The 72,089-nt window shown below is 45.5% G+C and overlaps 1 protein-coding gene across 1 annotated transcript in view; it reads right to left on the bottom strand.

Annotated features, from left to right (window-relative positions):
• Nucleotides 1–1,185, bottom strand: part of G3PP1 (putative glycerol-3-phosphate transporter 1) — a 4,861-nt gene extending 3,676 nt beyond the window's left edge. Inside the window, exons 1-2 of the mRNA XM_087544727.1 lie at nt 1,073–1,185; nt 862–982 (exon numbers count right to left, since the gene is read on the bottom strand). The gene's annotated coding sequence lies outside the window, so the exon portion shown is untranslated. The remainder of the gene's footprint in view (nt 1–861; nt 983–1,072) is intronic.
• Between the last annotated feature and the right edge of the window lie 70,904 nt (nt 1,186–72,089).

Here is a 72,089-nt window from a genome sequence, read left to right as displayed (position 1 = left end):
TATCCATCATAAATGGTGTAAACGTGTTGCCACGTTGGGATTAAAAAGACATTGGCAATGCCGCTGCGCCAGGTCAGAAATCCCCACGTAAACTAGGAAAACGGGCATGCACACTTGGTTAGTACAAAGAGTATTTCCAAGCGCCGTGGTTGCGGTGGTGCATTTTCCTCCTCTTGTTTTTCTTCTAAAGAAGACGTCAAAACAGTGCTGTTCTCCAATAGTAGAACACCAAAGAAGCGCCAGGACTTTGAGGAGGCATGGCCAAATACGCACCCTTGGTACTTGGTAGTACTGGTAGGTCTTGCGTGCGGGAGAGCGATATCTTTCTTGCGCTAATCAAACGCGCTGCGAAATTGCTCGTCCGCCTAGCTTGTTCATACCGGGGGTGACGAGACGCACGCACGCGCCCGCCAAGGTTTCCGGGCTCGATCTCCTTCCCAGCAAAAGAAAAGAGAACGCAGATTTGCTTGCGGCCGGCTGCGACTCCAAGAATAGATTAGTCTTTCGACGAAGGGAATATTGGGAGCGGATATCCTTTTCGGGGGCGCATATTCGCGGAGCTAAAATTATATGCCTCGTACCCGATCCCAACAGCTGTGGGGCCCGCGCCGAACGCGATCCTGTGCCTCACGTCATGTGCCGCCGTTTGCTACTATTCTCTTCTCCAGTAACCCGCATGCCAACACCGCCGCGGTTTGCTAACTTTGCTTCGACGCAACGTATGATTCATCACAAATTATAGTAATAAACATTGTCAATTCCCAGCTTTTCTGAAGTCCGAATGTGCCAGAAATTATCAACATTTAACAAGGCGGAATAGTGGAAGATGAATGGTGGGAATCTGGGGGCGACCGGACGAACCTTTTGCTTTTTTGTTGTTTCGATCGCCGTGCGGTGCCCCTGCCTGCGGGCGGCCGACGTGAACCGGGGCTCGACGACTGTTGCGCGCGTGAGGGCGCAGTCGTCGTCCGACGCGGCGTGTCTGCGCATGAGATGAGACGGAGGGAATCGGGTCAGGGGAGGAAATGCAAGGGCGCGATTGATTGGCTCGGCGGTGACAGACGATAGATACCTCGATTCGTCGACGGGATCGAGCCCAGCAGGATCGAGCTCCGTCGAGCGAACGGACAAACCAGGGGGAAGAGGCCGCCCGCCTATTTATGCCAGGGGGAAATTGTGGCCTCCCTCCGGGTTTCAGGAAAAAAAAAGTGGGGAAATTAAAAGGGAAAATAGCTGGAGAAGAAAAGGTGAAAAAAATATAGATAGACATAAAAGGTGAACCGATGTGCTATTTACGTACCACGTACAGTATGACCGTGGAACAAACCGTTGTCTTTTTATGGGATGGGACTGGCTACACGTCATACGTCATCGGATGACTGGATTTTTTTTGGGGGGGCAGTCAAATTACTTTTTTGTATCATCCGGGTATGCAATGAACGGTCAGATGGCCTTCTTCTACCTCTTGCCTGGCGCTGTTTGTGATATTTCTCAAACCTCCCGCGAGTGCCAACCGAACCGCTGCATCGGCCACACGCGATGGTCTCACCCTCCTTAACCCATTCCTTTAAAGTGGAACCGTCGAACCATCCCAATTCCTTGTCGAACCCGCACCTCCCCTCCCTTCCTCCCTCCATCCTACGCAAACCGTCAACCTTCAGGCACACCTCGCCGACTTTCGTCGGCTGTTGGCTCGTTCCTGTCCGAGGCCTTGTTGGTACTCCCTCCGTCCGGATTTATTAAGCCCTTAAGCAAAAACATCATGTCCGTTTTTATTAGGCCCGCTTTGGAAACCATGTAGCTTTTCCCCTCAAATTAACTCCTGAGTGATGATATCGAGAGGTTAAACTTCAGAATCTGCGCCACGCATGCATCCCTCCACGCGCGTGAGCTTGCATGCATGCGGGTCATTGGTAGAGGCTGATGGGATGGTGACTGCATGCATGTGTCAGTAATAACTACTTCCTCCATTTCATAATGTAGTGCTTCCTCTATTCCCGTGCTTCAACTTTGACCGTAAATTTAACTACCAAGACCGATTGCGGCGGGAGCAAAAATTATATCAGTGAATTCGTATTCGAAAGAAGTTTCAATTATATAATTTTTTTCTCCCGCCGCAGTTGGTCTCGTTGGCTAAATTTATGGTCAAAGTTGGACCTCGGGAAACGTGGGCGCACTATATTTTGAAATGAAGGGAGTACTGTGCAAAACGAAGCATCAACTATCTACTGGAGAGGTTAATGCCTAAAATAACACATCCATTTGCTAGTTGCCTTGGTCCTATCAATCTTGTCTTTGGGCCCAATAAACCCGGACGGAGGAAGTACCCTGGTGCCACCATCGACATACACGGTGCAGCGGAGCGGCTGTCGATGTCTTTTCAAAGGAATCGATTGAGAGTATGGTGTTTTGGCTCGGCCTCCATGGAGGCCGAATTTTTTTAAAATTTTGAATTCAAAATTGTTGGTTTCAAAAAATCTGAAAAAATTGTACAAGTAAACAAGGATATGAAGGGTATGTGTGTATAATTTCAGGATGAAATACGTTGAAATGCGACCTGTATAAAAAAAATAAATTCATAGTCTGGGAGAATGAATAGTATCATCTGTTAGAAGCCTCAGATTTTTTGTTTTCATAGCCCTCATTTCGAAATATTTCATTTTGAAAATTTACACTTGTGCATTATGCCTTCATCTATCTCTATATCTCTTTTTAGAATTTGAATTTGCATTTACGGGCCTTCCTGAAACTCGGCCTCCAAAAGCAATTTTGGATAAACTGACCAAACATCAAATCCAGGCGATTGTCTCGGTCAGGTGTAGCGTCTATTGTACAGTGTGGAAACTGGGACGATGTTTTCGAAATGAAAAGAACTTCTTGAAAGCATGTACAGTGATTAATAAGATAATTTTATCTTAAGCTTTACATGTATTTAAAGATGATAATAAAAATATGTCTACAATAGATTATTTTTTAGTCTTATCTTTAATAACTAGCTATTCCTAAAAGCATTATGAGACATATTACACTAAGGCTAGTCATAGTGGGAGTAACTTAGCTAGTAACATAGCGCACTTTAAGAAAATTTTACTTATATGACAAGTAATTAATGAGAAGTAGTAACATAGCACTTCCCAATACAAAATGAGTCCACAAGCCAATAAATGAAGTCATCTATGACACTACTATTATGTTACTTTGCACTATGAAGATAGTAACTTAGACTAGTGTCATGTGCATGACACTAGTATAAGTTACTCCCCACTATGCTCAGCCTAAGAGATAATCTCTTGAATAAAAGAAGATAAATCTTTTTTTATGATTTCTCTTCCTTTCACGTCAATATTTATCCTAGGTGGCACATTCATTGGTAGTACATGTTCTAATCGGAAAACCAAATAGATAATGCCGGTCTGCCACGGCACGGCTCTATCTCTCTCTCTCTCTCCCTAGCAGGGACACGCGTCGCGGATATTCTACGAGTGGTCACACGCGCACCGCCAGCTTCGCACTGTCAATGATGGATCGATCGGTCGGTCATCGATGTGGTCGATCGTGTCGAAGTCGACCCGATGATCATGGGTAACGCATTTTAATTGGCTGCGCGGCACAGCTGCGCATTGTTGACCCGCCCGCGCGACACGGACGGACGCGCGCACGTACGTACGTACGGTACGCAGCGACAGCGACCAATCATGCATCGGGCCAGTAGCGCCCGCGCCGACGTCCCCGGTGGCCGGTTCACTGTGGCGCGCGCGGAGGCGGATCCGGCCCGGCTTCACCCGCCGACAAGGCGAGACGAGCCGCCCGTCGAAGCTCGAAGGGGCGCACCACGGCCGGGTCGGCGCGCGATCGAACACCTATCGCGCGAGTTCTGGGCGCGGGTGGACGCACGACCCGCGCATGGAGAGCGACCGGCCTGACGAGGAGAGGAGGCCTCGGACGGCGACGTCGCCGGGCGTTGGGAACGGACGGGTCGGCCGTGTGGAATGGTTGGAAGGTGGTGGGACGGATCTGGAAGCGGATTTGTTGGCGGCATGACTTATGGAAGCCTTTCTCTCAAGGACGGACGCCCTCGCGCGCTGCCGTGCGAGGCAACGCCGACATGTCCACGGCTGGAGTAATAGCACGGCGCACTCGCACACATGGAGCCATGGCCGGCTAATCAAGGGGCGCCATGTGACGTGATGTGATGTGACGTGACCCACGGTCTATAAGCTCGACGGCAAAATTATCATGGTAGTAGGCCTGATGCGTTTTATGGTCTTGCATGATCTGGTTTGCGCCTTGTGTCTCCGTGGGTTTCCCCGATGTTTTAGCTGCAGTAGTTGTAGTTTGTAAATAGACCCCAGGTGATATCTTTACATGAAATCGAGTGAACAGCATAAAATTACCACAATTCACGTTAAGGTTTCAAAAAACTATCAAAAAAATAATTCTTTTTGACTTAAACTATCAGAATTGGCGTCAACTATTTCAAAAAACCCAAATAGTCGACTGGTTAACATATAATCAGGTTTATGAGAGCTGGGGCCCGCACGTAAGATAACCATCGGCTTAACCGTTAACTTGCATGTGGGCCCTGCATGTCAGTGTCTCGTCCTCATATGTCCTCATTTTTTACATAATAACCCCTACACATATTTTTTAAAGCAATCAGGTCCCTGAAAGTATTTTTTTAAAAGCAATCCAGTCTCTGTAGTTGGACGTGACGGTGGCAGCCGTGAGCGGCGGCCGGTTGCGACCTGCGGCTAGTCGTGAGCCTTGACGCACGCCGACCGAGCTCCCACGCGGCCTCAGGCGGACCCCATGGCGTCGAGCGGTGCGGGGAAGAAAAAGGTGGCGGCGGCGAGTGGCCACACCAGGGATGGCGAGCAGCCGGAGGCAACAGCAGGTGGTGGCGGCAAGGGCATGCACTGGCATGTGTTCTTCCCCTGTCCCTTTACTATTTTAGATCATGGTATTTTTCTATAGAGCATGGCATTTTTTTTGTAAAGCATGACAATTTTTGTTACTCCACTGATCCCAGTTAATTTACGCAGCCTCTATACAATGTTGTATAGAGGTTGCGTCAATTAATTTGGACCAGAGGGAGTAGTAATAACATGGCCTTTTTTAGCACATATCATGGTAAATTTCTTTTTTTGTATGGCATGTTTTTAGGTATAAACATCATAACCACCTTTTTGTCTGCATACAACATTTTTAAAAATGAAGAATACTCGGAAATTTGTGTTCAAAGCATTTAGATGTTTTTCTTGACTTTCTTTCAGCTATACATATGGATGGTCACATGTCATTTTTCAAAGTTTTGTTCTTTTTTTTCAATAATGCGGCAATGGGATGGCAATACCCAGTTCCTATTTTCTAAATTTAGCATGTCAAAGTCTCTCAACTTTTTTCTGTATTTTTTGTGGGGAAGCACAATATCTGATCAACTTAAAATGTGAAGACATTTTTATTATGTACATCATGTCATTATTTGTGTTGTCTTAGCATTAGCATGAGGTCCATATCAGTTTTTAAGTTTGTGGTGAAAATTGGGCTTGTACTTTGGCTTAACTGGGCTTATTCTAGGGATGTGCATGAAAAGGGAGGGGGCCTCCCCAACGAACGTTTCTTTTAGCTGAAACACATCATTCCCTGGTTCGATGGGACCATGTCCCTTGGCACACGGTCCCCAGATATTGGCGTCCAAACCTTAAGCAAGGCATGAGCTGAACAAGAGCAGTGAAAAAGAGACTCATGTGAGGAGTTGAGAGTCTGGTAAGCAAAGTTGTGAGCATTCTCTTTCAAGTTCCTAGATAGATGATAGATAGACGAGTCCATTTATATGTTGTAATAGCTTGAATGAAATCACGAAACTTTAAGGGCCATGGGCCCATGGCAGCAACGAATGATTTAATAAAGCTTAGCGGGTTGTTTGGGGAGAAAAGGAATCAAAGATATATTATTTTCATTGAAACCCTAAGGAAGACATCCCCTTCCTCTAAATCTAAATGAAAAGAAAACAACAGCTGTAAAAAAAACTACCGACGAAGCGTGACGACGGAAAGATGAGGAGCAGAGAGCGCCCTCATGAAATGGATATGTGAATCCGGAGAGGGCATCGGACACACTGCAGAAATCTAAAGGAGGGAGCACGCAGAGTTGTTCTTGGAGATCAAGTTGGTCATGAAGAAGGTTGCAGTTCAGATCATCCTCTTACTCGATGCTATCTCCAAGGTCATCATGAAACTCGAAGCCTGGCCGAGGTAAGAGCATCTCCAATAGCAACCCTATTTTTTTAGCATGAATATAGGGTGGGGTAAAAATTTAGGGCACACAAATGTGTATTTTTGTGCACGACCAAGCGTCGTCTTCAACAACAGTCCCATAATAGAACACGAAATAGGGCCATGACTGCTCCAACAACTACCCTAATAGGGCACCGCACCACAAATTTTCTTTTTACAAATGCATATGTATTGAACAAAATATGACCTTTGAATAGAATTTAACATTGCAAGATCACCGCATACATAATTAACAACATATTAAATTGAACACCAAATCCATCCATCAATTTTGTTGGCCTTCTTCTCTTTTAGTATGCCTTAGAATAAAACATGGCATTCATAATTAGATTGAATCAAGGTATTTGTGACATACATAATAATATGATTTAACAAAATAGAGCCAAATTACATTTGAGTATCTGAATCAAACAACAACAAGGAAAGTCTTATCCAACGGATGAAGAAATTGGATTTTAGAGATCATGTGCAACTTGATCAACTTCAAAATTACTATTTTGTTGTCAGGTAAACTAAAAATACCAAATTCGTAAGAACAAAGAACCAACTGAACATGCAAAAACTTGTACATTTGCTAGCATGAATGTGCCAAAACTATGTACGCTACCCACTTTGTGCTGAACTGAACACTAGCTAGCTTGAATGTGTTGGGAAACGTTGCATGGAAAACAAAAAAAATTCTACGCACACGCAAGATCTATCCATGGAGATGCATAGCAACGAAGGGGGAGAGTGTGTTTACGTACCCTTGTAGACCGTAAGCGGAAGCGTTTCAAAACGCGGTTGATGTAGTCAAACTTTCTTCGCGCTCCAACGGATCTAGTACCAACGCACGGCACCTCCGCGTTCTGCACACGTTCAGCTCGGTGACGTCCTCCGCCTTCTTGATCCAGCAAGACGTCGAGGTAGTAGATGAGTTCCGGCAGCACGATGGCGTGGCGATGGTGATGGTGATGTGATCTCCGCATGGCTTCATCTAAGCACTATGAAAATATGACCGAGTGAGTAAACGGTGGACGGGGGCGCCGCACACGGCTAAGACAATGTTGTGTCCTTGTGTGGCGCCCCCTCCCCACACATATATAGGTGGGAGGGGGAGGTGAGGCAGCCTAGCGTAGCCAGGGAGCACCCCAAGGGGCTGGCCGCCGGCCCTAGGGCTCCTGCCCTCCTGCGCCCCCCTTTCCTTGTATGAAGAAGGGGAAGGAAAGAGGGGGGGGAGAGGGAAGGAATGGGGAGTCTTACTCCACTCTTTCCTTTCCCTCCCTCTTTACTTCTCCTCCTCATAGGGCCGGCTTCTATAGGGGCGCACCAGCCCCTTGTGGGCTGGTGTGTTCCCTCTCTTGGCCCATAAGGACCATATCTTTGCCGGGGGTGCTCGAAACTCCTTTCCGGTGACCCGATAAGTACCCAGTACCCTCCGAAACATTTCTGGTGTTCGAATATCATCGTCCTATATATCAATCTTTACCTCTCGACCATTTCGAGACTCCTCGTCATGTCTGTGATCTCATTCGGGACTCCAAACAACATTCAGTCACCAAATCACATAACTCATATAATACTATATCATCATTGAACGTTAAGCGTGCGGACCCTACGGGTTCGAGAACTATGTAGACATGACCGAGACACCTCTCCGGTCAATAACCAATAGCGGAATCTGGATGCCCATATTGGCTCCTACATATTCTACTGTAACGCCCGGATAATTATCCTACAGTGAACCTATGCTAATGATGCCATGTCACCTCCATTACTGTCGCTAATCCCGCGTTAGTTCAAAATGATTTGAATTCAAATTTGGATTTTTAACATACATCAAAACTAAAATGTTCGGTATGTGGCATAATTAAATATACTAGATTAGGTATATCTTTTGTATTTTACCAAAACTAAAATAATTAGGAAATAAGTGAAAACAGAAAAGGAAATAAAAATAAAAAGAAAAAGAACAAAGCAGAAAACAAAAAGAGAAAAGAAAGAGCACCCCCACTGGGCTAGTCGGCCCAGCTGCTAGCCAGGCCGGCCCAAACCTGTTGGGGAACGCAGTATTTCAAAAGATTTTCCTACGATCACGCAAGATCTATTTGGAGATGCATAGGAATGAGACGGGGAGTGTGTCCATGTACCCTCGTGACCAAAAGCGGAAGCGTTTAGTAACGTGGTTGATGTAGTCAAACGTCTTCACGATTCAACTGATCCAAGTACCGAACGTACGGCACCTCCGTGTTCAGCACACGTTCAGCACGATGACGTCCCTCAAGCTCTTGATCCAGTTGAGGACGAGAGAGAGTTCTGTCAGCACGACAGCGTGGCAATGGTGATGATGAAGTTACCGGCGCAGGGCTTCACCAAAGCACTACGACGATATGACCGAGGTGTTAAACTGTGGAGGGGGCACTGCACACGGCTAAGAGATTGTCTGTTGTGCTATTGGGGTTCCCCCTGGCCACGTATATAAAGGGGGGTGGGGGAGAGAGGAGGTCGGCCAGGAGGGGCGCGCCAGGGGGGTGGGGGAGTCCTACTTGGACTCCTAGTCCAAGTAGGATTCGCCCCCCTTTTCCTTTCTTCCACCGGAGGGAAAGTAAGAAGGGGGCCGCGCCCCCACCCCTTGTCCAATTCGGTTTGGGCAGGGGGAAGGCGCGCGCCACCTTGTTGCCCTTCTTCCCTCTCTCCACTAAAGCCCATTAAGGCGCATTAACTTCCCCGGGGGGTTCCGGTAACCTCCCGGTACTCCGAAAAAATGCCCGAACGTCTCGGAACCATTCCGATGTCCAAATGCAACCTTCCAATATATGAATATTTACCTCTTGACCATTTTGAGACTCCTCGTCATGTCCTTGATCTCATCCGGGACTCTGAACAAACTTCGGTCATCAAATCACATAACTCATAATACAAATCGTCGTCCAACGTTAAGCGTGCGGACCCTATGGGTTCGAGAACTATGTAGACATGACCGAGACACATCTCCGGTCAATAACCAATAGCGGAACATGGATGCTCATATTGGCTCCTACATATTCTACGAAGATCTTTATCGGTCAAACCGCATAACAACATACGTCATTCCCTTTGTCATCGGTATCTTACTTGCCCGAGATTCGATTGTCAGTATCATCATACCTAGTTCAATCTCGTTACCGGCAAGTCTCTTTACTTGTTCCGTAATGCATCATCCCGTAACTAACTCATTAGTCACATTGCTTGCGAGGCTTATAGTGATGTGCATTACCGAGAGGGCCCGGAGATACCTCTCCAATATACGGAGTGACAAATCCTAATCTTGATCTATGCCTACCCAACAAACACCTTCGGAGACACCTGTAGAGCATCTTTATAATCACCCAGTTACGTTGTGACGTTTGATAGCACACAAGGTGTTCCTCCGGCATTCGGGAGTTGCATAATCTCATAGTCAAAGGAACATGTATAAGTCATGAAGAAAGCAATAGCAATAAAACTAAACGATCATTATGCTAAGCTAACGGATGGGTCTTGTCCATCACATCATTCTCCTAATGATGTGATCCCGTTCATCAAATGACAACACATGTCTATGTTCAGGAAACTTAACCATCTTTGATTAACGAGCTAGTCAAATAGAGGCATACTAGGGACACTCTGTTTTGTCTATGTATTCACACATGTACTAAGTTTCCAGTTAATACAATTCTAGCATGAATAATAAACATTTATCATGATATAAGGAAATATAAATAGCAACTTTATTATTGCCTCTAGGGCATATTTCCTTATGTCTCCCACTTTCACTAGAGTCAATAATCTATTTCACATCGTCATGTGATTTAACACCAATAGTTCACATCTTTATGTGATTAGTTCACATCTCCATGTGACTAACACACAAAGGGTTTACTAGAGTCAATAATATAGTTCACATTGCTATGTGATTAACACCCAAAGAGTACTAAGTTTTGCTTGTGAGAGAAGTTCAGTCAACGGGTCTGCCACATTCAGAGCCGTATGTATTTTGCAAATTTTCTATGTCTACAATGCTCTGCATGGAGCTACTCTAGCTAATTGCTCCCACTTTCAATATGTATCCAGATTGAGACTTATAGTCATCCGGATCAGTATCAAAGCTTGTATCGACGTAACCCTTTAAGACGAACTTTTGTCACCTCCATAACCGAGAAACATGTCCTTATTCCACTAAGGATAATTTTGACCGCTGTCCAGCGATCCACTCCTGGATCACTATTGTATCCTCTTGCCAAACTCATGGTGAGGTACATAATAGGTTTGGTACACAACATAGCATACTTTATAGAACCTATGGCTGAGGCATAGGGAATGACTTTTCATTCTCTTCCTATTTTCTGCCGTGGTCGGGTTTTGAGTCTTTACTCAACTTCACACCTTGTAACACAGGCAAGAACTCCTTCTTTGACTATTACATTTTGAACTACTTCAAAAACTTTTCAAGGTATGTACTCATTGAAAAAACTTATCAAGCGTCTTGATCTATATCTATAGATCTTGATGCTCAATATGTAAGCAGCTTCACTGAGGTCTTTCTTTCAAAAATTCCTTTCAAACACTCCTTTACACTTTCCAGAAAATTCTACATCATTTCTAATCAACAATATGTCATTCACATATACTTATCAGAAAGGTTGTAGTGCTCCCACTCACTTTCTTGTAAATACAGGCTTCACCAAAAGTCTGTATAAAACCATATGCTTTGATCACCTTATCGAAGCATATATTCCAACTCCGATATGCTTGCACCAGTCCATAGATGGATCGCTGGAGCTTGCACACTTTGTTAGCACCTTTAGGAATGACAAACCTTCTTGTTGCATCATATACAACTCTTCTTTAAGAAATCCATTAAGGAATGTAGTTTTGACACCCATTTGCCAGATTTCATAAAATGTGGCAATTGCTAACATGATTCCGACAGACTTAAGCATCGCTACGAGTGAGAAAATATTATCGTAGTCAACACCTTGAACTTGTCGAAAACTTTTGCGAAAATTCGAGCTTTGTAGATAGTAACACTACTATCAACGTCCGTCTTCCTCTTGAAGATCCATTTATTCTCAATGGCTCGCCGATCATCAGGCAAGTCAATCAAATTCCATACTTTGTTCTCATACATGGGTCCCATCTCAGATTTCATGGCCTCAAGCCATTTCACAAAATCTGGGCTCATCATCGCTTCCTCATAGTTTGTAGGTTCGTCATGGTCTAGTAACATGACTTCCAGAATAGGATTACCATACCACTCTGCTGCGGACCGTACTCTGGGTGACCTACGAGGTTCGGTAGTAACTTGATGTGAAGTTTCATGATCATCATTGTTAGCTTCCTCACTAATTGGTGTAGGAATCACTGGAACTGATTTCTGTGATGAACTACTTTCCAATTTGGGAGAAGGTACAATTACCTCATCAAGTTCTACATTCCTCCCACTCACTTCTTTCAAGAGAAACTTCTTCTCTAGAAAGGATCCATTCTTAGCAATGAATATCTTGCCTTCGGATCTGTGATAGAAGGTGTACCCAATAGTTTCCTTTGGGTATCCTATGAAGAAACATTTCTCTGATTTGGGTTCGAGCGTATCAGGTTGAAGCTTTTTCACATAAGCATCACAACCCCAAACTTTAATAAACGACAGCTTGCGTTTCTTGCTAAACCACAGTTCATATGGTGTCATCTCAACGGAGTTAGATGGTGCCCTATTTAACTCGAATGCAACTGTCTCTAATGCATAACCCCAAAACGATAGCGGTAAATCAGTAAGAGATATCATAAATCGCACCATATCTAATAAAGTACGGTTACGAGGTCTGGATAGACCATTAATATGTGGTGTTCCAGGTGGCGTGAGTTGCGGAACTATTCCACATTGTTTCAAATGAAGACCAAACTCATAACTCAAATATTCACCTCCACGATCAGATCGTAGAAACTTTATTTTCTTGTTACGCTGATTTTCCACTTCACTCTGAAGTTCTTTGACCTTTTCAAATGTTTCATCAAGTAGATATACCCATATCTGCTTAAATCATCTGTGAAGGTCAGAAAATAACGATACCCGCCGCGAGCCTCAACATTCATCGGACCACATACATCAGTATGTATTATTTCCAACAAGTCAGTTGTTCACTCCATTGTTCCGGAGAACGGAGTCTTAGTCATCTTGCCCATGAGGCATGGTTCGCAAGCATCAAGTGATTCATAATCAAGTGATTCCAAAAGCCCATCAGCATGGAGTTTCTTCATGCGCTTTACACCAATATGACCTAAATGGCAGTGCCACAAATAAGTTGCACTACCATTATTAACCTTGCATCTTCTTCCTTCAATATTATGAAAATGTGTATCACTACAATCGAGATTCAACAAACCATTCACCTTGGGTGTATGATCACAGAAGGTTTTACTCATGTAAACAGAATAACAATTATTCTTTGACTTAAATGAATAACCGTATTGCAATAAACATGACCCAATCATATTATGCTCAACACAAACACCAAATAACATTTATTTTAAGTTCAACACTAATCCCGAAGGTAAAGGGAGTATGCGATGGTGATCTTATCAACCTTGGAATCACTTCCAACACAAATCGTCACCTCGCCCTCAACTAGTCTCTGTTTATTTTGTAACTCATGTTTCAAGTTACTAATCATAGCAACTGAACCAGTGATGACCCACAAGTATAGGGGATCTATCATAGCCTTTTCGATAAGTAAGAGTGTTGAACCCAACGAGGGCAGAAGGAAATGCTAGGCGGTTTTCAGCAAGGTATTCTCTGCAAGCACTGAAATTATCGGTAACAGATAGTTTTGTGATAAGGTAATTGGTAACGAGCAACAAGTAATAAAAGTAAATAAGGTGCAGCAAGATGGCCCAATCCTTTTTGTGGCAAAGGACAAGCCTGGACAAACTCTTATATGAAGGAAAGCGCTCCCGAGGACACATGGGAATTATCGTCAAGCTAGTTTTCATCACGATCATATGATTCACATTCGGTACTTTGATAATTTGATATGTGGGTGGACCGGTGCTTGGGTACTGTCCTTACTTGGACAAGCATCCCACTTATGATTAACCCCTATTGCAAGCATCCGCAACTACAACAGAAGTATTAAGGTAAGCCTAACCATAGCATGAAACATATGGATCCAAATCAGCCCCTTACGAAGCAACGCATAAACTAGGGTTTAAGCTTCTGTCACTCTAGCAACCCATCATCTACTTATTACTTCCCAATGCCTCCCTCTAGGCCCAAACAATGGTGAAGTGTCATGTAGTCGACGTTCACATGACACCACTAGAGGGATGACAACATACATCTCATCAAAATATCGAATGAATACCAAATTCACATGACTACTAATAGCAAGACTTCTCCCATGTCCTCAAGAACAAACATAACTACTCACAAAGCATATTTATGTTCATAACCAGAGGGGTATTAATATGCATAATGGATCTGAACATATGATCTTCCACCAAATAAATCAACTAGCATCAACTACAAGGAGTAATCAACACTACTAGCAACCCACAGGTACCAATCTGAGGTTTTGATATAAAGATTGGATACAAGAGATGAACTAGGGTTTGAGATGAGATGGTGCTGATGAAGATGTTGATGGAGATTGACCCCCTCCCGATGAGAGGATCATTGGTGATGACGATGGTGATGATTTCTCCCTCCCGGAGAGAAGTTTCCCCGGCAGAACAGCTCCGCCGGAGCCCTAGATTGGTTCCGCCTCGTGGCGGCGGAGTTTCATCCCGTGAGCTTGCTTATTATTTTTCCTCGGACGAAAGACTCCATATAGCCAAAGATGGGCATCGGAGGGCCACCAGGGGGCCCACGAGGCAGGGAGCGCGCCCCCACCCTCGTGGCTGGTGGGTGGCCCCCTCTGGTGCTTTCTTCGCTTTGTATTTTTTATATATTCTGAAAATAACTTCCGTGAAGTTTCAGGACTTTTGGAGCTGTGCAAAATAGGTCTCTAATATTTGCTCCTTTTCCAGCCCAGAATTCCAGCTGCCGACATTCCCCCTCTTCATGTAAACCTTGTAAAATAAGAGAGAATAGGCATAAGTATTGGGACATAATGTGTAATAACAGCCCAGAATGCAATAAATATCGATATAAAAGCATGATGCAAAATGGACGTATCAACTCCCCCAAGCTTAGACCTCGCTTGTCCTCAAGCGAAAGCCGAAATCGAAAAATATGTCCACATGTTTAGAGATAGAGGTATCGATAAAATAAAATACAGACATGAGGGCATCATGATCATTCTTAGAACAGCAACATATATATATATATATGTTGTCATATGATCTCTTATGCTAAAGTAATAATTCAATCACAGTTTCAAGTATGAATCAGAAACTTCATTGAAAACTAACAAACTATAATCTCAGTCATTGAAGCAATTGCAATTTATCATAACATAGGAAAGAGTCAATATAAGAGCTTTTCAGCAAGTCCACATACTCAACTATCATTTAGTCTTTCACAATTGCTAACACTCACGCAATATTTATGGGTATGGAGTTTTAATTAGACACAGAGAAAGATAGGGGCTTATAGTTTTGCCTCCCAACGTTTTACCTCAAGGGTAATGTCAACAATAACAGTTCATGCAAACCCACATCCAATTAGCCATACATATCAGGATCTTTCCAACACATTGTGCTTGCCAAACAATAAAATGTAAAAAGGAAAGGTGAAGATCACCATGACTCTTATATAAGGTAGAAGATAAAAGTAAAAGATAGGCCCTTCGCAGAGGGAAGCAGAGGTTGTCATGCGCTTTTATGGCTGGATGCACAAAATCTTAATGCAAAAGAACGTCACTTTATATTGCCACTTGTGATATAGACCTTTATTATGTAGTCCCTCGCTTTTATTTCTTCCATATCACTAGATCGTATAAAGCTTATTTTCTCTACATTAATAAATCATACATATTTAGAAGGCAATTTTTATTGCATGCACCGATGACAACTTACTTGAAGGATCTTACTCAATCCATAGGTAGGTATGGTGGACTCTCATTGCAAAACTGGGTTTAAGGATATTTGGAAGCACAAATAGTATTTCTACTTGGTGCAAAGAACTTGGCTAGCATGAGAGGGAAAGGCAATCTCAACATGTTGGATGATCCATGACAATATAATTTATCTCAGATGTAAGAAAACATAACCCATTACGCTGTCTTCCTTGTCCAACGTCAACTCTTTAGCATATCATACTTTAATGAGTGCTCACAATCATAAAAGGTGTCCAAGATAGTATATTTATATGTGAAGACCTCTCTTTCTTTATTACTTCCTATTAATTGCAACGATGACCAAAACTATGTTTGTCAACTTTCAACAATTTTTATTCATCATACTCTTTATATGTGAAGCCATTACTCTCCATAAGATCCATATAATCCCTTTATTTCTTTTTATTTCTCCTCTTTTATTTCATTCCCTCAAGATCATAGCAAAATAATCAAGCCCTTGACTCAACACTAATCTTTATTATATATAGCTCATGGACTCGATTACATAGAAGGATCATAAAACAAAACTCACAACTAGATCATACTAAAACTTTATTCTACTAGATCAAGATATTATCAAAAGGATCGAACTAAGAAAAACGATAAAGGTAAAAGTGATGGTGATACGATACTGGGGCACTCCCCCAAGCTTGGCAGTTGCCAAGGGGAGTACCCATACCCGATGCTCAGTTCTTCTTTGTTGGTCAAGAAGGTGTTGGCGATGATGTCTAGTCACACATCGAGCATAGGAGATCCTCCAATTTGCGGATAATGCCCTTGAGTGCGATGATATGCTCCTTCAACAAAATATTTTCACTTATGAGATACTTGTTTTGAATGCGAGCTAACTCAATCATCTTGAAAGCTTCAATCTCCATTGGGTTAAAGAGATTGTGGTGAGGTTGAAGGATGTCTTCTTCTGCTACTGCCTGGACTTGATCCCCCGTGGCTTTCTTGATCCCATCATCCTTGTTGATCTCTCCGGGTTCTTCTCTCTTCAGCTCTATCTTCATTAGCCAAGCATCGTTACCCTCATTGTTGGAGGAGGAGGGAGACGACATGATGCCTGGCCTTGACAACCCTGGCAGAAAATAGCTCGAAACAAAAACAAGATATATTTGCGTGATACGATGGTCAAAACTTTCGGGAGATTATATAGTGAATTTTTACCGACAAAAAGAAGTATCATGCAAGAAAACGGAGTCCGGAGAGTGCACGAGGTGCCCAGGAGGCAGGGGGCGCGCCCAGGGGGGGTAGGGCGCACCCTCCACCCTCGTGGAAGCCTCGTGTCCTTTCCGGTCTGCTTCTTATTTTCCTATTTTCTTAAATATTCCAAAACGGAGAAAAATGTCCATTAGAACTGTTTTGGACTCGGTTTACTTACCGTACCACGTACCTATTCCTTTTCGGAGTCTGAAACATTCTGGAAAGTGTCCCTTATGTATTCCTCCGGGGTTACGGTTTCAATAACATTAGTTTCAACTTTTATAGGATTGCCTGAGATATAATGTTTGATTCTTTGATCGTTCACCACCCTCGGATTTGTGCCTTCGAAGTTGTTGATTTTCATGGCACCGGAACTATAGACCTCCTCGATGATGTAAGGACCTTCCCATTTAGAGAGGAGTTTGCCTGCAAAAAAATCTCAAACAAGAGTTGTATAGCAATACATAATCACCTACATTAAACTCACGCTTTTGTATCCTTTTGTCATGCCATCTTTTAACTTTTTCTTTGAACAGCTTGGCATTTTCATAGGCTTGGGTTCTCCATTCATCAAGTGAGCTAATGTCAAAAAGCATCTTCTCACTGGCAAGTTTGAAATCATAGTTGAGCTCTTTAATAGCCCAATATGCCTTATGTTCTAATTCAAGAGGTAAGTGACATGCTTTACCATAAACCATTTTATACGGAGACATACCCATAAGATTTTTATATGCAGTTCTATAAGCCCATAATGCATCATCAAGTTTCTTGGACCAATTTTTTCTAGATCTATTAACAGTCTTTTGCAAAATTAATTTGAGCTCTCTATTACTCAATTCCACTTGACCACTAGACTGCGGGTGATATGGAGATGCAATTCTATGATTAACATCATACTTAGCAAGCATTTTACGAAAAGCACCATGAATAAAATGTGAACCACCATTAGTCATTAAATATCTAGGGACTCCAAACCTCGGAAAAATAACTTCTTTAAGCATCTTAATAGAGGTGTTATGATCAGCACTACTAGTTGGAATAGCTTCTACCCACTTAGTAATGTAATCAACAACAACTAAAATATGTGTATACCCATTAGAGGAAGGAAACGGTCCCATATAATCAAAGCCCCAAACATCAAATGGTTCAATAACAAGTGAATAATTCACAGGCATTTCCTGACGTCTACTAATATTACCAATTCTTTGACATTCATCACAAGACAAGACAAACTTACGGGCATCCTTGAAGAGATTAGGCCAATAGAAACCGGATTGCAATACCTTATGTGCAGTTCTATCTCCAGCATGGTGTCCTCCATAGGCTTCGGAGTGACACTTGCATAGGATCTGTTCCTGTTCATGCTTAGGTACACAACGTCTAATAACACCATCTACTCCTTCTTTATAAAGATGTGGGTCATCCCAAAAGTAATGCCTTAAATCATAGAAGAACCTTTTCTTTTGCTGGTATGTGAAAATAGGTGGTATAAATTTAACAACAATATAATTAGCATAATCAGCATACCATGGAGCAGTACTAGAAGCATTTATGACATTTAATTGTTCATCAGGAAAGCTATCATCAATAGATAGTGGGTCATCAAGAACATTCTCTAACCTAGACAAGTTGTCTGCAACGGGGTTCTCAACTCCTTTCTATCAATAATATGCAAATCAAATTCTTGTAGCAAGAGAACCCATCTAATAAGTCTAGGTTTAGCATATTTCTTTTCCATAAGGTATTTAATAGCAGCATGATTAGTGTGAATAGTTACTTTAGAATCAACAATATAAGGTCTGAGCTTATCACAAGCAAATACAACTGCTAAAAATTCTTTTTCAGTAGTAGCATAATGTAACGCCCCGAGACCGATGTGCCAGTTGTCGTCCAGTTATTCGCTGTCGTTGCCATGTCATTTGCTTGCGTGTTGCATCTTATCATGTCATCATGTGCATTGCATCATCATGTTTTCAAAACTTGCATTCGTCCCGGTCTCCTCGTTTCGTCCGTTGTCCGTTCTGAGCCCAGACACACTTGCACGTGCCCGCGGCATGTCCGAAATATTATTTTATAAGTGGCCGGAAAATGTTCTCAAAATGGGATGAGAGTTGGCGTGCGGTCTTGTTATGTTGTAGGTAGGCCGCCTGCCAAGTTTCATCGCATTCGGAGTTCGTTTGATAGCCCAACGGATAACTATAGCGACATTATAGTCGGTCAAACGTCGGACGTTTTCGGTCTGCGGAAACAGTTGCCGGGCTGCACTCCTCTCCTCTCTTCACAGCCCACTAGCCCACCTATCTAACCCCCTCCGCTCCGGGTCGTCCGATCGGGATCGAACGGCTCCGGAACGGACTAAAATCCCCCTAACATAGCCCCCTTGTCTATATATAGACCTTCCCCTTCCATTTTTGGAACCCTAAACCCCCTCCACCAACTTCTAGCCTTCCCTTCGGAATCCCCACAGCCGCCAGCCACCTTCTCCTCGATTTCCGCGCGCAACCACCTCCTCGTCGCCACTTGGGGCGTTGCCAAAGGCCAGCCGCCACCTGAGGCGTCGCCCTGGCCAACCGGGCGCTGCCACGTCGCCTCCCTAGTGCCCCACTTCACCGCGACCCGCCGAGCCCAGGCGCGGCCCGCCTAGGCCCGCGCGGCCGCCCGACCGACGCGTCCGTTCCTCGCGCAGCCCGCGCCCTCCTCCTGCTCGACCCCGAGCTGGATCGGGGGAGCGCCACCATCACCCCTCCCGTCGACGACCTTGGGCCCCGCCGCCGTTGTGCACCTCGCCGGCGTGCCGCCATCTCCCCAGGCCAGGTCACCGCGCCGCTCTCCTTCCTTCCCCTACCTGCCTCCTCTTTCTCCCTCTCATCCTCTTTCTCTCTCTCCCGTAGGCACCCGTCGTCCGCCTTGGTCGCCCCGCTCACCGGAGCTCCCCACCGGCGCCGGAAACGGACGGATCGGGTGGATCCCGTCCGGATCCGTACCTCTGGGCACTCCTCCGTGCCTCACCGACGTCAAGCCGCCGCCGCCGCCTTCCATGGCTTCCTGCTCACCCAGGAGCACGAGGAGGACGATGCGGTTCCTCCTATCGCCTTGATGGGCCCCGCACCGGCCCAGATGGCCAGCTGTGTGGGCTGCCAGGCGCGCCAGGCCCAACACCGCGCCTGCGCCGAAGCCCAGTCGCCTGCCTCACCCGGTCCAGCATAGCCCCTGCAGGCCTCCCTCCTCCCACCGACGGGCCAAAGCCCAGGGTGAGCCGCCCCCAGCGCCTGCCCTGTTCGGCCCCTGTTCCAGATTCGGCCCACATGTGTTTTTTTACAGATCTGCGATTTGTCCAATTTTCCAGAGTTTGCCCGTTTTGCAGAAAAGCCCCCCTGGTTCATGCATTTAATAACTCACTAACCGTGCATCGGATTAAAATGTTTTATATATGAAACTTGCTCAGAATTTTGTGTAGATTAATAATATGCCATTTTCATCTATGTTTAAAATGTTTAAAATTTTTTTTGATTAATTTTTTGCTCCTATGCCATGTTAAAATGCTTTAATTCATAACTAATTAACCGCAGCTCCGAATTTAATAAACTTTATATGTAAATGGGGTAGAAAAATGCCTAGTTTAACATGGTGGCTTCATTGCTTAACAACTCTAAAATTATGTTTAGGGCAGAACAGGACCAAACCTAATATATGCACATGGGGATTTACTGGAATTGTTGTTCGTTGTTTCCGGCCTCATTTAAACTTGCCTAGATAGGTGGTTTTTCTTTGCTTCACCCTCTTGCCATGCTAGAAACATTTAATCTTGTTGGGTTCATAACCGAGAGAGAACTAAATAATGGATGTGGTGTTCCGTCAATATGCAACCCGTTGCATATTGAGCTCCACTTAATTTGTAAGATCGTTTGTGCACTTTGCCATGCCATGCATATTTAAACCGGACATGCATCATACTTGATTGTGCATCATGACATGTTTATGTGATGGTTGTTTACTATGTTGTTTGCTCTTTTCTGGTGTTGCTTCTTCGGGTTGGTTCCGATAACGTCGTGTTGTGAGGATTCGTTCGACTATGTCCGTTTGGCTTCTTCATGGACTCGTTCTTCTTCCTTGCGGGATTTCAGGCAAGATGATCATACCCTCGAAATCACTACTATCTTTGCTATGCTAGTTTGCTCGCTCTTTGCTATGCCAATGCTACGATGCCTACCTTTTGCTTGTCAGCCTCCCAAATTGCCATGTCAAACCTCTAACCCACCATGTCCTAGCAAACCGTTGATTGGCTATGTTACCGCTTTGCTCAGCCCCTCTTATAGCGTTGTTAGTTGCAGGTGAAGATTGAAGTGTGTTCCTTGTTGGAACATGGAGATGTTGTTCCTTGTGGGAACATGTTTACTTGTTGGGATATCACAATATATATTTTTAATTAATGCATCTATATACTTGGTAAAGGGTGGAAGGCTCGGCCTTATGCCTGGTGTTTTGTTCCACTCTTGCCGCCCTAGTTTATGTCATATCGGTGTTATGTTTCCGGATTTTGCGTCCCTTACGCGGTTGGGGTATAATGGGAACCCCTTGACAGTTCGCCTTAAGTAAAGCTCTTCCAGCAATGCCCAACATTGGTTTTACCATTTGCCACCTAGCCTTTTCTTTTCCCTTGGGAGTCGCGCTCCTGAGGGTCATCATTATTTTACCCCCCCGGGCCAGTGCTCCTCTGAGTGTTGGTCCAACTTGTCAGCCGCCGGTGGCCACCAGGGGCAACTCTGGGCTGGCCTACCGGAAGTTTGGACGATCCGGTGTGCCCTGAGAAAGAGATATGTGCAGCTCCTATCGGGATTTGTCGGCACATTCGGGCGGTGGTGCTGGTTTAGTTTTACCCTGTCGAAATGTCTTGTTGTACCGGGATACTGAGTCTGATCGGAATGTCTCGGGTGGAGGTCTATTCCTTCGTTGACCGTGAGAGCTTGTCATGGGCTAAGTTGGGACACCCCTGCAGGGATTTGAACTTTCGAAAGCCGTGCCCGCGGTTATGGGCAGATGGGAATTTGTTAACGTCCGGTTGTAGAAAACCTGAAGTCGACCTTAATTAAAATGAATCAACCGCGTGTGTAACCGTGATGGTCTCTTTCCGGCGGTGTCCGGGAAGTGAACACGGTTGTTGGAGTTATGCTTGACGTAGGTTGTTTTAGGATCACTTCTTGATCATACTTTTATCGACCGTGCTTTGCCTTCTCTTCTCGCTCTAATTTGCGTATGTTAGCCACCATATATGCTAGTCGCTTACTGCAGCTCCACCTCATACCTTTGCCTTACCCATAAGCTTAAATAGTCTTGATTGCGAGGGTGCGAGATTGCTGAGTCCCTGTGGCTCACAGATACTTCCAAAACCAGCTTGCAGGTGCCGATGAGTCCGTGCAGATGACGCAACCAAGCTTAGGAGGAGCCCGATGAAGATCTTGTCCTTTGTTTTGTTTCATTCTAGTTGATCAGTAGTGGAGCCCAGTTGGGGTCGATAGGGGACCTTTGTCGCAGTTGGGGTTCTTCTTTTATTTTGGTTCCGTAGTCGGGCCATGAGTGTATTTGATTGATGTAATGTTTATTCATGTAATTGTGTGAAGTGGCGATTGTAAGCCAACTATGTATCTCTTTCCCTTATGTATTACATGGGTTGTGTGAAGATTACCTCACTTGCGACATATGCCTTCAATGCGATTATGTCTCTAAGTCGTGCCTCGACACGTGGGAGCTATAGTCGCATCGAGGGTGTTACAAGTTGGTATCAGAGCCTTCCCCGACCTTAGGAGCCCCCATTGCTTGATCATTTTTAGTGGCTGAGTTGTGTCTAGAAAAATGTTTTGAGTCATTTAGGGATTATATATCGGAGAGTTAGGAATTCTTTTTACTTCCCAGTCCCTTCATCGCTCTGGTAAGGCATCCTGATGTAGAGTTTTGACTCTTCTCTTCTCAAATTTCACTAAAAAATTTTAGGATCACGCGGGTATCTTGGAATCGTTCCGATGGTTTTATGATGAGAACATTGTCTTGGTGCCTCCTGTCAGGGGTTTAGTGGAAGTGTCCCGGGGAGTTGAGCTCTGAGGTGTTGTCGTCATAATTTTATCGTTGCAGTTCTGGAATACCTGAGTTTAGTACGCCGACATCGAAAATCTCTTTTATGCAGTTCGTTGGTGAGATAACCTCGACACCACCCAGTACTGGGGCGGGAGTTCGGGAGTATTGCCATAACTTGTATAACAGATGCTTTTCGAAGGTTGAGGTAGATGATTTCCGAAGGTTTCTTGGTTATGTGTTGAAGGATGGATACAGCTGGATGTAGGATTTGTTAGTTTTGGGTGAGATATTATGCTTCCCCTGTATCCCCAACACCTGATTGCATAACCGGAAAATTTCGGGAGTTTCATAAGTGGGAATTCAAGTAGCTCTTAGGATATCTTCCCGACAGATGTATGATATGAAATTGGGGTTCGACGTCTAGTGGTACGCCTATTCACGGTCGATTTTACAGTGGTCTCGTTGTGTCTTAAAGAGTCCTTGGCTATGCCGACTCGGGGAAGCTTCGTATGTCATGTGCACTGCCTTGTACATGATGGTGCTGTACGATCGAGCCCGTGTAGGCCCCACCACGAAAACTTCGGACGAAATCTCTATCATATGTTTGTTCCGGCTTATTCTGCAAGCCAATCATTTTGTTTTTTTTTGAGTTGTGGTATTCGAGTTGCTTCAAAGTCAAGTGTTGATTCAATACCTTTCCGAAATGGTGTTCTCATACTCCGATGTGAATACTAATCCTTCTTTTTCATCAAGATTGTTTTTGCCAATCCTTTTTAACCGGTGTGCTTCTCTTCAAGTGGGTCCGATCATTTCAACATCCGCAAGATCAAGTATCAGTTTCTTCTCAATGTTGTTTGTTTCATCCGTCTCCAAGTTGCCTTTGTTTTTCCCACCCTCCATCCCTTTGTTTCTTTAAGGACTTAGATGTCTTTATCAAGTATCTTTCATTCTTGTGAAGTCTCTCCATCCTTTCTTGTCAATATTCTTATCCGGTGATTCTCATGAAGATTCTAACGGAGCTTCTAGTTCATCATTCTTCGTTTCTTTTATCATCTCCGGTGATTTCAAGTCAAGCTTTGTTGACCTTACCCTTTTCCTCGTTTCAATGCCTTCTCATGCCGGTGCAATTCTTAATCATTCACTTCTCGCTATTCATTTATTCCGGCATGCTCAAATTTTCTCAAAAGGCTCGTCTTGTCATTCAAGATTCTTTCAAGATCTTTTGAGATTGTTATCTTATTCTAGCCTTTTAATTCAATCGGTGCAATCTCTCTTTTCAAGCAATCATTTCAACGGTGTTTCTTTTGAGTGGGCCCTAACCCACAGGTCTTTTCCGAGGATCTTACCTGACTCTTCTTATTTTTCCCGGAGTTATTCTCAAATTTCTTGTCAAAGTTTGACGTAAGAATGAATTATCATCAGTCAAATGTCTTTCTCCAAGATCTTTCAAATTCTTTCATCGTTGGCTCATGTAACGCCCTAGATATAACTTTCCCAATTTGTACTCCAACTCTTGCCGTTTTCGGTTTTAAGTTATATTTATTTCTCGGGTTCGGGTCTTTGTCTCCGTGTGTTGTTTTCGTTTTCATGCATCTCATATCATGTCATCATGTGCATTGCATTCGCATACGTGTTCATCTCATGCATTCGAGCATTTTCCCTGTTGTCCGTTTTGCATTCCGGCGCTTCGTTCTCCTCCGGTGATCATTTCTAGCTTTCTTTCGTGTGTGGGGATTAAACTTTTCCGGATTGGACCGAGACTTGTCATGCGGCCTTGGTTTACTACCGGTAGACCGCCTGTCAAGTTTCGTATCATTTGGACTTCGTTTGATACTCCAACGGTTAACCGAGGGACCGAAAAGACCTCGTGTGTGTTGCAGCCCAACACCCCTCCAATTTGACCCAAAACCCACCAAACTTTGCTCCATCATCTAGAGCGTTCGATCACGATCGCGTGGCCGAAAACCGCACCTCATTTGGACTCTCCTAGCTCCACTTATGCCTATAAATAGCCCCCCTCCATTTTCGGATCTCTCTCTCCCCGAAACCCTAGTCTAAAAAAAGGGATCCTGCCGCCGACGGACGTGTCCGCGCCAGGCCGGACAACGTCCGCCGCGCCCCCCGCCAATCCCGAGCTGCCACGTGGGCAGCGCCAACCACCAGCCGCCGCCGGGCCCGAAGGCCCAAAGTCGGCCCCCGACTCCGCCACCGCGGGCCGCCGCCCAACGCTCGTCCCCGCCGCCCAGCGCCGCCCGAGCGCCGCCCGGAGCCGCCGTCGCCACCGCATCGCCATCTCCGCCGCCACGCCGGTAGCCGCCGCGACCGCTGCCGCCCGACGCCCCCACGCCGCTCCAACTCCGGCGACCGGGCCGCCCCTCGCCGGACCACTCCGGATCCGGCCTCTCCCCGCTGCTCCGGCCTCCTCCCTCGTCTCCGGTGAAGAGTCCGGCGAACCTCGTAATCCGCGCCGCCCGATCCAGATCTGAGATCCGGTTGACTTTCTCCTCCCGAAACCCTAATTTTTGAGCAAACTTTGACCTGCCATATCTCCGCATCCGTAGCTCCGTTTTGGACATTTAGTATATCAAAATGTTCGTCTCGACGAGTACATCATTTCATTCCATTGCATCATTTTCATTTGAGTTCATCCTGATGCCCGAAATGCTGCTAGAAGGGGGCTTCGTGAGATATTTGTCAGATCTGCTAGTTCATCTTAGACATTTGTCATTTTTGTCATGAGTGTTGTGTGCATGATATGCCAGCGAGTCCTTCATATGATTTGTTAAGCATTTTGTCTTCTTTCCAGAGGTGCAACCCATGCATTTTTAGGATGTGTGTGGTGACTTGTGCAAGCTTGCAAAGTGAGACACCCGGTAAATCTGTTTTCAGGGACTTAGTTGTTTTCACTAAGTCTGGATTATTTAGTTCATGATGCCATATGTTCAGCTTGTTTCCTAGTGATCCGTGCCTCTTTTGAGGATGATCAGTAAAGAAGTTTTGTTAATAATGTTATGCTCTATCCATCCATGTCTTTACTTGCAATTATGGAGCACCCTAGCTTGAGTCAATCGAGCTCTACTTTTGCTTCGTTGTGAATCTGGGCAGATCGTCAACTCGTTTGCGATTTTGCCGGAGTTATTGTAGTTGATCCGTGCATGCTATGCCTTTGTTCTTTCTATGTCTAGCTAGCATTTTGTGCCTTCTTAATGGATGTATGCTTGCCTTGCCATGACTTTCACCGTAGTGAGTGCATCGAGCTCGTTTACATGCCTTCGTGAGTTAAATTTCAGCATATCTCAGTTTTCACTAAGTCTGAAAACTGATTGTGTTTGAGCTATGTTCGTGTGCTAGTTAGTATATTTTGTGAACCCTTTTGGCCCCAGGTCACTTTGGGTCTTTTGTTAAGCTTCTTGAGTAGCTCCATGCCATGTTCTTATTTATCATAATCAGGTCATGTATCATGTTGTTTTGCTGCTCCGAAGAGGGCTTCGTGATCTGAAATTTCAGACAAGTGTTAATTTCACTAAGTCTGAAATCTGTTCTGCATTTGCATTTTTGCCATGCTTGTTTGAACCTCATAATGGATGAATTGGACGTGGCTCAGTGCTAGTCTTTTGTTAAGCATCTTGTGTGAATCCCTGCCATGTATTTTGTTGTCATGTTTGGTGGCTGTAGCATGTTCATTTCATTACATTTAGATGCCTACTTGCTGTAAATCGCAGACCGGTGTCATATCTTAAAACGCTTGCCATTTCCAAACCGTAACTCCGATTCCAATGATCTTTATATCGTTTTCAAGCGATTTCATCCCATCTTTCCAGTGGAACACTTGGTTTTCCAGGTTGAGGCCAGGCTCATGCATTTCCTGTCATGTCTTGCATTTTGCATCCCACATCGCATCCCGCATAGCATATCATCATTGCATCTTTTTGTTTGAGTTTGCACGTGGTTGATTGTATCCTTGTTGCTTGTTTGTCTTGTTTGGGTAGAGCCGGGAGACGATTTCGCTAACAAGGAGCCCGTTGAGTTTGCTTTTGAGGATCCAGTCAACTCTGACAGCTTTGCAGGCAAGATGATCATACCCTCGAAATCACTACTATCTTTGCTATGCTAGTTTGCTCGCTCTTTTTGCTATGCCAATGCTACGATGCCTACCTTTTGCTTGTCAGCCTCCCAATTGCCATGTTGAACCTCTAACCCACCTTGTCCTAGCAAACCATTGATTGGCTATGTTACCGCTTTGCTCAGCCCCTCTTATAGCGTTGCTAGTTGCAGGTGAAGATTGGAGCCGTTCCTTGTTGGAACATTTACTTACTTGTTGGGATATCATTATATTGCTATGTTATCTCAATGCATCTATATACTTGGTAAAGGGTGGAAGGCTCGGCCTCTCGCCTAGTGTTTTGTTCCACTCTTGCCGCCCTAGTTTCTGTCATATCGGTGTTATGTTCCCGGATTTTGCGTCCCTCACGCGGTTGGGCTATAATGGGAACCCCTTGATAGTTCGCCTTGATTAAAGCTTTTCCAGCAATGCCCAACTTTGGTTTTACCATTTGCCACCTAGCCTCTTTTTCCCTTGGGTTTCCGGAGCCCGAGGGTCATCTTTATTTTAGCCCCCCCACGGGCCAGTGCTCCTCTGAGTGTTGGTCTGAACTAGAGCCCTGTGCAGCGCCACCTCGGGGAAACTCGAGGGCTGGTTTTAGTTGTACGGATTGCTCATCTGAGTGTGCCCTGAGAACGAGATATGTGCAGCTCCTATCGGGATTTGTCGGCACATTCGGGCGGTGTTGCTGGTCTAGTTTTAACCTGTCGAATCGTCTTGTTGTACCGGGATACCGAGTCTGATCGGTGTGTCTTGGGTGGAGGTCTATTCCTTCGTTGACCGTGAGAGCTTGTCATGGGCTAAGTTGGGACTCCCCTGCAGGGATTGAACTTTTGAAAGCCATGCCCGCGGTTATGGGCAGATGGGAATTTGTTAATGTCCGGTTGTAGATAACTTTAACATAAACTTTATTAAAATGAATCAACCGTGTGTGTTACCGTGATGGCCCCTTCTCGGCGGAGTCCGGAAAGTGGACACGGTGTTGGAGTTATGCTTGCGCAGGTTGTTCTTCTAGATTCTCGCTCGCGCTTTGCCTCCTCTTCTCGCTCTCTTTTGCGTATAAGTTAGCCACCATATATGCTAGTCGCCTGCTGCAGCTCCACATATACTTGCCTTATCCTTCCTATCATCTTAAATAGTCTTGATCACGAGGGTGCGAGATTGCTGAGTCCCTGTGGCTCACGGATTACTATAACTCCAGATGCAGGTCCAGGTGATTCCGCTCCAGGTGACGAGTACGAGCTCAAGTGGGAGTTCGACGAGGACTCTCAGCGTTACTACGTGTCTTTTCCTGATGATCAGTAGTGGTGCCTAGTTGGGGTTCGATTCAGGGCCTTGTCGCATGTTGGGTTCCTTTTTTTCTATTTTGGCGCCGTAGTCGGGCCATGAGTGTTTGAATGATGGATGTTATTTATGTACTTTGATGTGACATGGTGAGTGGAAGCCAACTATGTATCTCCCCTTTATTACTTATATTACATGGGATGTTGTGATGATTTGCCTAACTTGCGACATTGCTTTCAATGCGGTTATGTCTCTAAGTCGTGCCTCGACACGTGGGAGCTATAGCCGCATCGAGGGCGTTATAAGTTGGTAATCAGAGCCTTCCCCGACCTTAGGAACCCCATTGCTTGATCGTTTTTAGCAGTCGAGTTGTGTCTAGAAAAATGTTGTGAGTCACTTAGGAATTATATATCGGAGAGCTTAGGAATTCTTTTTACTTCCCAGTCACCTCATCGCTCTGGTAAGGCATCCTGACGTAGAGTTTTGACTCTTCTCTTCTCAAATTTCACTAAATTTTTTTTAGGATCACGCGAGTATCTTGGAATCATTCCGATGGCTTATGATGAGAATACTGTCTTGGTGCCTCCTGTGAGGGGTTTAGTGGAAGTGTCCCGGGGAGTTGAGCTCTGAGGTGTTGTCATCATAATTTTATCGTTGCAATTCTGGAATACTTGAGATATTTTCGCCGACATCGAAAATCTCTTTTATGCAGTTCGTTGGTGAGATAACCTCGACGCCACCCAGTACTGGGGCGGGAGTTCGGGAGTATCGCCATAACTTGTATAACGGATGCTTTTCGAAGGTTGAGGTAGATGGTTTCCGAAGGTTTCTTGGTTATGTGTTGAAGGATGGATACAGCTGGATGTAGGAATTGTTAGTTTGGGTGAGATATTATGCTTCCCCTGTATCCCCAACACCTGATCGCATAACCGGAAAATTTCGGGAGTTTCATAGGTGGGAATTCTCGTAGCTCTAGTTCTTCTTCCACGGATATTGGTTTGAGATTGGGATTTCTTACCGATTATTCGTTCTTGATCCGTACCTTGTTGATTTAATTATTCTACCTAATTCTACGTGGCTTCACAATTTAGGGATATGTGACCACTTCAAGAGAAATGCATTCGTTCATTTTGTTCGGATATGAAGACTTTATGTTGCAATTTTCATTCCGTTGGTTTCAGCTTCATTTATCTGTCTATGTGCTAATGGTGGTCAACCTCTTCAGGATGGCTCCCGCTAAGAGCACCAGTCAGAACCAGAATCAAGATCCACCACCTCCACCTCCTCCGGAGGCATGGCAAGCTGTGATGGCCGCAACCAATGCAAACAAACAGTTGATCATGCAAATCCTCCAAGAGCACAATCAAGGCAGGCAAGGGAATCAAGGCAACAATCAGAACCACTTTGCTACACTGAACCAGTTCCTTGCTAATGGTCCAAAGACGTTCAGCAATTGTGTTGAGGCTTCCGATGCTGACGATTGGCTTGTGGATCTGGGCAAGCATTTTGAATGCAGCAATGTCAGGCTTGAAGATTTCATCAAGTTCGCTTCTTTCCAGCTCAAAGATCAGGCTGCAGAATGGTTCCAGCAGTACAAGGATTCCAGAGGTGGATGCTTGATCACTTGGGATGATTTCCGTCAAGATTTCCGAGCTCATCACATCCCTCAAAGTGTGGTTGAGAGTAAGCGTCAGGAATTCCGCAATCTGAAGCACGGCTCTTTGTCTGTCTATGACTACAACAAGTTGTTCCAGAAACTCGCCCGCTTTGCCAAGTTGGACGTCCCAGATGAGAAGAGCATGATATATCAGTTCAGGGGTGGTCTCCGTGAAGAAATTCAGCTCGCTCTTGTCCTCTTCGAGCCGTTGAGATACGATGAGTTCTACAACATGGCACTGAAGCAAGAGGTTGCTCAGTTGAGGTGTGATGCTTCCAGGAAGCGAGTCAGAGATGCTACTCCTTCTTCCTCTACTCAAGTGGCTAAGCAGCAGAAGTATTGGCTTCCTCCTCCTCCGTTCCGTCAGCCGTATCAGCAGAAGAGCAAAGGTGGCAGTGGTTCTTCCCACCCACCCAACCCTGGCTTTCAGAACAAGTCTTCATCTCAACCTCCAAGATCGAGTGCTCCGTACCACTGTCCGCTTTCAGAGGTCATGTGCAACAAGTGCCAAGAAAAGGGTCACTATGCCAAAAAGTGTTTCAACCAGAGGCGTCTTCCTCCTCCTCCTCCTGTGAGATCGGCAAGTACAGCTGTGGTCAAGCATAATCCCAAGTACGCCAAGGTCAATATGGTGAATGCAGCTCAGGCAGAGGATTCTTCAGATGTCATCATGGGTAACCTTCCTATTAACGATATTCCTGCAAGAGTTCTTTTTGATACTGGTGCATCGCATTGTTTCATCTCGAGACCTTTTGCTTCCAAGCATGATTTTGTTACTCAAGTGTTGTCGAAACCGTTGGCTATTGTTTCTCCGGCCCATCAAATTACATCTCGAGTATGTGTTCCGGATGTTACTATCACTTTGGGTGACTATTAGTTCTTGTCCTCTCCAAATGTTCTTGGCGATTCGGATATTGATCTTATTCTCGGAATGGATTGGCTTTCTAAGCACAAGGCTCAGCTTGATTGTGCAACCAGGCAGATTCAATTGACTCATTCGTCTGAGGATGTAATTGTCTTTGCCGCTCATGATGATACCATCCGTCTGTTTTCTCTCAATGAGAAGGGTGAACTGGATGCTATCTCGCAAATTCCAGTTGTTTGCGAATATCAAGACGTCTTTCCGGAAGAGCTCCCAGGAATGCCTCCGCACCGGCCAGTTGAATTCGTTATTGATCTTGAGCCCGGCACGGAACCTGTGTGCAAACGTCCTTACAAGCTCGGACCTGAAGAGTTGAAGGAGCTGAAGAAACAACTCGATGAGCAAGAGAGAATGGGTCTCATCCGGCCTAGTTCTTCTCCGTGGGGTTGTGGTGTTCTTTTTGTGAAGAAGAAGGATGGAACGGACCGACTTTGTCTTGATTACCGACCATTGAACAAGAAGACCATCAAGAACAAATACCCACTTCCTAACATCATTGAGCTGTTCGAACAACTCAAAGGTGCCCAAGTATTCTCCAAGCTTGATCTCCGTATGGGTTTGAAGGAAATATGCCCTAGAGGCAATAATAAAGTTATTATTTATTTCCTTATAATCATGATAAATGTTTATTATTCATGCTAGAATTGTATTAACCGGAAACATAATACATGTGTGAATACATAGACAAACAAAGTGTCACTAGTATGCCTCTACTTGACTAGCTCGTTAATCAAAGATGATTATGTTTCCTAACCATGAACAATGAGTTGTTATTTGATTAACGAGGTCACATCATTAGTTGAATGATCTGATTGACATGACCCATTCCATTAGCTTAGCACCCGATCGTTTAGTATGTTGCTATTGCTTTTCTTCATGACTTATACATGTTCCTATGACTATGAGATTATGCAACTCCCGTTTGCCGGAGGAACACTTTGGGTGCTACCAAACGTCACAACGTAACTGGGTGATTATAAAGGAGCATTACAGGTGTCTCCAAAGGTAGATGTTGGGTTGGCGTATTTCGAGATTAGGATTTGTCACTCTGATTGTCGGAGAGGTATCTCTGGGCCCTCTCGGTAATACACATCACATAAGCCTTGCAAGCATTACAACTAATATGTTAGTTGTGAGATGATGTATTACGGAACGAGTAAAGAGACTTGCCGGTAACGAGATTGAACTAGGTATTGGATACCGACGATCGAATCTCGGGCAAGTAACATACCGATGACAAAGGGAACAACGTATGTTGTTATGCGGTCTGACCGATAAAGATCTTCGTAGAATATGTAGGAGCCAATATGGGCATCCAGGTCCCGCTATTGGTTATTGACCGGAGACATGTCTCGGTCATGTCTACATTGTTCTCGAACCCGTAGGGTCCGCACGCTTAAGGTTACGATGACAGTTATATTATGAGTTTATGCATTTTGATGTACCGAAGGTTGTTCGGAGTCCCGGATGTGATCACGGACATGACGAGGAGTCTCGAAATGGTCGAGACGTAAAGATTGATATATTGGAAGCCTATGTTTGGACATCGGAAGTGTTCCGGGTGAAATCGGGATTTTACCGGAGTACCGGGAGGGTTACCGGAACCCCCCGGCAGCTATATGGGCCATAGTGGGCCTTAGTGGAAAAGAGAAGGGGCTGCCCTAGATGGGCTGCGCGCCTCCCCCCTTCCCCTAGTCCTATTAGGACTAGGAGAGGTGGCCGGCCCCCTCCTCCTCTTTTCCCCCTCCGCGAATCCTATTCCAACTAGGATTGGGGGGGGGGAATCCTACTCCCAGAGGGAGTAGGACTCTCCTGGCGCACCAAGCTTGGCCGGCCAGCCTCCCCCCTCTACTCCTTTATATACGGAGGCAGGGGGCACCTCTAGACACACAAGTTGATCCACGTGATTTATTCCTTAGCCGTGTGCGGTGCCCCCTGCCACCATATACCTCAATAATACTGTAGCGGAGTTTAGGCGAAGCCCTGCTGCAGTAGTACATCAAGATCGTCACCACGCCGTCGTGCTGACGGAACTCTTCCCCGACACTTTGCTGGATCAGAGTCCGGGGATCGTCATCGAGCTGAACGTGTGCTCGAACTCGGAGGTGCCGTAGTTTCGGTGCTTGATCGGTTGGATCGTGAAGACGTACGACTACTTCCTCTACGTTGTGTGATCGCTTCCGCAGTCGGTCTGCGTTGGTACGTAGACAACACTCTCCCCTCTCGTTGCTATGCATCACATGATCTTGCGTGTGCTTAGGAATCACTCTCCCTTCCGTAGGAATTTTTTTGAAATTACTACGTTCCCCAACAGTGGCATCCGAGCCTGGTTATTTATGTTGATGTTATATGCACGAGTAGAACACAAGTGAGTTGTGGACGATACAAGTCATACTGCCTACCAGCATGTCATACTTTGGTTCGGCGGTATTGTTGGACGAGACGACCCGGACCAACATTACGCGTACGCTTACGCGAGACCGGTTCTCCCGACGTGCTTTGCACACAGGTGGCTTGCGGGCGACTGTCTCTCCAACTTTAGTTGAACCAAGTATGGCTACGCCCGGTCCTTGCGAAGGTTAAAACGGAGTCTATTTGACAAACTATCGTTGTGGTTTTGATGCGTAGGTGAGATTGGTTCTTACTTAAGCCCGTAGCAGCCACGTAAAACATGCAACAACAAAGTAGAGGACGTCTAACTTGTTTTTGCAGGGCATGTTGTGATGTGATATGGTCAAGGCATGATGCTGAATTCTATTGTATGAGATGATCATGTTTTGTAACCGAGTTATCGGCAACTGGCAGGAGCCATATGGTTGTCGCTTTATTGTATGCAATGCAATCGCGATGTAATGCTTTACTTTATTACTAAACGATAGTGATAGTCGTGGAAGCATAAGATTGGCGAGACGACAACGATGCTACGATGGAGATCAAGGTGTCGCGCCGGTGACGATGGTGATCATGACGGTGCTTCGGAGATGGAGATCACAAGCACAAGATGATGATGGCCATATCATATCACTTATATTGATTGCATGTGATGTTTATCTTTTTATGCATCTTATCTTGCTTTGATTGGCGGTAGCATTATAAGATGATCTCTCACTAAATTATCAAGAAGTGTTCTCCCTGAGTATGCACCGTTGCGAAAGTTCTTCGTGCTGAGACACCACGTGATGATCGGGTGTGATAGGCTCTACGTTCAAATACAACGGGTGCAAAACAGTTGCACACGCGGAATACTCAGGTTATACTTGACGAGCCAAGCATATACAGATATGACCTCGGAACACGGAGACCGAAAGGTCGAGCGTGAATCATATAGTAGATATGATCAACATAATGATGTTCACCGATGAAACTACTCCATCTCACGTGATGATCGGACATGGTTTAGTTGATTTGGATCACGTGATCACTTAGAGGATTAGAGGGATGTCTATCTAAGTGGGAGTTCTTAAGTAATATGATTAATTGAACTTAAATTTATCATGAACTTAGTACCTGATAGTATCTTGCTTGTTTATGTTGATTGTAGATAGATGGCTCGTGCTGTTGTTCCGTTGAATTTTAATGCGTTCCTTGAGAAAGCAAAGTTGAAAGATGATGGTAGCAATTACACGGACTGGGTCCGTAACTTGAGGATTATCCTCATTGCTGCACAGAAGAATTACGTCCTGGAAGCACCGCTGGGTGCCAGGCCTGCTGCTGGAGCAACACCAGATGTTATGAACGTCTGGCAGAGCAAAACTGATGACTACTCGATAGTTCAGTGTGCCATGCTTTACGGCTTAGAATCGGGACTTCAACGACGTTTTGAACGTCATGGAGCATATGAGATGTTCCAGGAGTTGAAGTTAATATTTCAAGCAAATGCCCGGATTGAGAGATATGAAGTCTCCAATAAGTTCTATAGCTGCAAGATGGAGGAGAACAGTTCTGTCAGTGAGCATATACTCAAAATGTCTGGGTATAATAATCACTTGATTCAATTGGGAGTTAATCTTCCAGATGATTGCGTCATTGACAGAATTCTCCAATCACTGCCACCAAGCTACAAGAGCTTCGTGATGAACTATAATATGCAAGGGATGAACAAGACTATTCTTGAGCTCTTCGCGATGCTGAAAGCTGCGGAGGTAGAAATCAAGAAAGAGCATCAAGTGTTGATGGTCAACAAGACCACTAGTTTCAAGAAAAAGGGCAAAGGAAAGAAGAAGGGGAACTTCAAAAAGAACGGCAAGCCAGTTGCTGCTCAAGAGAAGAAACCCAAGTCTGGACCTAAGCCTGAAACTGAGTGCTTTTACTGCAAGCAGACTGGTCACTGAAAGCGGAACTGCCCCAAGTATTTGGCGGATAAGAAGGATGGCAAGGTGAACAAAGGTATATGTGATATACATGTTATTGATGTGTACCTTACTAATGCTCGCAGTAGCACCTGGGTATTTGATACTGGTTCTGTTGCTAATATTATCAACTCGAAACAGGGGCTACGGATTAAGCGAAGATTGGCTAAGGACGAGGTGACGATGCGCGTGGGAAACGGTTCCAAAGTCGATGTGATCGCGGTCGGCACGCTACCTCTACATCTACCTTCGGGATTAATATTAGACCTAAATAATTGTTATTTGGTGCCAGCGTTGAGCATGAACATTATATCTGGATCTTGTTTAATGCGAGACGGTTATTCATTTAAATCAGAGAATAATGGTTGTTCTATTTATATGAGTAATATCTTTTATGGTCATGCACCCTTGAAGAGTGGTCTATTTTTATTGAATCTCGATAGTAGTAATACACATATTCATAATGTTGAAGCCAAAAGATGCAGAGTTGATAATGAAAGTGCAACTTATTTGTGGCACTGTCGTTTAGGTCATATTGGTGTAAAGCGCATGAAGAAACTCCATACTGATGGACTTTTGGAACCACTTGATTATGAATCACTTGGTACTTGCGAACCGTGCCTCATGGGCAAGATGACTACAACACCGTTCTCCGGTACTATGGAGAGAGCAACAGATTTGTTGGAAATCATACATACCGATGTATGTGGTCCGATGAATATTGAGGCTCGTGGCGGATATCATTATTTTCTCACCTTCACAGATGATTTAAGCAGATATGGGTATATCTACTTAATGAAACATAAGTCTGAAACATTTGAAAAGTTCAAAGAATTTCAGAGTGAAGTTGAAAATCATCGTAACAAGAAAATAAAGTTTCTATGATCTGATCGTGGAGGAGAATATTTGAGTTACGAGTTTGGTGTACATTTGAAAAATTGTGGAATAGTTTCGCAACTCACGCCACCCGGAACACCACAGCGTAATGATGTGTCCGAACGTCGTAATCGTACTTTACTAGATATGGTGCGATCTATGATGTCTCTTACTGATTTACCGCTATCATTTTTGGGATACGCTCTAGAGACGGCCGCATTCACGTTAAACAGGGCACCATCAAAATCCGTTGAGACGACGCCTTATGAACTATGGTTTGGCAAGAAACCAAAGTTGTCGTTTCTGAAAGTTTGGGGCTGCGATGCTTATGTGAAAAAGCTTCAACCTGATAAGCTCAAACCCAAATCGGAGAAATGTGTCTTCATAGGATATCCAAAGGAAACTATTGGATACACCTTCTATCACAGATCCGAAGGCAAGACTTTTGTTGCTAAATTCGGAAACTTTCTTGAGAAGGAGTTTCTCTCGAAAGAAGTGAATGGGAGGAAAGTAGAACTTGATGAGGTAACTGTACCTGCTCCCTTGTTGGAAAGTAGTACATCACAGAAAACTGTTTCTGTGACACCTACACCAATAAGTGAGGAAGTTAATGATAAAGATCATGAAACTACAGAACAAGATACTACTGAACCTCGTAGATCAACCAGAGTAAGATCCGCACCAGAGTGGTACGGTAATCCTGTTCTGGAAGTCATGCTACTAGATCATGATGAACCTACGAACTATGAAGAAGCGATGGTGAGCCCAGATTCCGCAAAATGGCTTGAAGCCATGAAATCTGAGATGGGATCCATGTATGAGTATGGACTTTGGTTGACTTGCCCGATGATCGGCAAGCAATTGAGAATAAATGGATTTTTAAGAAGAAGACTGACGATGATGGTAATGTTACTGTCTACAAAGCTCGACTTGTCGCAAAAGGTTTTCGACAAGTTCAAGGGATTGACTACGATGAGACCTTCTCACCCGTAGCGATGCTTAAGTCCGTCCGAATCATGTTAGCGATTGCCGCATTTTATGATTATGAAATTTGGCAGATGGATGTTAAAACTGCATTCCTGAATGGATTTCTGGAAGAAGAGTTGTATATGATGCAACCGGAAGGTTTTGTCGATCCAAAGGGAGCTAACAAAGTGTGCAAGCTCCAGCGATCCATTTATGGACTGGTGCAAGCCTCTCGGAGTTGGAATAAATGCTTTGATAGTGTGATCAAAGCATTTGGTTTTATACAGACTTTCGGAGAAGCCTGTATTTACAAGAAAGTGAGTGGGAGCTCTGTATCATTTCTAATATTATATGTGGATGACATATTGCTGATTGGAAATGATATAGAATTTCTGGATAGCATAAAGGGATACTTGAATAAAAGTTTTTCAATGAAAGACCTCGGTGAAGCTGCTTACATATTAGGCATTAAGATCTATAGAGATAGATCAAGACGCTTAATTGGACTTTCACAAAGCACATACCTTGACAAGATTTTGAAGAAATTCAAAATGGATCAAGCAAAGAAAGGATTCTTGCCTGTGTTACAAGGTGTGAAGTTGAGTAAGACTCAATGCCCGACCACTGCAGAAGATAGAGAGAATATGAAAGATGTTCCCTATGCATCAGCCATAGGATCTATCATGTATGCAATGCTGTGTACCAGACCTGATGTGTGCCTTGCTATAAGTTTAGTAGGGAGGTACCAAAGTAATCCAGGAGTGGATCACTGGACAGCGGTCAAGAACATCCTGAAATACCTGAAAAGGACTAAGGATATGTTTCTCGTATATGGAGGTGATAAAGAGCTCACCGTAAAAGGTTACGTTGATGCAAGCTTTGACACTGATCCGGACGATTCTAAATCGCAAACCGGATACGTGTTTACATTAAACGATGGAGCTGTCAGTTGGTGCAGTTCTAAACAAAGCGTCGTAGCGGGATCTACATGTGAAGCAGAGTACATAGCTGCTTCGGAAGCAGCGAACGAAGGAGTCTGGATGAAGGAGTTCATATCCGATCTAGGTGTCATACCTAGTGCATCGGGTCCAATGAAAATCTTTTGTGACAATACTGGTGCAATTGCCTTGGCAAAGGAATCCAGATTTCACAAAAGGACCAAACACATCAAGAGACGCTTCAATTCCATCCGGGATCTAGTCCAGGTGGGAGACATAGAGATTTGCAAGATACATACGGATCTGAATGTTGCAGACCCGTTGACTAAGCCTCTTCCACGAGCAAAACATGATCAGCACCAAGGCTCCATGGGTGTTAGAATCATTACAGTGTAATCTAGATTATTGACTCTAGTGCAAGTGGGAGACTGAAGGAAATATGCCCTAGAGGCAATAATAAAGTTATTATTTATTTCCTTATAATCATGATAAATGTTTATTATTCATGCTAGAATTGTATTAACCGGAAACATAATACATGTGTGAATACATAGACAAACAAAGTGTCATTAGTATGCCTCTACTTGACTAGCTCGTTAATCAAAGATGGTTATGTTTCCTAACCATGAACAATGAGTTGTTATTTGATTAACGAGGTCACATCATTAGTTGAATGATCTGATTGACATGACCCATTCGATTAGCTTAGCACCCGATCGTTTAGTATGTTGCTATTGCTTTTCTTCATGACTTATACATGTTCCTATGACTATGAGATTATGCAACTCCCGTTTGCCGGAGGAACACTTTGGGTGCTACCAAACGTCACAACGTAACTGGGTGATTATAAAGGAGCATTACAGGTGTCTCCAAAGGTAGATGTTTGGTTGGCGTATTTCGAGATTAGGATTTGTCACTCCGATTGTCGGAGAGGTATCTCTGGGCCCTCTTGGTAATACACATCACATAAGCCTTGCAAGCATTACAACTAATATGTTAGTTGTGAGATGATGTATTACGGAACGAGTAAAGAGACTTGCCGGTAACGAGATTGAACTAGGTATTGGATACCGACGATCGAATCTCGGGCAAGTAACATACCGATGACAAAGGGAACAACGTATGTTGTTATGCGGTCTGACCGATAAAGATCTTCGTAGAATATGTAGGAGCCAATATGGGCATCCAGGTCCCGCTATTGGTTATTGACCGGAGACATGTCTCGGTCATGTCTACATTGTTCTCGAACCCGTAGGGTCCGCACGCTTAAGGTTACGATGACAGTTATATTATGAGTTTATGCATTTTGATGTACCGAAGGTTGTTCGGAGTCCCGGATGTGATCACGGACATGACGAGGAGTCTCGAAATGGTCGAGACGTAAAGATTGATATATTGGAAGCCTATGTTTGGACATCGGAAGTGTTCCGGGTGAAATCGGGATTTTACCGGAGTACCGGGAGGGTTACCGGAACCCCCCGGGAGCTATATGGGCCATAGTGGGCCTTAGTGGAAAAGAGAAGGGGCTGCCCTAGATGGGCTGCGCGCCTCCCCCCTTCCCCTAGTCCTATTAGGACTAGGAGAGGTGGCCGGCCCCCTCCTCCTCTTTTCCCCCTCCGCGAATCCTATTCCAACTAGGATTGGGGGGGGGGAATCCTACTCCCAGAGGGAGTAGGACTCTCCTGGCGCACCAAGCTTGGCCGACCAGCCTCCCCCCCTCTACTCCTTTATATACGGAGGCAGGGGGCACCTCTAGACACACAAGTTGATCCACGCGATCTATTCCTTAGCCGTGTGCGGTGCCCCCTGCCACCATATACCTCAATAATACTGTAGCGGAGTTTAGGCGAAGCCCTGCTGCAGTAGTACATCAAGATCGTCACCACGCCATCGTGCTGACGGAACTCTTCCCCGACACTTTGCTGGATCGGAGTCCGGGGATCGTCATCGAGCTGAACGTGTGCTCGAACTCGGAGGTGCCGTAGTTTCGGTGCTTGATCGGTTGGATCGTGAAGATGTACGACTACTTCCTCTACGTTGTGTGATCGCTTCCGCAGTCGGTCTGCGTTGGTACGTAGACAACACTCTCCCCTCTCATTGCTATGCATCACATGATCTTGCGTGTGCGTAGGAAATTTTTTGAAATTACTACGTTCCCCAACAGGGTTATCATCAGATTCGTATCCATGAGCAAGATATTCCCAAGACGGCTTTCAGGACAAGCTTTGGTTCATATGAATACACTGTCATGTCTTTTGTCCTCGTCAACGCTCCTCCGACGTTCTCTCGCATGATGAACTTCATCTTCAACGCCTACACCAATGACTTCGTTTTGGTCTATCTCGACGACATTCTGGTTTTCTCCAAGAACAAGGAAGATCATGCCAAACACTTGCGTTTGGTGCTTGATAAGCTCAGGGAACATCAATTCTACGCCAAGTTCTCCAAGTGTGAATTTTGGCTTGATGAGGTTCTTTATCTTGGTCATATCATCTCTGCCAAGGGCATTGCCGTGAATCCTGAGAAGGTGTCTGCAATTGTTAATTGGGAACCTCCTCAGAACGTGAAGCAACTCCGCAGTTTCCTCGGTCTCGCAAGCTATTGCAGAAGATTCGTTGAAAACTTTTCTAAGATCACAAAGCCTCTCTCAAATCTTCTTCAGAAGCACGTCAAGTACGTTTGGTCTCCGGAGTGTGATATTGCTTTCAACACTTTGAAAGAGAAGTTGATCACTGCTCCAGTTTTGACTCCGCCTGATGAATCCAAGCCGTACGAGGTCTTTTGTGATGCCTCTCTCCAAGGTCTCGGTGCAGTCTTGATGCAAGAGAAGAAAGTTGTTGCTTATACCTCCCGCCAGTTGAAACCTAATGAGAAGAACTACCCCACTCATGATCTAGAGTTGGCGGCAGTTGTGCATGCTCTGTTGACTTGGAGACATCTTCTATTGGGAAGAAAAGTGGATATTTTCACTGATCACAAGAGTCTCAAGTACATCTTCACTCAGCCTAATCTCAACCTCAGGCAAACTCGATGGGTCGAAATGATTCAAGAGTTTAATCTGAGTATCGAGTATACTCCAGGCAAGGCCAATGTGATCGCTGACGCTTTGAGCAGGAAAGCGTATTGCAACAGTCTGATTCTTAAGCCTTATCAACCCGAGCTTTGTGAAGCTTTCCGCAAACTGAATCTGCAAGTTGTTCCTCAAGGTTTCCTCGCCAACCTTCAAGTCTCTCCTACCTTAGAAGACCAGATTCGCCAAGCCCAGCTTCTTGATGCTATGGTGAAAAAGGTGAAGATTGGTATTGCAAAGAGTCAGTCCAAGTACAAGTGCTACCGCCTTGATGAAAAGGACACTCTCTTCTTCGAGGATCAAATTGTTGTACCCAAAGGTGACCTCCGTAAAGTGATCATGAACGAGGCTCACAATTCTCTCCTCTCCATCCACCCTGGGAGTACGAAGATGTATCAGGATCTCAAGCAAGCTTATTGGTGGACTCGAATGAAGCGCGAGATCGCTCAATTCGTGAACGAGTGTGATGTCTGCAGAAGAGTGAAGGCTGAACATCAAAGGCCAGCAGGTCTCCTCCAACCTCTTGCCATTCCAGAATGGAAGTTTGACCACATTGAAATGGACTTCGTGACTGGGTTTCCAAAGTCCAAGCATGGCAATGATGCTATATTCGTTGTCATCGACAAGCTCACCAAAGTGGCTCACTTTCTGCCGATCAAAGAGTCGATCACTGCAGCTCAATTGGCGGAACTCTATACCTCTCGAATTGTCTCTCTGCACGGTATTCCTCAAGTGATATCTTCAGACCGTGGCAGCATCTTTACCTCCAAGTTTTGGGATTCTTTCCAGAAGGCCATGGGCACCAACATCCGCTTCAGCACTGCTTTGCATCCTCAAACAAGCGGTCAAGTCGAGCGTGTCAACCAGATTCTTGAAGATATGCTCAGGGCTTGTGTGATTTCCTTCGGCATGAAATGGGAGGATTGTCTTCCTTATGCTGAATTCTCATACAACAACAGTTTTCAAGCAAGTTCGGGCAAGGCCCCATTTGAAATTCTGTATGGCAGGAAGTGCCGTACCCCTCTCAACTGGTCTGAAACCGGTGAACGTCAGCTGCTGGGTAATGACTTAATCACAGAGGCAGAAGAAATGTTCAAAGTCATTCGTGATAACCTCAAAGAAACCCAATCCCGCCAGAAGAGCTACTATGATAGTAAGCACCGTGACTTGGTTTTCGAGATCGGAGATCATGTTTACCTCCGCGTCTCTCCTATGAAAGGTACTCGTCGCTTCGGTATCAAAGGGAAGCTTGCCCCTAGATACGTGGGACCTTTCAAGATTGTCAGCAAGAGAGGCGACCTCGCCTATCAACTCGAGCTTCCTTCAAACTTTGCAAATGTTCATGATGTGTTCCATGTCTCTCAGCTTCAAAAGTGCTTCAAGACTCCTGACCGCACAGTCAACTTCGAGGACATTGAGCTCCAAGAAGATCTCTCCTATCGTGAGCACCCAGTTGCTATTCTTGAAGAGACTGAACGCAAGACTCGCAACAAGTCAATCAAATTTCTCAAAGTCAAGTGGTCTCACAATTCCGACCGTGAAGCTACCTGGGAACGCGAGGATCACCTTCGTTCTGAGTACCCGGCGTTCTTTCAGTCCTAGATCTCGGGACGAGATCCTTTCGTAGTGGTGGAGTGTTGTAACGCCCCAGATATAACTTTCCCAATTTGTACTCCAACTCTTGCCGTTTCCGGTTTTAAGTTATATTTATTTCTCGGGTTCGGGTCTTTGTCTCCGTGTGTTGTTTTTGTTTTCATGCATCTCATATCATGTCATCATGTGCATTGCATTCGCTTACGTGTTCATCTCATGCATTCGAGGATTTTCCCCGTTGTCCGTTTTGCATTCCGGCGCTTCGTTCTCCTCCGGTGATCATTTCTAGCTTTCTTTCGTGTGTGGGGATTAAACTTTTCCGGATTGGACCGAGACTTGTCATGCGGCCTTGGTTTACTACCGGTAGACCGCCTGTCAAGTTTCGTATCATTTGGACTTCGTTTGATACTCCAACGGTTAACCGAGGGACCGAAAAGACCTCGTGTGTGTTGCAGCCCAACACCCCTCCAATTTGGCCCAAAACCCACCAAACTTTGCTCCATCATCTAGAGCGTTCGATCACGATCGCGTGGCCGAAAACCGCACCTCATTTGGACTCTCCTAGCTCCACTTATGCCTATAAATAGCCCCCCTCCATTTTCGGATCTCTCTCTCCCCGAAACCCTAGTCTAAAAAAAGGGATCCTGCCGCCGACGGACGTGTCCGCGCCAGGCCGGACAACGTCCGCCGCGCCCCCCGCCAATCCCGAGCTGCCACGTGGGCAGCGCCAACCACCAGCCGCCGCCGGGCCCAAAGGCCCAAAGTCGGCCCCCGACTCCGCCACCGCGGGCCGCCGCCCAGCGCTCGTCCCCGCCGCCCAGCGCCGCCCGGAGCCGCCGTCGCCGCCGCATCGCCATCGCCGCCGCCTCGCCGGTAGCCGCCGCGACCGCCGCCGCCCGCCGTCGCCAAGCCGCCGCCGAGCCGCCCGACGCCCCCACGCCGCTCCAACTCCGGCGACCGGGCCGCCCCTCGCCGCACCACTCCGGATCCGGCCTCTCCCCGCTGCTCCGGCCTCCTCCCTCGTCTCCGGCAAAGAGTCCGGTGAACCTCGTAATCCGCGCCGCCCGATCCAGATCTGAGATCCGGTTGACTTTCTCCTTCTGAAACCCTAATTTTTGAGCAAACTTTGACCTGCCATATCTCCGCATCCATAGCTCCGTTTTGGACATTTAGTATATCAAAATGTTCGTCTCGGTGAGTACATCATTTCATTCCATTGCATCATTTTCATTTGAGTTCATCTTGATGCCCGAAATGCTGCTAGAAGGGGGTTTCGTGAGATATTTATCAGATCTACTAGTTCATCTTAGACATTTGTTGTCATGAGTGTTGTGTGCATGATATGCCTGCAAGTCCTTCATATGATTTGTCAAGCATTTTGTCTTCTTTCTAGAGGTGCAACCCATGCATTTTTAGGATGTGTGTGGTGACTTGTGCAAGCTTGCAAAGTGAGGCACCCGGTAAATCTGTTTTCAGAGACTTAGTTGTTTTCACTAAGTCTGGGATTATTTAGTTCATGATGCCATATGTTCAGCTTGTTTCCTAGTGATCCGTGCCTCTTTTGAGGATGATCAGTAAAGGAGTTTTGTTAATCGTGTTATGCTCTATCCATCCATGTCTTTACTTGCAATTATGGATCACCTTAGCTTGAGTCAATCGAGCTCTACTTTTGCTTCATTGTGAATCTGAGCAGATCGTCAACTCGTTTGCGATTTTGCCGGAGTTATTCTAGTTGATCCGTGCATGCTATGCCTTTGTTCTTGCCATGTCTAGCTATAATTTTGTGCCTTCTTAATGGATGTATGCTTGCCTTGCCATGACTTGCACCGTAGTGAGTGCATCGAGCTCGTTTACATGCCTTCGTGAGTTAAATTTCAGCATGTCTCAGTTTTCACTAAGTCTGAAAACTGATTGTGTTTGAGCTATGTTCGTGTGCTAGTTAGTATATTTATCATAATCAGGTCATGTATCATGTTGTTTTGCTGCTCCGAAGAGGGCTTCGTGATCTGAAATTTCAGACAAGTGTTAATTTCACTGTCTGAAATCTGTTTTGCATTTGCGTTTTTGCCATGCTTGTTTGAACCTCATAATGGATGAATTGGCCGTGGCTCAGTGCTAGTTTTTGTTAAGCATCTTGTGTGCATCCCTGCCATGTATTTTGTTGTCATGTTTGGTGGCTGTAGCATGTTCATTTCATTGCATTTAGATGCCTACTTGCTGTAAATCGCAGACCGGTGTCATATCTTAAAACGCTTGCCATTTCCAAACCGTAACTCCGATTCCAATGATCTTTATATCGTTTTCAAGAGATTTCATCCCATCTTTCTAGTGGAACACTTGGTTTTCCAGGTTGAGGCCAGGCTCATGCATTTCCTGTCATGTCTTGCATTTTGCATCCCGCATAGCATATCATCATTGCATCTTTTTGTTTGAGTTTGCACGTGGTTGATTGTATCCTTGTTGCTTGTTTGTCTTGTTTGGGTAGAGCCGGGAGACGAGTTCGCTAACGAGAAGCCCGTTGAGTTTGCTTTTGAGGATCCAGTCAACTCTGACAGCTTTGCAGGCAAGATGATCATACCCTCGAAATCACTACTATCTTTGCTATGCTAGTTTGCTCGCTCTTTTTGCTATGCCAATGCTACGATGCCTACCTTTTTCTTGTCAGCCTCCCAATTGCCATGTTGAACCTCTAACCCACCTTGTCCTAGCAAACCATTGATTGGCTATGTTACCGCTTTGCTCAGCCCCTCTTATAGCGTTGCTAGTTGCAGGTGAAGATTGGAGCCGTTCCTTGTTGGAACATTTACTTACTTGTTGGGATATCATTATATTGCTATGTTATCTCAATGCATCTATATACTTGGTAAAGGGTGGAAGGCTCGGCCTCTCGCCTAGTGTTTTGTTCCACTCTTGCCGCCCTAGTTTCCGTCATATCGGTGTTATGTTCCCGGATTTTGCGTCCCTCACGCGGTTGGGCTATAATGGGAACCCCTTGATAGTTCGCCTTGATTAAAGCTTTTCCAGCAATGCCCAACTTTGGTTTTACCATTTGCCACCTAGCCTCTTTTTCCCTTGGGTTTCCGGAGCCCGAGGGTCATCTTTATTTTAGCCCCCCCACGGGCCAGTGCTCCTCTGAGTGTTGGTCCGAACTAGAGCCCTGTGCAGCGCCACCTCGGGGAAACTCGAGGGCTGGTTTTAGTTGTATGGATTGCTCATCTGAGTGTGCCCTGAGAACGAGATATGTGCAGCTCCTATCGGGATTTGTCGGCACATTCAGGCGGTGTTGCTGGTCTAGTTTTAACCTGTCGAATCGTCTTGTTGTACCGGGATACCGAGTCTGATCGGTGTGTCTTGGGTGGAGGTCTATTCCTTCGTTGACCGTGAGAGCTTGTCATGGGCTAAGTTGGGACTCCCCTGCAGGGATTGAACTTTTGAAAGCCGTGCTCGCGGTTATGGGCAGATGGGAATTTTTTAATGTCCGGTTGTAGATAAATTTAACATAAACTTTATTAAAATGAATCAACCGTGTGTGTTACCGTGATGGCCCCTTCTCGGCGGAGTCCGGGAAGTGGACATGGTGTTGGAGTTATGCTTGCGCAGGTTGTTCTTCTAGATTCTCGCTCGCGCTTTGCCTCCTCTTCTCGCTCTCTTTTGCGTATAAGTTAGCCACCATATATGCTAGTCGCTTGCTGCAGCTCCACATATACTTGCCTTATCCTTCCTATCAGCTTAAATAGTCTTGATCGCGAGGGTGCGAGATTGCTGAGTCCCTGTGGCTCATGGATTACTATAACTCCAGATGCAGGTCCAGGTGATTCCGCTCCAGGTGACGAGTACGAGCTCAAGTGGGAGTTCGACGAGGACTCTCAGCGTTACTACGTGTCTTTTCCTGATGATCAGTAGTGGTGCCTAGTTGGGGTTCGATTCAGGGCCTTGTCGCATGTTGGGTTCCTTTTTTTCTATTTTGGCACCGTAGTCGGGCCATGAGTGTTTGAATGATGGATGTTATTTATGTACTTTGATGTGACGTGGCGAGTGTAAGCCAACTATGTATCTCCTCTTTATTACTTATATTACATGGGATGTTGTGATGATTTGCCTAACTTGCGACATTGCTTTCAATGCGGTTATGTCTCTAAGTCGTGCCTCGACACGTGGGAGCTATAGCCGCATCGAGGGCGTTATAGCTCAACCTTTCTATTCTTCATTCCGGTGTGCCTCAATAATTCATGATGATGTTTCTCGTCGTAATTCTCAGATTTTGAAGACCGAAGAAGAGTTTTTTTCCTCCATATCTTATCCGTTCTCTCATAGACTCGTGGTTCTAGCTTATTGCCATCCTCTCATAATTATTTTCGATTGTGAGAATTCTTTTCAACTATCCAAAGCAAATTCAAGTGTCTTCTCAATTTCTTATCCGGAATCCATCTTTTCAAATATTATTTATTCTCAGCTTTTAGCTCTCGTTCTTCAATTTTACCGGTGCTTCATTCAAGTAATCTTTAATCGGCGCGTGAGCTCTTCGTTCTCATGTATCTAAATCCTCTCAAGCATCTTTGTTCATTTTATAATTCTTCCCGGTGTTTCTTTATCTTCTCTTCGTTCATTTTCATTTCTTACGGTGCTTCGTTCAAGATTTCTCTTCCTTTGTTATTGTATCGATCCATTTGTTATTTCAATTCTACCGGTGGTTCATTGAAGACCTTCTCAAGTTTGCGCTATCCTTGCTACGAGAATAAGTTGTGTGCCAAATCCATTTGCTCGTCATCAATTAAATTGGTGAAGGATACGCATAACATAATTCTTATTCTTGTTTCATCAAGTTTATTCAATTTCTTTTTCCGGAGTGGTTCATCATATCACATTCTCAGTTCGAGTTGCTTATCTTTTCTTTTTCGGAGTTCCTAGCTTCCTCACATTATCTCGTCGCGAAGCTCCTTCTAAATCATTGCAAGGTTTCACTTTGTGTTTTCAACTTCTCTTTCTTTTCGTTATCTTTTGTTTTCCGGAGTTCTCATGAAAGTTCTACATGATGGTTCATCAAGGATTTATATTCATTCTCGAAGTGTTCATCGAGATTCTTTTCTAAGAAACTCAAGTTTTCTTCATATTGTAATCCGGAGTGCTTTTCTGTCTACCGTATCATTGGAGGTGGTATTATGTCATTCTTGGTAATTTGAGTTCATGTTTTCATGATTCACATGCTGTCAAGATTGGGATATTTTAAATCCATCAATCTCGTCATTGGAGCTATCTTGGGTTACATTTAACCTAAAGCCTTTCCTAAGGATTGTTGCTATAATTGTGCTCATATATGATCCAAGTTATTCAAATATCCTTCCGGTGATAAGCTTCTCGTCTCCTTAATCATGCCAATCCAATTCTTTTCCCGTCAGTGGCAGGTTGTCACCTCATAATTTTGAGATGTATTCCATAAGACCATATCAAGATTATTCTTTTCGTTGTTGGTGTTCCAACAACTCCGTTCGACCCTTCTCCTAAAGATGCTTTTCAAGCTCATTGGAGGTAGAGGATGTTGTTTTCTTCTCCGTTCTTTTGTTCCATCGATACGACTTCTATTCTTTCATTCTGGAGGCATTGTGTTGTTGTTCTATTCAACCCATCTTCTTGTTTTGTCAAGATCATGTTCTTTTCATGATTGTCCATTTAACAGGAGTGTCGTGCCCTCTTTTCAAGTTCTATCACCTTATCAAGTTCTTATTCAATTATTTTTCTTTTCAACTGGAGTGCTGCCCGAATTTGGTCTTCGTTGATCCCCTTCCTTAACCGGAGTGGTTTCAATATATATCTTGCCCTTCAACCTCATGTTTTTTTGCAATGTTCTTTCTTCCTCTTTTCTAACGGAGTGTTTTCGACTTCGTTCATCTCCGTTGTATTCTTGTTTCAATTTGTTCAACTTTTCAAGGTTTCTTTGGTTTCACTCATTCGTCAATGAAGCAACTTAATTTTACCTCTTCCCTTTCTTTTCCGTTGTCCCTCCGGTGCCATTCTAGATCTCGGGACGAGATCCTCTCGTAGTGGTGGAGTGTTGTAACGCCCCGAGACCGATGTGCCAGTTGTCGTCCAGTTATTCGCTGTCGTTGCCATGTCATTTGCTTGCGTGTTGCATCTTATCATGTCATCATGTGCATTGCATCATCATGTTTTCAAAACTTGCATTCGTCCCGGTCTCCTCGTTTCGTCCGTTGTCCATTCTGAGCCCAGACACACTTGCACGCGCCCACGGCATGTCCGAAATATTATTTTATAAGTGGCCAGAAAATGTTCTCGGAATGGGATGAGAGTTGGCGTGCGGTCTTGTTATGTTGTAGGTAGGCCGCCTGCCAAGTTTCATCGCATTCGGAGTTCGTTTGATAGCCCAACGGATAACTATAGCGACATTATAGTCGGTCAAACGTCGGACGTTTTCGGTCTGCGGAAACAGTTGCCGGGCTGCACTCCTCTCCTCTCTTCACAGCCCACTAGCCCACCTATCTAACCCCCTCCGCTCCGGGTCGTCCGATCGGGATCGAACGGCTCCAGAACGGACTAAAATCCCCCTAACCTAGCCCCCTTGTCTATATATAGACCTTCCCCTTCCATTTTTGGAACCCTAAACCCCCTCGACCTACTTCTAGCCTTCCCTTCGGAATCCCCGCAGCCGCCAGCCACCTTCTCCTCGATTTCCGCGCGCAGCCACCTCCCCGTCGCCACTTGGGGCGTTGCCAAAGGCCAGCCGCCACCTGAGGCGTCGCCCTGGCCAACTGGGTGCTGCCACGTCGCCTCCCTAGTGCCCCACTTCACCGTGACCCGCCGAGCCCAGGCGCGGCCCGCCCAGGCCCGCGCGGCCGCCCGACCGACGCGTCCGTTCCTCGCGCAGCCCGTGCCCTCCTCCTGCTCGACCCCAAGCTGGATCGGGGGAGCGCCACCATCACCCCTCCCATTGACGACCTCGGGCCCCGCCGCCGTTGTGCACCTCGCCGGCGTGCCGCCATCTCCCCAGGCCAGGTCACCGCGCCGCTCTCCTTCCTTCCCCTACCTGCCTCCTCTTTCTCCCTCTCATCCTCTTTCTCTCTCTCCCGTAGGCACCCGTCGTCCCCCTTGGTCGCCCCGCTCACCGGAGCTCCCCACCGGTGCCGGAAACGGACGGATCGGGTGGATCCCGTCCGGATCCGCACCTTTGGGCACTCCTCCATGCCTCACCGACGTCAAGCCGCCGCCGCCGCCTTCCATGGCTTCCTGCTCACCCAAGAGCACGAGGAGGACGATGCGGTTCCTCCTATCGCCTTGATGGGCCCCGCACCGGCCCAGATGGCCAGCTGTGTGGGCTGCCAGGCGCGCCAGGCCCAACACCGCGCCTGCGCCAAAGCCCAGTCGCCTGCCTCACCCGGTCCAACATAGCCCCTGCAGGCCTCCCTCCTCCCACCGACGGGCCAAAGCCCAGGGTGAGCCGCCCCCAGCGCCTGCCCTGTTCAGCCCCTGTTCCAGATTCGGCCCACATGTGTTTTTTTACAGATCTGCGATTTGTCCAATTTTCCAGAGTTTGCCCGTTTTGCAGAAAAGTCCCCCTGGTTCATGCATTTAATAACTCACTAACCGTGCATCGGATTAAAATGTTTTATATATGAAACTTGCTCAGAATTTTGTGTAGATTAATAATATGCCATTTTCATCTATGTTTAAAATGTTTAAAATGTTGTTTGATTAATTTTTTGCTCCTATGCCATGTTAAAATGCTTTAATTCATAACTAATTAACCGCAGCTCCGAATTTAATAAACTTTATATGTAAATGGGGTAGAAAAATGCCTAGTTTAACATGGTGGCTTCATTTTGCATGCTTAACAACTCTAAAATTATGTTTAGGGAAGAACAGGACCAAACCTAATATATGCACATGGGGATTTACTGGAATTGTTGTTCGTTGTTTTCGGCCTCATTTAAACTTGCCTAGTTAGGTGGTTTTTCTTTGCTTCACCCTCTTGCCATGCTAGCAACATTTAATCTTGTTGGGTTCATAACAAAGAGAGAACTAAATAATGGATGTGGTGTTCCGTCAATATGCAACCCGTTGCATATTGAGCTCCACTTAATTTGTAAGATCGTTTGTGCACTTTGCCATGCCATGCATATTTAAACCAGACATGCATCATACTTGATTGTGCATCATGACATGTTTATGTGATGGTTGTTTACTATGTTGTTTGCTCTTTTCCGGTGTTGCTTCTTCGGGTTGGTTCCGATAACATCGTGTTGTGAGGATTCGTTCGACTATGTCCGTTTGGCTTCTTCATGGACTCGTTCTTCTTCCTTGCGGGATTTCAGGCAAGATGATCATACCCTCGAAATCACTACTATGTTTGCTATGCTAGTTTGCTCGCTCTTTGCTATGCCAATGCTACGATGCCTACCTTTTGCTTGTCAGCCTCCCAAATTTCCATGTCAAACCTCTAACCCACCATGTCCTAGCAAACCATTGATTGGCTATGTTATCGCTTTGCTCAGCCCCTCTTATAGCGTTGTTAGTTGCAGGTGAAGATTGAAGTGTGTTCCTTGTTGGAACATGGAGATGTTATTCCTTGTGGGAACATGTTTACTTGTTGGGATATCACAATATATCTTTTTAATTAATGCATCTATATACTTGGTAAAGGGTGGAAGGCTCGGCCTTATGCCTGGTGTTTTGTTCCACTCTTGCCGCCCTAGTTTCCGTCATATCGGTGTTATGTTCCTGGATTTTGCGTCCCTTACACGGTTGGGCTATAATGGGAACCCCTTGACAGTTTGCCTTAAGTAAAGCTCTTCCAGCAATGCCCAACATTGGTTTTACCATTTGCCACCTAGCCTTTTCTTTTCCCTTGGGAGTCGCGCTCCTGAGGGTCATCATTATTTTACCCCCCCGGGCCAGTGCTCCTCTGAGTGTTGGTCCAACTTGTCAGCCGCCGGTGGCCACCAGGGGCAACTCTGGGCTGGCCTACCGAAAGTTTGGACGATCCGGTGTGCCCTGAGAAAGAGATATGTGCAGCTCCTATCGGGATTTGTCGGCACATTCGGGCGGTGGTGCTGGTTTAGTTTTACCCTGTCGAAATGTCTTGTTGTACCGGGATACCGAGTCTGATCGGAATGTCTCGGGTGGAGGTCTATTCCTTCGTTGACCGTGAGAGCTTGTCATGGGCTAAGTTGGGACACCCCTGCAGGGATTTGAACTTTCGAAAGCCGTGCCCGCGGTTATGGGCAGATGGGAATTTGTTAACGTCCGGTTGTAGAAAACCTGAAGTCGACCTTAATTAAAATGAATCAACCGCGTGTGTAACCGTGATGGTCTCTTTCCGGCGGTGTCCGGGAAGTGAACACGGTTGTTGGAGTTATGCTTGACGTAGGTTGTTTTAGGATCACTTCTTGATCATACTTTTATCGACCGTGCTTTACCTTGATGGTCTCTTTTAGCCTATGGTATGATTGTATGTTGTCCTACGGACTAAAACCCTCCGGTTTATATAGACACCGGAGAGGGTTAGGGTTACACAAAGTCGGTTACAACGGTAGGAGATCTTCATATCCGTATCGCCAAGCTTGCCTTCCACGCCAAGGAAAGTCCCTTCCGGACACGGGACAGAGTCTTTAATCTTGTATCTTCATAGTCCAGGAGTCTGGCTGAAGGTATAGTTCGGCCATCCGGACACCCCCTAATCCAGGACTCCCTCAGTAGCCCCTGAACCAGGCTTCAATGACGACGAGTCCGGCGCGCAGATTGTCTTCGGCATTGCAAGGCGGGTTCCTCCTCAAGTACTTCATAGAAGATTTTGAACACAAAGATAGTGTCCGGCTCTGCAAAATAAGTTTCCACATATTGCCATAGAGAGAATAATATTTACACAAATCTAATCTGCTGACGTATTCCGTAGTGTGACACAGCATGGCCAAGCCTTTATCCGAGTCGTTTCATTATCCCACCTCAGCGCGTCATGCGAGGCGGTTTCCTTGGCACGTCTTGTTAAAGCAGAGATCGTGTCCCCTTATTCCGGGATTCTCATCAATACGGGCGTGGGTAACCCAACCGCTTCTAGGACTCCTAGATTACAGGCAAGTCCAAACGGACACGGAGAGGACGCTTGATATTCACCCTCTTTATAAAGGGGACAAGGCTTTTATTTTTCCCTCCCGTGCTCAATCGAATCCTTCCCCCACCTCAAGCTCAAACGCCCGAAGTTCAGGTCAGGTGCTCCGAACCTTCAGTCATGTCCGGATCTAGCCTTCAAGGCCGATGGGTGCCTTCCTCCATCACGGAAGAAGACATCAAGAAGTTGAGGGAGGCCAGATATCTGACCGCCGAGATTTTGCATCGGCTGCCTCCCCGAGGGAAGGCCGTCCCCACCCCCGAACCCAACGAGAACGTCATGTTCATTCCCACTTCCTCCGAGGTCTAGGCCTTGCTCTGGATCCTTTCGTCAGGGGTTTGATGTTTTACTACGGGCTAGACTTTCATGATCTAGCTCCGGACTCCTTTCTTCATATCACGACATTTATTGTCGTGTGCGAGGACTTCCTCCGGGTTACCCCTCACTTTGGCCTATGGCTCAAGACCTTTGAAGTGAAGCCGAAGATGGTCGAGGGGCAACATGCAGCGTGTGGAGGTGCCTCAATACGCAAGATGACGGGAGCTCCGTGGCCCAAAGGTTCCATCCCAGAGGTGTTTGAATTGTGGCAACATGAGTGGTTCTACATCACGGCTCCTAGAAGTGCCAAGTGGGCGACCCCCCTGTTTTCCGCTCGGGCCCTCCACCACAGCTGATGTCATGGATCAGCAGAGGTCTGAGCTGGGGTCTAGTCAAGGACGTGCCTATACTGCAAAGCCGCATTCGAGATCTCTTCAATGGAGATTTCAGTTTGGTTGCGGTAATACATGTTATGCTGGTTCGTCAAATCCAGCCTTGCAAACACCGGCCTCTTCGCCTATGGGAGTTCAATCCCGAGGGACCGCACGCCATTCAAAATTTTCTCGGCCTGACGCACAAGGAGATGTACGAGTCATTCTTCGGACCTCAGGTGGAGTGTCCGGAAATCACCGAGGACGTGGGCCTGAGTAGTAACCGCACCGGCGAACAGGTAAGGCATCTTCCGGCCGAACATACTATCTCTCCTTTGTTACGAAGTTATTTCTGAGAGTTCGCTTTTTGACCAGGACTGGCTAACAAAGGCGAAGTTGATTCTGTGTTCGGCCCCCCCCCTTGAGGGTTTGGAAAATCCGGTATTGGAAAAGATGCTCCAGACCGCACCTTGCCCGGAGCCCTTGAAGGAAGATACTGTGGAGGATAATGTGGGCGGACGCGGGCCCCCAACGCTGCCCATTCTAGCCAAGGGAGCGAGCGTCTCCATGAAGGAAGACGACCAGAAGAGGAAAAGGACTGCGCCCGGGGATTCGAAAGCCGAAGCTTCCAAACGGGAGAAGAAGTCTCCCACAGAGGGTCCTACCTTGGGGGGCGCTGTTGTCGCACAAAGTCCGCGGGGGGATCAATTCTCCCGCGAGTCGTAACTGACCTGAAATACTTTAATAGTACAGATATGCCATCTTTTTCTTCTGAGAAAATAACCACCGCATATATTTTTGCAGTTCTGGACTTAGCCCCTCTCAAATGAGCTCGTCTTCGGGGGATCTTCTTCCAGAGATGATGGAGAGCGGAACGCCTCCTCCGGACTCCTCCGCTCCAGAAGCGGGCGACCCTAAAGTGTCGTTGCGGAGGGCCTCTCCGAGTCCGGTGAGACCGGAAGATAATCCCATTGACCCCCGAAGCTCCCAGTGCCTGGCTCCCGAAGAGAGCAGACAAAAGAGTCCGACACCGTATAGTGTGCGATCGGATGTTCTGAGGGAGTTGGTGGGGCGAGCGGCCATCTCAGATGAACACCGTGTGCTGATGAACACGGTGATGGAGAGAATATCGTCCACCGAAAGCAGATTGCATGAAGCTTTTATGAGTCTACTGACAGGCTTTGAGGTACGTAAAATAATGTATGATAGTCCTGCACATGCTAGGTGTGCCCTGTGTAGATAGTAGCCCCTGAGACTCTGGTTGTCGTCGGAAACGACGACGAACAGAGGATCATATTCCCAGGTAATAACCATACTACCTCTATGTGCAGGTGATGGAAGCTCCGGTGGCTAGCCGGACTAGCGAATTTGCCCATTTAGAACGGTAGTTGGATGCGGCAGACGCCAACATCGAGCTTGTTAACAAAAGGCTTGATGAGGCACAGGGTAAGTGTCATTATCTGGTAAAGGCCACATAGGAAGAGCAGCATGATGCCAGTATCTTTAATATGTTGTGACTGTAGATGGAGCTGCCACTGTTGAAGCCTTGCGGGCAGAACTTGCCCGAGCCAAGGAACAAGCGAGGTTGGGTAATGCGGCTACTTTGAAGGCGGCCGAAGAGTTGCAAGCCAAGAAGGCCACGCATGGCGAGAGCCGAGACAAGATGGCCAAGATGGCCATAGAATTAAAAGCCGCCGCCGACCGTTGCCGGTTTCTTGAAAAGGAAAACCAAGCGAAGGCATCGGACCTTGAGAAGGCTGCTGCGACGAAAAAGGACCTCCGCTCTGCTATGAGGGCAAAGAAGGAGGAGCTGCGGGAAGCCGGGGATATTGTAGCTGGGAAATCCTTTATGTTGCGGAGGAAGTTCGGAGATCCACGGTATGCCTGCAAGCTTAAATAAGCCACAAACTTCATCCACATAGATTAAGTGTAAATCAGGATGCAATGTTCCATCTCCTGCAAAAGGATTAGCTAGCAGTTTCTCTACCATACCCGAAGGAATTTCAAAGTAAACATTTTCAGTAGGTTCAATAGGTTGAGGGGTAGCTAATTGTGGTTCCGGACGAGGTGAAGATACCCCGAACAAACCCCTCAAAGGATTATGTTCCATAGTAACAAGTGACAGTAAATTTCAGCACACTATATAAATTATTCCTTACCAAATTCCACCTACCAAAGGCGCTCCACTCCCCGCCAACGATGTCAGAAAATAGTCTTGATGCCCCACAAGTATAGGGGATCTATCGTAGCCTTTTCGATAAGTAAGATTGTCGAACCCAATGAGGAGCAGAAGGAAATGATAAGTGGTTTTCAGCAAGGAATTCTCTGCAAGCACTGAAATTATCGGTAACAGATAGTTTTGTGATAAGGTAATTGGTAACGAGCAACAAGTAATAAAAGTGACAACTCAAATGTCAACTACGTACGAGCATCAACTACATGGCTCTCCCACCCATGCACCCACCCACCGGCGACTCCTCCCGGTGATCTCCCCGCTCCTCCGGTAACATCTATATCTTCTCCGAGCATTGGATTTGGATTTCTCTCCTCTCTCTTGGGACCCACTCATCTATGGGTTCTGATGGCGGTGCAACTCTAGATCTGGATTTTTCTCGTGGTGTGGCTTTTGCTGATGAGGTTTTTAGATCTTCTGGTCTTTCGATCCACCCTTTGGAGGGATCACGTCCTTTCGTCCTGGTGGTCTCATTCAGTCGGCATGATTTCCGGCTTGATGAAAATTCTGTGGCTGCGGCGCTTAAGGCAGCTCTAGGGGGTTCTACATTTGATCTCATGGTGACATATATCAAGGATAAGGTTTATTCGTTTGTCGTGTCATGCAAGGAGGTTGGTTTTCATATTGTTGATTCACGCTCTTACGCTTGCTCTCAATTCAAATGTTATTTTCATCTCTAGGGCAATGGTGGGCCAAATTGGTGGCGTGAGTTTTTGATCTGGAAAAAGGAGTGTGATGCGGAGTGGATCCTTGTTAGCCCTTCTAAGAGGCGTGCTACTCTTGGTATGTTGGCTGTGCATAAGCCTCCTGTCAAGTCTGCGATCAGATCTGGTAATTGTACTCGCAAAAGGCTCTCATTTGCCACGTTCCAGACCTATGATGCGTGCAAGGGTTATCGTTATCTGGCTACTCAGAATTGTCTTGATTTAGCTTCTATGTCTGGTTATGATCTCCCCCCAAGGAACGTGTTGTCATTCACCCCCGCCACCGATGGAGCTTCAGTGGACGGTTGCCTCGCGGTCGATCACTTTTGGCATGGTTGTTCCTATTCGATCGTCTTCCCCGAAACCCATGGCTCCATCTCCGGCGTGTTCTTCGGGCGGGTTTGCTAATGATTCAAATGCTGCCATGTTGGGCTCTTTGGACTCGGTTGTCACTGGTCCTTCGCCCACCTGCCTCCCCAGGACAAGATTCCCTCCGTCGAGCGGCAGCCCAATTCCCGCGGAGCCCAGTTCTCCTTTTGCTGCCCTTTCTCCAGTTGGGCCTGTTAGCCCTACAATGATGGCTATTCCTTCCATGCAAGAGGCTCAGGATGCTTTTGAGACCATGGTCAATGACATGGTGGACCAAGTGCTTACGTGTTCTCGTTGCTCCCTGGGGGCCACTTGTCTGTCAGCTGCCCCTCCTCCGTTGGATGTTTGGCTTGTGGGGATCCTGGTCATTCTAGGAAGGACTGCGAGTATATTGCGATTGAAAAAGGTTTATGTTGGAAACAGAAGCGTCCCGCTATCTCTGATAGACCGGTTTCTCCTTCCTGCGTTGGGAATCACGCGCTGCCGCCACCCTTGCAGGCCTGCCCTATCACATCACCATTAACCAGCCCGCCGTCTTGCGCTCCGCACACCCCAACTAGTCTGCCTCCTCCGACACCCCCGCTTCCTTCCTCGCCACCGCCCATGGCTAACTTCGCCTTGGATCCGCAACACTATGTGCCGGTGGGCCATCACATCATCGACGGAGGTGTTCATCGGCTTCCTCGTACTTTCGTCTTGCCTCCATCGCCCATTGTTCGTTCGCATGAGAGCTTCATGATCGCTGAGGTTATGCCGGCTCCTCCTTTGCCTTAGATGGGTCAAGTACACGAGCAAGTGGTTGAGCTTATCAATCACATGGGTTTTCATGTCCATTCTGCTCAACCTAGGATTTTTGGAGTGGGTCTGTTTGAGGTCAGAGATGCTGGTGAGCGTTTTGCTTTGATTCAACTGCCTCCTCAAGATCTTGGTCAGGATAGATTTGTTCGCTTTATGAAGCATGACCATGGTGAGGGTTTTCGTGGGTTTCAAGGTTTCCGTGAAGGATGTTTAATGTGTTTGGGTTTCCCCCTTGACCTGCATAATACTGAGAATCTGCGGGCTGCTGTTAATACTTTTGGAAAATTCCACCATTGGATTAGTGATGATCCGTATCTTGTCAGATCTGTCGTCTTTGCCTCCTTCCCTGAGGACATCTTGGTTCCTAGGGACGTGGTGTTCTCTAATTATGCAGCCTGGGGTGGTGCTAAAGTTTCTTGGACTGCACCCGACTATATACTTGGAGCCAATTTTGCAGAGCAAATGCCGCAAGATGAAGATCCCATGCCAATTGACGGCAACCCTCACCCCTTGCCTGGCCACTTAATTCATGAAGATAATCTCTTTGCTCTTCCTCCATATCCTGCTCTTGGGTGGAATGACGTGCCGCCGCCGCCTCCGCCTCCTATGGATGATCTCAATCAGGGTGGTGGCTAGGGTTGGCATGCCAATGACCAGGTTGCCCAGGATGATCTGGTTCAAGCTGAGGTTGTTCCTGATCAGGAGTCTATGGTCATTAACCAGCAGGATTTCTCGGGCTCTGTTAACCAGTCAGACAGTCAAGTTCAGGTTGCTCCTCCTCTGCATGATCAGTTACATGATGCGGTGATTTTGGAAGATCCTCCAGCTATGGTTGTTGAGGCTAATTAGTTGCCTCCTGTTGTCATTAACAATGATGTTCTGGTCACTCAGCTTGATGTTGCACCAATGGTGCCAGGTTTCGTTCATGGTGATCTTCAGATTGGCGTTCAGCCTGTTGTTGCTGTGGATGAAAATGTCCTTCAGATCGACATACAACCTGTTGATCCTGATGCTTTGGCTTTAGTGCCGTACCAGCCACCTGTGTTGCCGCAGCAAGATCTTGTTGTTGGACGTGTGCATGTTGCTTATCGCCCACCTCTGCCTCCTGAGATGGCTTGGAGAAGGACTTTTGATACTCTTTTGGGTCATTGCTCTACTCTCCAGGTTCCAAAGACATTTTTCAGTCTTCGTTTGGGCCCCTAGTCCTTTCTAAGAGATCGTGATCTCTGGCTTTTGAGCAGGTCAACTGGGTTTCTGATATCATTTCTGATGATTCTGTCAACATGGTTGTCCCTTTGTCCGCCTCACCTGCCAGGGGACTTGCTCGTGCTCTATTTTCTGACAGCCAACTGGAGTTAGAGCATGACCTCGGCCTGCAGTTTGCTTCTGCATCTGATGAGCAGTTCTCCTTTTCTGCTTCCTCTTCGAAAAAGAAGAAAGTCTCCAAGCGTGTTCATCCTCCCGTTGTGGATTCTGAACTGCGCCGCTACACTCGTAGCTCTGCAAAGAGGGATGTATTCAAGCCAGTGCTTCAAGCCTTGCCAATGTCTGAACCTAAGAAGAAGAAACCTCGTTCCAAGCCTCTGACGGATGATGATCATGCTCGTCGTGCGCCCCCGGTGCCACCCCAACACCTCTTCGTCATATTCAGCAAATTGGAGCGGACCTGGGTATCTCTGCTGAAAAGCTCACTGTGGATGCGCTTATGGCGGATCCCTCCTCTGCCAAGGACAAATCCTCCGATGTTTAGTTCGGGCTGTGCAAGCTGGGTGTGGTCGACCCATAACCGGACTAGTTATCATAGGTTTTATTTATGTCCTTTGTTTCTGGGATTTGCATGCGTACGCTGTCTTTGCAAACTTCTTTTGTTCGGCTGTGCTGCATGTCTGAACTGCTCTATGTGCTTCCCGCTATGTGGGCATGCTGTTAAACCTGTAAACGCTATGTTTTATGGATATTCGGTCTACTAGAAGTTGGCATGTTATGTGTTGGAATGTTTGGGGTCTAAATTCTGATGACCGTCAGCATGATGTTCATAACAAAGTGGATGAAAGTCTGGCTTCTGTTGTGTGTCTGCAGGAGACGAAAATGGAGTGTATTGACTCCAGAACTGTCAGAAAATTTTGCCCTCGTCATTTCGATTCATTTGTTTATAGTCCTTCTATTGGTGCTTCGGGGGGCATTGTTGTGCTGTGGAACTCCTCTGTCCTTACAGGGAGATTAATTGAGGTCAAGCAGTTTGGCATTGTTGTGCAATTTACCTCCAACCATAACAATGAGCAATGGACGTTGGTCAATGTTTACGGGCCGTGTCGTGGCCAGGCTAGGGATGATTTTGTGGACTGGCTCTATAATCTATCCATCCCAGACTCTGAAAATTGGCTTGTTTTGGGTGATTTTAATTTTATTAGATCAACTGAGAACAGAAATGTTCCTGGTGGGGATGCTAATGATATCTTCATTTTTAATGAGATTATTGGGCACCTTGGCTTGCTTGAGTTACCTATTAAGGGGAGGTCCTACACTTGGTCAAATATGCAGGATAATCCTCTTCTCGAGCAGCTTGACTGGTTTTTCACTTCTGCAAATTGGATCACTTGCTACCCCCCACCTAGGTGTTGCCCCTTGCCAGGACTGCTTCGGATCATGTGCCTTGTGTTGTGGCTATCAACACTTCTATCCCTAAGTGTAATATTTTTCGTTTTGAAAATTACTGGGTAGAGCTGCAGGGTTTTATGGACTGTGTGTCTGCTTCATGGTCTCCTGGTTCCAACAAAACCCACATCATGGCTAATATTGCTGACAAGTTTAAATCCTTGAGGAGGGATCTTAAGAGTTGGCACATGAACGTCTCCAAAATGAAATTATTAATTGCTAAATGTAACAGGTGGGTTCTCATTCTGGATTGCTTGGAGGAGTTGAGGCCTCTTTATAGGCACGAGTTTAACTTTCGTAATCTGGTTAAGATGCATTTGGAGCATCTTCTGCACCTTCAGTTTCTGTATTGGAAGAAGAGGTGCACTATAAGATCTATTAAAGTGGGTGAGGAGAACACTAAATTTTTTCATGCTTTGGCTTCTGAAAGATATAGGCATAACTCCATTGCTTCTTTGCGGTTGGAAGATGGTACAGTGGTTTCTGATCATGAGCAAATGGCTGCTGCTCTCTGGCAAAATTTCAAAAATAGGATGGGCACTAGTCATGGTGTTGAAATTTCTTTTGATCTCTCCTCAATCCTACACAGAGTGGAGGGCCTTGATTCCCTCACTAAGATGTTCTCCAAGGAGGAGATGGATAATACAGTTAAGAGCATGCCCATTGACAAGTCCCCTGGGCCAGATGGCTTTAATGGCCTGTTTTTCAAAAAGTGTTGGCCAAAATCAGTAAGGATTTCTATGAGTTGGCTTCTGTTTCTCATGAGGGGTCTGTTAATCTGGAGAACATCAACTATTCATATATCACCCTGGTTCCTAAAAAAAGTTCTGAAATTGTTAATGATTTTAGGCCTATCTCTCTTATTGGTATGGGAGTAAAATTTCTTTCAAAGATGGCTGCCAACAGGTTGCAGTTGGATATTATAAGATGCTTGCATAAAAACCAATATGGTTTTATCAAATCCAGAACCATTCAGGACTGTGTTGCTTGGACCTTGGAGTACCTGCACCAATGCCATCAGTCAAAAAGGCCTATTGTCATTCTCAAGCTGGATTTCGAGAAAGCTTTTGATTCAATTGAACATGAGGCTATTTTCCAAATTTTGAGGCACAAGGGCTTTAATGAGAAGTGGATTTCCTGGGTTAAGCAGTTCTTGGCTTCTGGAACCTCTTCTGTTCTACTTAATGGAGTACCTGGGAAGTAGTTTGCTTGCAAGAAGGGGGTTAGGCAGGGTGACCCTCTTTCACCTCTTCTGTTTGCCATTGCTGTAGATCTGTTGCAGTCAGTTGTGAATGATATTCATCGTAGAGGGCTGTTACAGCTTCCTATTCCCTGCCATGATAAGGATTACCCAATTATCCAGTATGCTGATGATACCCTCATTATTATGCCTGCTGAGGAATCTCAATTGCTTTCCTTGAAGAAAATGTTGCTCCTCTTCTCAAAGTCCACTAGGTTGCATGTCAACTATCATAAGTCCTCTATGCTTCCTATTAATGTGGATTCAGTGGAGATTGCTAGACTTGCTGCAGTCTTTGGTTGTGTGGTTGGCACTCTTCCTTTTACTTATCTTGGCCTCCCTGTGGGAATTACCAAACCCAAGATCTTGGACTTAATGCCCCTGGTTGATAGTATGGAGAGGAAACTTTCTGTCAGCTCTTCTTTCCTTTCTCATGGAGGAAGGCTGCAGTACCTGATCTCTGCCCTCTCCTCTGTGCCAATTTTTTTCCTGTGTAGCCTAGACTTGCCTCCTGGTATTTTAAAACAATTGGAAAGAATACAGAGGCAGTGCCTTTGGAGGAAATATGAGCAAGATTCTGGCCAGTCTCTGGCTGCTCGGGGTTTGGTTTGCAGACCCAAAAACAAAGGGGGAATGGGTATTTCAAATCTAAAGCTGCAGAATGAGGCTCTGCTTCTCAAACATGCTAGCAAATTTTACAATAAAGTTGATGTGCCCTGGGTCCAACTCATTTGGAATACTTACTACCATGGCAGAGTTCCTCATGCTACCATCATTTGTGGCTCCTTCTGGTGGAGAGATATATGCAAGTTAATGGATAAGTTCAGGATGGTCAGTGCAGTGCATGTTTACAAGGGTGACACTGTTTTGTTCTGGTCTGATTCTTGGTCCTTGGGGGACACTAGTATCCCTCTTGAACAAAGGTTTGCCAGGCTTTTTTCATTTGCCATTGATCCCCTTATCTCTACTGCTGAGGTCTTTGACTCAACTGAGCTCACTTCCTTATTTCATTTACCTCTCTCTGAGAGAGCTTTTGGAGAGCTGCAGCCTTTGCAAAACCTGCTTCTGCATTCAAAGCATAACCTTCAGTTGAATGATACGTGGGTATGGAAAGAGGATGGCAAGGGTTATTCTGCCAAGAAATACTACTCCTTCTTGCATGAGCACATTGTGTCCAACCCAATCTTATCCTGGATTTGGGCTAGTTGTTGCACTATGAGCATCAACTTCTTTGCCTGGATGTTGATCATGGATCGACTGAACACTCAGGATATGCTGGAAAGAAGGCACTGGAATGTATCTGATTCAAACCTCTGTGTACTCTGTCCCACACACACCAAGGAGAATAGAGATCACCTATTCTTTCAATGTAACTTTAGTTGCAGGGTTTGGAATTATCTTCAAATTAATTGGATGGCTGGAGATGATATGATTGCCATTGCTTATCAGGCTAGACGGGATTTTGGCAAGCCTTTCTTCTCTGAAGTGGTTTTCCCGGCATGTTGGAACATCTGGAATGTTAGGAATGATAGGGTTTTCAGGAATATTAGGCCTTCTTTTTGTAGGTGGAGGTCTTCTTTTGTTTTGGACATTTGCCTCTTGGTTCATAGGATTAAGCCTAAGTTCAAAGAGGATCTGCTTAGATGGATCTCCTTTTGCCACCTTGAGGTTAGCATGTTGTTTTTTCCTCTTTTTTCTTTCTTTGGGTCTCTTGGACCTTGTAAGTTGTGTACATATGTAATCTTTTTATGCGAGGAATAAAATTGCTGTGGGGTCCATTCCCTACAGTTTCAGGTCAAAAAAAAACAAGTAATAAAAGTAAATAAGGTGCGGCAAGATGGCCCAATCCTTTTTGTAGCAAAGGACAAGCCTGGACAAACTCTTATATGAAGGAAAGCGCTCTCGAGGACACATGGGAATTATCGTCAAGCTATTTTTCATCACGATCATATGATTTGCGTTCGGTACTTTGATAATTTGATATGTGGGTGGACCGGTGCTTGGGTACTGTACTTACTTGAACAAGCATCCCACTTATGATTAACCCCTATTGCAAGCATACGCAACTACTGAAGGAAATATGCCCTAGAGGCAATAATAAAGTTATTATTTATTTCCTTATATCATGATAAATGTTTATTATTCATGCTAGAGGTACTTCTTTCTACCTCTTCATAGTCAAATCTGACAGCTTATGAACTCCATGACTGTACGTAGTTATCTTGCAACATTTGTTTTTTTATGGATGATTGGAGTGGGCAGTTTGTCATGAATTATATGGTTTGTTTCTATTCAATCTTACCGAGGAAGTATGATATATTTTCCTTTTCGCTTTCATTAGAAAGGACTTAGTCTGACATGATGAGAGTATTAGTTTGTTACTTTAACCATGTGATTTATGAGTCAAGGAGTGTGTATTCAGTTGAGTCGGATGTGCTAATTATCTGGCATCTATTTTTTAGTTCTAAGGTAATTAGTATAATTGATTTACATATGGGATGCCTTAGGCCGCCTGACACTCTTGATTTTTTGCTTTGCAAAATAAGTTGCAGTATAGTATACACCAAGAGTTGTATTAATCTAGAAAGGGCAACATAGCTGCAGTATAAGAAATTATAAAAAGTAAATAGCGTCAAACCGATTGTTACCTTTTTTTGGCGGGAAATAGGAGATCTATTATGCAATAATAGCATTCAGAATGATGGTTGCTGATAACTACACATTTTTATCGATAGTCATCTACCTGGATGGCCTTCAAGCATGAATAGTAGATACCTTCAAGCGCGAATAGTTGAATTCTTACAGTACATAAATGATATTGTTTGTCACTGATCATTTCTTATGTATTTTCCTTTATGGAGTCTGTATCTTTTGTGTCGTAGTATATCTGTTCGCGAGAATGATGCTCAGAAAAACTATCTACAACATGGTAGAATCCTATCATTGTATTGTAACACAAAACAGTTAAGCTGTAGCAACAGAGATAGGAACGAGAAAATCAGCTAAAGTACAGTGTACGGACAAAAGAGCATTAGATTACAATTGCAGAGAGATATTGTATGATTGTATGTGATTGCTACAACAAAATTAACAGACTTTGTTCATTAATATCGTAATTTCAAGATGAATTGGAGAAGGGAGTCCGTACTACGTTTGCTAATCTGTAACAGTCAATCTGTATTTCTGCTATTGATGTACAATTATAAGAAAGATTTATTTTCCAGATATTTTGCTAAGCATGGTTGAAAATTGATCTGGCAGGAATTGTATGCTTTGTGACTGAAGACAAGAGACTGGTGTCACGGCGACTTGCAGCCACTCTGTCCTACGTACCACCAAGCTTTTAGTCTCTCGATTTGTGTTATTTTCGTATTAACACTGCCATTGGGGTAAATCTATGTTGTTTACTGATCTAATCAAGCTATTAACAGGATTCCATGTTTCCTACATTGCATTATCTGATCATTAGTAATTCAACCAACATTGTATTATATTGATCATTAGTTGAATGTTGATCCTCTGATAATCTTAATACACCCATGAGTAGGATTTTACGAAATAGGGGAAATAAATAAAAAGGAGAAATATCAAACGGTATTCTCCTCTTCGATCATATGGGTTCAACCGTGCGTGTCCGCACACAGTACATGGAGTTAATGGGTTAATGTGCCTAAAGCGTGTAAGGACCCATGACATATTAAAAAATTGTACATGTTGAGTCAAACAATGTGTACATATCTATGTTTTTCCTATTATGGGACATTTGACAATGTTTTATTTTGAGCCTAATTAAAATGCTACAGAAATGCAAGTCAAGGTTTAGTTACTGTAATTTCACTTACTGTTGTTGCCACTCTGTTCTCTACAAATAAAAATAAATTATGGTAAATTGCACTGATGAGCTATGAAAAAGAGATGTATATTTTCTTATAATTTACACAATTACAGAATCAATTGGGGCATGCTCGGAAAAACAATGCTATTCACATGTTTGAGGTGGAAGAGCAGCTAGGCTAGAGAGCGACCCTGACTTGGAGGTGCAGGCAGGCAGCAGAGAGCCTTGCTTTTGATAGCATTGTGAAGGAAATCAACATTTACTTTTTTCAGTTTGTCATTTTATAGTCAGTAGCACCTGTATTTACACAAAAAAGATAAACAACATGCATTGTTATGATCCCTTTTGTGGGATCACAATCTTGATAAAGAAACAAATGTATATTTGCGGCCATAAAATGTTTCTTTGCCCTTTGATGGTCTGGCCTTGCAAGACACAAAATTATTAAAGGACCATATTTTCTCCTTGCTGCACAACATATGTTGCTTTACTTTACTGTTAAACAGACTCTTCTCAACTGACCCGAGAGTGTGCCTAATTTATTAAAAAAATGCAATACTGATTTGATTCAGAAGCATTTAGGAAATGCAAACAGTTAGATGAGAACTCAATGAATATTAATGTCATGGCAATGCTCAAAGTGTATTATTTAAATTTCTCCAATTGCATTCATATGTGATTTCGGAGTAAGCGTATGATAGTGACATTATTACTACTAGCCCGTGCAGGTGCACGGGTTGACGACTAGTATTCATAATATTGAAGCCAAAAGATGCAAAGTTAATAATGATAGTGCAACTTATTTGTGGCACTTCCGTTTAGGTCATATTGGTGTAAATCGCATGAAGAAACTCCATGCTGATGGGCTTTTGGAATCACTTGATTATGAATCATTTTGATGCTTGCGAACCATGCCTCATGGGCAAGATGACTAAGACTCCGTTCTCCGAAACAATGGAGCGAGCAACTGACATATTGGAAATAATACATACTGATGTATGTAGTCCGATGAGTGTTGAGGCTCGCGGCGGGTATCGTTATTTTCTGACCTTCACAGATGATATGAGCAGATATGGGTATATCTACTTGATGAAACATAAGTCTGAAACATTTGAAAAGTTCAAAGAACTTCAGAGTGAAGTGGAAAATCATCGTGACAAGAAAATAAAGTTTCTACGATCTGATCGCAGAGACAAATATTTGAGTTACGAGTTTTGTCTTCAATTAAAACAATGTGGAATAGTTTCACAAAATCATGCCACCTGGAACACCACAACATAATTGTGTGTCCGAACGTCATAACCGTACTATTGTTGGATATAGTGCAATCTATGATGTTTCTTACCGATTAATCACTATAGTTTTGGGGTTATGCATTAGAGACAGCTGCATTCACGTTAAAAAGGGCACCATCTAAATCCGTTGAGGCGACACCGTATGAACTGTGGTTTGGCAAGAAACCAAAGTTGTCGTTTCTTAAAGTTTGAGGTTGCAATGCTTATGTGGAAAAGTTTCAACCTGATAAGCTCAAACCCAAATCGGAGAAGTGCGTCTTCATAGGATACCCAAAAGAAAATGTTGGGTGCACCTTCTATCACAGATCCAAAGGCAAGTTATTCATTGCTGAGAATGGATCCTTTCTAGAGAAGGAGTTTCTCTCGAAAGAAGTGAGTGGTAGGAAAGTAGAACTTGATGAGGTAACTGTACTTGCTCCCTTATTGGAAAGTAGTTCATCACAGAAATCTGTTTCTGTGACTCCTACACCAATTAGTGAGGAAGCTAATGATGATGATCATGTAACTTCAGATCAAGTTACTATCGAACTTCGTAGGTAAACCAGAGTGAGATCCGCACCAGAGTGGTACGGTAATCATGTTCTGGAGGTCATGTTATTTGACCATGACGAACCTACGAACTATGAGGAAGCAATGATGAGCCCATATTCCACGAAATAGCTTGAGGCCATGAAATCTGAGATGAGATCCATGTATAAGAACAAAGTATGGACTTTGATTGACTTGCCCAAAGATCGGCGAGCCATTAAGATTAAATGGATCTTCAAGAGGAATACGGACGTTGATAGTAGTGTTACTATCTACAAAGCTAGAATTGTCGCAAAAGGTTTTCGACAAGTTCAAGGTGTTGACTACGATGAGAGTTTCTCACTTGTATCTATGCTTAAGTCTGTCCGAATCATGTTAGCAATTGCCATATTTTATGAAATCTGGCAAATGGATAAACAAAACTGCATTCCTTAATGGATTTATTAAAGAAAAGTTGTATATGATGCAACCAGAAGGTTTTGTCAATCCTAAATGTGCTAACAAAATATGCAAGCTCCAGCGATCCATCTATGGACTGGTGCAAGCATCTCGAAGTTGGAATATACGCTTTGATAAGTTGATCAAAGCATATAGTTTTATACAGACTTGCGGTGAAGCCTGTATTTACAAGAAAGTGAGTGGGAGCACTACATCATTTCTGATAAGTATATGTGAATGACATATTGTTGGTCGGAGATAATGTAGAATTATTCTGCAAAGCATAAAGGAGTGTTTGAAAGGAGTTTTTCAAAGAAAGACCTCGGTGAAGCTGCTTACATATTGAGCATCAAGATCTATAGAGATAGATCAAGACGCTTGATAAGTTTTTCAATGAGTACATACCTTGACAAGATTTTGAAGTAGTTCAAAATAGAACAGCCAAAGAAAGAGTTCTTGCCTGTGTTACAAGGTGTGAAACTGAGTAAGACTCAAAGACCGACCACGGCAGAAGATAGAAAGAGAATGAAAGTCATTCCCTATGCCTTGGCCATAGGTTCTATAAAATATGCCATGTTGTGTACCAGATCCACTGTATACCCTACACTATTTTTGGCAAGGGAGTACAATAGTGATCTAGGAGTAGATCACTGGACAACGGTAAAAATTATCCTTAGTGGAATAAGGATATGTTTCTTGATTATGGAGGTGACAAAAAGGTTCGTCGTAAAGGGTTACGTCGATGCAAATTTTGACACTGATCCAGATGACTCTAAATCTCAATCTGGATACATATTGAAAGTGCCAGCAATTAGCTAGAGTAGCTCCGTGCAGAGCATTGTTGACATAGAAATTTGCAAAATGCTTACGGATCTGAATGTGGCAGACCCGTTGACTAAACTTCTCTCACAAGCAAAACATGATCACACCTTAGTACTGTTTGTGTGTTAATCACATAGCAATATGAACTAGATTATCGACTCTAGTAAACCCTTTGGGTGTTGGTCACATGTCGATGTGAACTATGGGTGTTAATCACATGGTGATGTGAACTATTGGTATTAAATCACATGGCGATGTGAACTAGATTATTGACTCTAGTGCAAGTGGGAGACTGAAGGAAATATGTCCTAGAGGCAATAATAAAGTTATTATTTATTTCCTTATGTCATGATAAATGTTTATTATTCATGCTAGAATTGTATTAACCGGAAACATAATACATGTGTGAATACATAGACAAACAGAGTGTCACTAGTACGCCTCTACTTGACTAGCTCCTTGATCAAAGATGGTTATGTTTCCTAACCATAGACATGAGCTGTCATTTGATTTACAGGATCACATCATTAGGAGAATGATGCGATTGACTTGACCCATTCCGTTAGCTTAGCACTTGATCGTTTAGTTTGTTGCTATTGCTTTCTTCATGACTTATACATGTTCCTATGACTATGAGATTATGCAACTCCCGTTTACCGGAGGAACACTGTCACATCCCTAGCTTCTGGCATTGCACTAGGGTAACTTCATGTGTGCATCATGTTTAAACTTTGAAAGAAACTTGAAATGGGGATTGCCTAAACCCTAGCATTAAAGGAATTCACTAGGTTCAACCAAAATATTTCCAGTAAATCCAAATGGCTTTAAAAAAATGTTCATCATTCTTGGAAAAAGCTGGAAACAGTAACCAGAGGTGATGCACATTTTTTGCATGACATATTTGGGCTCTGGATTAAATCATACTCTATTTGCATTTGGGCATTTAAATGCTATTAAATATTTTAAATGCTCAAATAATCATAAACTAAAATGTTTACTATAGGATATATTCCCAACAGTGATCATGAGTTGTTTCATGATTTTCGGAAGTGTCTAAGTATTTTTAATAAAGCCCTAAAGACTACAGAATAATAGAAAACAAAATTAAAAGAGAAAGAGGGAGAACTTACCTGGCAGGCCAACCGGTCCACCTCTGTAGCAGCCCACCTGGCCTGGCGCTGTGCCGGCCCAGCCCACCTCCACCTCTCCTGTCGTCTTCCTCCCTAGGCCAATAGGCAGAGCGCGTGCTCGCCGCGCGCGCACACGCGCCCAAGCCACCTCCTGCCTGGTTGCCTGCGTCCCCGACACCCTGGACGCCTCCATGCGTCGCCACGCAGCCCCCGACCTCTCTCCCACTCTCCCCGTGCCTCTTCCCTCTCCTCTGCTCTCCCCCTCGCGGCCACCCGAACGCAGCCGTCACCGCCGCTCACCACCACCGCGGCCACCGCACTCCCCACACCCTGCCGCAGTGCCAAATCGCTCCGCCATGACGCCCCGGTCCTCCCAGCCGAGCCACATGACGCCGGACGCCCTGGAGCGCCGTCGTCGACGCCATCTCCGCCCTTTGCACCGATGGCCGTCGTCGACCGATTTGTCGTCACCAGGCCATCCCCGAGCACGCTGAGATCACCAACGACCCCGCCGTGAGCTCCTCTACCGAACCCCTCTCTCCCCACCGTCGTTCTCCTCCTCTAGCCCCGCTGTCCACCGGAGCCGGAAGCTCACCGCCGCCATGGTTCTTCACCGCGTGGCCAGGTCCCCCGCAGGCCGCGCCTAAGCGCGTCATCGTGCTCGGTGAACCCCCAGGAGCGCGTAGCACCTGCCAGTTTATCCCCCTAGCGCCCCGTAGCGCAACCCCGCACTCACCCGAACTCCGGCCGCCGTGAAAGTGCTCGCCGCCGTCAACTCCGGCCATCCCAGCTGCTGCCGCTACCACCACTAGATGCGCGAGGGCGCCAGCAATCCGTAGGAGCAAACGCCGCCCCAAACCATGGGCTGTAGCAAGATCCCGGCGATCTCCGCCGGGCGAAAGGGTCGACGCCGGCGAAACTCCGGTGACTGATGTCGTCGCTCATCATTAGCCACTAATGACCCAGCTAAACCATCCCCAGTGCCACTACCATGTGGGACCTGTGCCTGTTAGTTTAATTTAATTTTCTGTTTAGATTAATTCATAACCCACTGGGACCCACATGTCAGCATTGACTTTGCTGATGCGGCCGTTGACTGGTCCCACATGTCATCCACCCAAACCAGCCCTGTTACACTGACCCATGGGTCCCAGCCGTCAGGCTTGACTCTGGGCGACTAAGGGAGTCCTGGATTAGGGGGTGTTTAGATAGCCGAACTATACCTTCAGGCCGGACTCCTGGACTATGAAGATACAAGATTGAAGACTTTGTCCCGTGTCTGGAAGGGACTTTCCTTGGCGTGGAAGGCAAGCTTGGCGATACGGATGTTCAGATCTCCTACCATTGTAACCGACTCTATGTAACCCTAACCCTATCCGGTGTCTATATAAACTGGAGGGTTTTTAGTCCGTAGGAGAACATACACATCAACAATCATACCATAGGCTAGCTTCTAGGGTTTAGCCTCTCTGATCTTGTGGTAGATCAACTCTTGTAATACCCATACCATCAATATTAATCAAGCAGGACGTAGGGTTTTACCTCCATCGAGAGGGCCCGAACCTGGGTAAAACTTCGTGTCCCCTGCCTCCTGTTACCATCCGGCCTAGACGCACAGTTCGGGACCCCCTACCCGAGATCCGCCGGTTTTGACACCGACATTGGTGCTTTCATTGAGAGTTCCTCTGTGCTGTCGCCGTCAGGCCCGATGGCTCCTACGATCATCAATGGCGATGCGGTCCAGGGTGAGACCTTCCTCCCCGGATAGATCTTCGTATTTGGCGGCTTTGCACTGCGGGCCGATTCACTTGGCCATCTAGAGCAGATCGAAAGCTACGCCCCTGGCCGTCAGGTCAGATTCGGAAGTTTAAACTACACGGCCGACATCCGCGGGGACTTGATCTCCGACGGATTCGAACCACTGCCTAGCGCGCCGCACTATCACGATGAGCATGATCTAGCTCTGCCACCGAACAGTGCCCTGGCGGCCGCACCTGCATCGGCTCCGGCCCCTGGTTCAGAGCCAACCGCGCCGATCGAGGATGGGCAGTTGGACGCCGCCTCGGGGGCTGCAATCCCAATGGCGGTTGAGCTGAACACCAGCCCCGTACTCTGCAAGACTCGTGACTCCATGGAGCCGGATTCTTCTCCGGAGTCCGAACCCTCCGCGCCCCTGCCGAGCGAATCCGATTGGGCGCCGATCATGGAGTTCACGGCCACAGACGTCTTTCAGCACTCGCCTTTCGGCGATATCCTGACGTCACTAAAATCTTTCTCTTTATCAGGAGAACCCTGGCCGGACTATGGTCAGCAAGGTTGGGATTCGGACGATGAAGAAATTCAAAACCCACCCACCACCCACTTGGTAGCCACTGTCGACGATTTAACCGACATGCTCGACTTCAACTCCGACGACATCGACGGTATGGACGCCGATGAAGGAGACGATGAAGAATCAGCGCCTATCGAGCCTTGGAACGCCACCTTGTCATATGACATATACATGGTGGACGCACCCAAAGATGACGGCGAGGAACGGAAGGACGCACCGAAGGACTGTTCCCTCGAAAAGCAGTCAAAGCGGCGACGCAAGCGCCGCCCCAAATCACGCCTCGACAGAAATAGCGATCACACTGATCCAGCGCTGGAGCAGGGCGAACCGCTGCCAGACAACGACAATCCGGATAATCAAACCGAACAAACAAACCCTATCAATGATAATGGTCCGGACGACACAACGCCGGACAGACACTCGGAGCAGCAGAATGCCCGTAAAAGGCTCGTCGCCACCGCAAGGAGCCTCAAAAAGCAGAAGCGGAGGCTCAAGGCCGCGCAAAACACGCTCCAGTTCAGAT

Source organism: Triticum urartu, chromosome 2A (assembly GCF_056163025.1).
Source record: "Triticum urartu cultivar PI428250 chromosome 2A, HENAU_Tu73, whole genome shotgun sequence".
Taxonomy (NCBI): Eukaryota; Viridiplantae; Streptophyta; class Magnoliopsida; order Poales; family Poaceae; genus Triticum; species Triticum urartu.
Note: the sequence above shows the minus strand (reverse complement) of the source record. Positions and strands in the feature narration are given on the sequence as shown.